The sequence below is a fragment of the Diadema setosum genome, chromosome 2 (assembly GCF_964275005.1).
Source record: "Diadema setosum chromosome 2, eeDiaSeto1, whole genome shotgun sequence".
Lineage (NCBI taxonomy): Eukaryota > Metazoa > Echinodermata > Echinoidea > Diadematoida > Diadematidae > Diadema > Diadema setosum.
The window spans coordinates 14,297,632-14,369,720 of NC_092686.1; the positions used below are offsets into that span (position 1 = coordinate 14,297,632).

At 39.4% G+C, this 72,089-nt stretch overlaps 2 protein-coding genes across 2 annotated transcripts; one reads left to right on the plus strand and one right to left on the minus strand.

Annotated features, from left to right (window-relative positions):
* Nucleotides 1–6,716: 6,716 nt before the first annotated feature.
* On the plus strand, nucleotides 6,717–35,930 carry LOC140240087 (synaptophysin-like). Its single transcript, XM_072319897.1, has 6 exons — nucleotides 6,717–6,843; nucleotides 6,950–7,033; nucleotides 25,858–25,970; nucleotides 29,896–30,085; nucleotides 32,064–32,267; nucleotides 34,857–35,930. The coding sequence occupies exons 1-6, from the start codon at nucleotides 6,784–6,786 to the stop codon at nucleotides 34,998–35,000; spliced, it is 795 nt and encodes a 264-aa protein (XP_072175998.1). The 5' UTR covers nucleotides 6,717–6,783; the 3' UTR covers nucleotides 35,001–35,930.
* Nucleotides 35,931–64,596: 28,666 nt separating this feature from the next.
* LOC140240096 (uncharacterized) lies at nucleotides 64,597–67,300 on the minus strand. Its single transcript, XM_072319908.1, has 2 exons — nucleotides 67,194–67,300; nucleotides 64,597–65,882 (listed from the first exon to the last, which is right to left on the minus strand). The coding sequence occupies exons 1-2, from the start codon at nucleotides 67,298–67,300 to the stop codon at nucleotides 64,802–64,804; spliced, it is 1,188 nt and encodes a 395-aa protein (XP_072176009.1). The 3' UTR covers nucleotides 64,597–64,801.
* Between the last annotated feature and the right edge of the window lie 4,789 nt (nucleotides 67,301–72,089).

Below are 72,089 nucleotides of genomic sequence, written 5' to 3' on the forward strand. Positions count from 1 at the left end.
ATACCGGTACTCTTTGGTTGTGACTATTACGACCAAATGACGAATTCCCAAATATGAACTAATGAATTGTCATTGCTCGAAATATCATGGTACTGAAAGCTACTTTTCAGAAACTTGAGATGAAAACTGACGGACCTACTTCCCTTATTGCAGTTCTATTTTGAATGTTGCAAATGTTATTGTGATCAATATCAAAGAGAGTAAAAAGGGCTGATGATTTTTTTTTTATCATTTTTTATTGCTAGTTTACAAATTGTATGTCCTGTCTTTAGGAAATATCTACTGAATGTTTTATATGCCCCATTTATTTTCTTTTAATAGTCCAGGTTGATTCGATCATGGAGAGATATTTCAGCATGGTTTACTGCACAAAATCAACCTGTCCTGTCGCATCAAAGTTGAAATCAAACATAGTCATCTATTACTTAGAAAGTCTCTGATTTACTGTCTTGCTATCAGCCACTGATCCGTCATTTACATTCCCGTTTCAAAGCAGTATCTTTTCTGAAAAATCTATCTGACAAAAGGAAAGCTGGAAAAACGGCAGCCAGGAAAATATCTACAGAAAAAGACTTCTGGAACTTCTGAAAACAAGTATGTAACGGAGACTTCAATAAAGCTACCCCTAGTATTTCCTTCTCGAATGAAACGGCAGATGAGTATTATCCACAAAGATACTCCCGAACTGAGCACATCGATTTTAATCAGCTCCAATGGTTCCCATACATAAACGTAGATGAAAGAAATTGTGAATTTGATTTAACCCCGGTTACACCCAAACAAGTGAAATTAGTATTACAAGCCAAGAAGGCTTCTTCCTCTCCCGGGCCAGATGGCCTTATGTACGGCTTGCTTAATGGCCCGGTCCCACTGGCCGACGGACACAAAGCGTATGCAGAAAGGACACAGCGGACGAGCAAAATTTCGGGGATGGCTTCATCCGCTTTCATCCGCTCCAGAAATTGACAAAATTGGCGAAAATTGGCGGTAACGGAACGGAAATAGAGCGGACGTGGGTAGTATGTAGCGTGGATGTTAAACGGATGTTCATCGGAAGCATAGCGGATGAAAGCGGATGGAAGGGGATGACAGCTCCGAAGGGGTTACCGGAGATAATTGCGAAACGGACGCATAGCAGAAAAAGCGGATGCAGAGTGGATGCAGAGTGGATGCAGAGCTGATGTAGAGGGGATGCTTTCGAAATGCTTTATATACGAGATGCATACGCTTACATCCTTTCTATTAACGTGCTATTAACGATGTAAAGACGTTCCACGTACCATATCTTTCCTCCCTCTTTCCGTTTTTAGCTGCAGCGGATGTGAATTGCGAGGATGCCCAGAGGATGCAGTGAGGATACAGCGGACGTTTAAGGGATGCCGCACGGACATACAACGTTTGTTGCTCGTATGTCGCGGATTTACATCGTACACAGCGGAAAGTTCATCCGTTCTAAAAGTTTTAAGCAGCTTAAAACTTTTTGCGCGGATGAAATCACAGTGGACGGATGCTCGATGGATAGAGCGGATGAAACACGTATGCGATGGGTACACAGCGGATTCGTAGCGTTTTCCAACGGATGGCAAGATTTTTTGTACGCTTTACATCCTCTTTGCATCCGTAAGTGCAGTGGGACCGGGCCTTAGAAATACTCCTTGTGTTCACCATTTCTTGGCCACTCTATTTTCTCAACTACTTCTTGAAACAAATGACCCCCCTGAGAGCTGGTCCTGTTGCCAAGTAACGCTGATACATAAGGCCGGGGATACAAATGTACCGGAAAATTTCAGAATGATTTCGTTAACTTCTTGTGTAAGCAAAATTTTTCACCAAATACTCGCAAACCGTCTAGCATGCTATCTGACTACAAATTGTTTCATTGACCCGAATGTGCAGAAGGCTTTCATCAATGGAGTTAATGGTTGTGTCGAGCATAATCAAGTCTTACATGAAATAATTGCGCACAGTAAAGCTAAGAAACGCACACTGCATCTAACGTTTTTCGATCTGGCGGATGCTTTTGGGAGTGTTAGCCACGAGTTGATATCCCATTCCTTGCATCGTTTTCATGTACCAACCAATCTTTCGGTGTATATCGACAATCTGTACGGTAGATGGTAACATTAATGGTTGTCTCAACCTTTCACGTTTAAAAAAGGTTTGTTTCAGGGAGACCCCCTCTCACCTATGATTTTTCTGTTGTGTTTCAACCCCCTTATCGAATATCTCGGACAGATGAAGGATAGACTGGGGTATGATCTGAATGGCACCAGAATCATAACAACTCCGTACGCAGACGATTTCAATTTGATCACGAACAACAAAGTACAACATCAAAAAATAATTGACCAGTTGCACTCATACACAATAGCAGCGTCAATGGGACTCAAACTAAAACCTTCCAAATGCTGCAGTCTTTCTATCTGCGGTGGTGTCCCTAAAGAGATTGAGTATTCAATCGGCACTGAACGTATTCGTTCAATCAAAGAAAAGTCTCATAAATTTCTGGGTTCGCATATTTGTTTTATTGGCAAACCAGCCAAAGTATGCGAGTTCGTTCGAAATGAAATAATGGTCAAGATGCAAAGAATTGAAGAAACATCTGTCCGTCCGGAGTTTAAGGTTGCAATCTATTCACGTTACCTGCTAAATTCTATCCGTTTTTTGCTTACAGTTCATACACTGCAAAAGACCCACCTATAAACTCGATGTAATGACCGACAAATATTTGAAAAAATGGTTAGGTATTCCCGCTCGTGGTGCTAACATCGCCATTGTTCATACACTTACCCCATGGTCTCAACATCCCCAGCCTATCTGACATCTACCGCCAGTCTCAATCTCTAGCTTTCACCAGATCGAGAGTCAAAGCTGATAGTGTTGTTAACCAAGCGATTGACTCCGCCATTGAAAGAGAGTCAAATTGGGCACGTAAACAGTCCACTGTTGTGCATTGTAACGTAACTCATGGTAAAGTGGAAAACTTAGTTAATGTGCAGACAAGCTCATGGAACACAGTAAAGAAAATGGTTAAGCAGGTAATAGAGGAGGATACAGTGAAATACTGGACTGATCGAGTAGCGCCACTCTTAGTGCAGGGGAAATTCACATCATTACTGTTACTGGAAAATGAGAATCTAACATGGAAATCGATCATGTATAACCTCCCCAAAACAGTTCTCAGTTTCATCATCAATGCGTGTATAAATTCTCTGCCCTCCTATACAAATTTGCACACCTGGGGTAAACGCCTCAGTGATAAATGTGTCTTCTGCCCGGGCACCACATGCACTTTGCATCATATACTTTCAAAGTGCCCAGTTTTTCTAGATAACATAACAACCTGCTGAGGTATTATGTATAAAACATTTCTTGAAAATCTGTCCAATGGGACGATTTACACTGACTTAGAGGGGCACTCAATCGCCGGGGGCACCATACCTCCCCATTATTCTCACTACAAGTTTGCGCCCAGATTTAGTTATCTTAAGGGAAGAACAAGATATCACGATTGTTGAACTAACTGTTCCCTTTGAAATGAACCTCAAGGATGCACATCAAAGAAAAGTAGAAAAGTATAATTCAGTTGTGCGGGATATCCAGGATAAGGGCTACTCAGTGTCATTCCACGCGATAAAAGTCGGGGCAAGGGGCCTAATAGACCGGGGGAACAAAAGCCGTTTAAAGCGACTTCTGAGAACAACAGGTTCAAAGATTCGTCCGAACGAATTTTTCCAGACACTCTCTAAACTCGCCATACTCTCCTCTTTTTCAATATTTTACGCCAGGAAAGAGAGAGCTTGGGGAGAGGTTCGGCACCTAGATCCATGACTTAATAGTTATGCAATATTCACACCCATATGAAGCCGAAGTGGAAGTACAGTAATGTGTTTGCCGGTCTGTAAGTCTGTTTGTAATCATTCATCTGTCGGTTTCATGTATGTGTTATGTATGTGATATAATTACAGAATATTGTTTGAGGTATGTTATAATTATTGATATAGATATTTATTGTTTGTATAATATACAGGCGCAGATGTTTATGGTTTATAATTATGTGGTATTGGCTGTAGATTTTTTTTCCCGGGGGGGGGGGGGGGGGGAGAGGAGGAGGGTAGCCGTAGGTATGAGATGCATGGGATAGCGGATGAAATTTTTTTCTGCCGCTGCGGCTGGTTTGGATTTCCCTTTTTTTTATGTTTTGTTTTTTGTTGGGAAAGGAAAGGAATTTGAGGTTAAATGATATGTTTGGAAAGTTGAGATGAGATTAGTATTATGCACTGTAATATTATGGGTGAATGGGTAATTGAAAAAAAAATGTAGAAATGTTTGTTTACAATTTTTGGTTTTAGGTTGAAAAAGATGTATAGTTGTAAATAACATGGGTTTTGATAATTATAATATGTGGTGGGGGGTATGAGCCAAATAAAGATTAACGTTGGTGAAGATTTGATGAGATGGTGATGATAATGAGGTTTATGTAGGTTTTTTTTTTATGTATGTGTGTGTATATGCATATACAGCGTGTTATGTCCCAGAAAAAACGAAACCGGGTTGCCGTGCAACTTTTTACTATCAAAATCATACCTTTTCTTTATGAGATATACATAAATGGAAAGATAAACTTTTCTTCTTTCATTTTATGTACAACTCAATGTTCATTGTTCATGCATGACTGAGTTAGAACAATGGAAAGTGGTGCTACCAAGTTTTCATTTGCACGCGCAAATGGTGATTTTAAGTCAATTTTTCAGACTTTTAACGTTACGTTTTCGAAAAACAAAGTTCATAACCCAAATATTCATATTTTCTTCTTTCATATGAGACCTTACGCGTCAAATGTAAATAATGCATGCTTGAGAAAAATTTGTATGAAAGCATGCTTCATTTCTACCAATTCTACGGATAGTCGAAGAAAACAAGCATTCAGCTCTCCCGACTTAGCATTAGACAATGGGCTCATCTGCACCATTGAATTCACACAAAACAACCGCAGTGCTACAGTGAATGTTGTTCGGGGGGGGGGGGGTAGGCCTATTTACAGAGAATGCTGTATGAGACGGACAGCCCTTTGTTGTTATTTATTTAGAATAGGCTATGAGACATAACCAATAATTGAAGATTAATATCGTGAGTATTCTCAGGCTGCACGCAGTCCAATGGCTACGGGAAATCAACATTACAACAATGATGCACATTTTGATGATTTTTATACCTCAAATTTATTTCACTGTTTTTATTCCTCTCTACATTTCCCTCACGCGTGGTTCATCCTTCATCACTGACAGGGTTTTGAAGTTTTTGAAGGGGGAGGCGAAGCAGAAAGAGAGGGTACATCACTTTATTTATCACTGAAGTCGCGCTTCTACCATTTCAAAGGTGCAAGTGCAGGGTAGAAATTCGTCTTTTTTTTGGGGGGGGGGGCTCGGAAGGTTTTTTTCGGTCCGTTACTCCCACCCCACCTTCCCAAACATTCCGCTGATGAACACCCTTTGCTCTGTAGTTAGCTGCATGGTCAGGCAAGCTCATGATCACGTGCTAATTTAGGACCCTATTCACAACCGAACCATCTGTAACATTCCCTTTTACCACCTCCCTTCATGTTTGTGGAAATTCATTGAAGCATGAAGGCCATTGTTATCTGCCAAGTCGGGCAGGAGTCGGGAAAGCTAACTGCTCCTTTTTCACTATCTATCTATCTGGGTAAAATGTAAGGATATTTTCAAATTAAGTTTTCTCGAGCAGGCGTTGATCATTTTTTACGCATGGGATATCATATGAAAGGAAAAAGAATGAATATTAAAGCTATGATTTTATTTTTTTGCAAAATATTGCTGAAAAAGACTGAAAAATTCATTCAAAGTCGCCATTTGCTCGTGCAAATGAAAATTTAGTAGCAGCACTGTCTATTGTTCTAACTCAGTCATGCATGAATTATGAACAACGTGTTGTGCATCAAATGAAAGAAGAGAAGTGTATCTTTCAATCCATGTACTTATAGCAAATATATGATTATGATCGCAAAGAATTGCAATGAAACTCGGTTTCGTTTTTTTCTGGGACACGCTGTATATAGGCCTTTATGTGTATTAAAATTTTGTATAATTTATTATAATATTCTAATGCGGATTATTGTATTAATACTGTGGATGATAACTACATCACTGCTGTTATTGTAACACAGAAATAGTATAGGTATTGATTTTTTTTTATTAATTGATCACCGGTAATATTTGATATTCTATGTGTGACATGGGTTGCAATAATGTAAAGTCTAATTGTTGTTTTGTACCCCCATGTACGCGTCTAAACCTGCCATTCGTTTTGAATGAAACGGTGGACCTGGTTCTTTTGTATACCGGTACTTGTTATTCTCACACTTTCTTGAACTTGAATAAAGTCATGATTAAACAACAATGATTTTGATTGGCTGACACCTGATTTGCTTGCTATCAGCCTCTGATCCATCATTTTTACATTTCCGTTTCAATGATTATATTATCTACCCTTACATTAACACTTGTTCACAAAAAAAAAAAATTATTTCATCTCCTCCTCATTGAGTTTTACATAACAAAACTATGACGATAGGCCTCCTACATAATATCGCCGTCATCCAGTCAGAAACTCAACCGAACCATCACATCACATGCCATAATATACTAGGCCACAAACCACTGCACTTTGCATTTAGAGCACGCCATCTCGTGACCATCACCCTTACAATTTTGACGGGAGGAGACGTTGCCTACGCCTTTTTGCGAAATTATCACAGATAAAATCATGGATCCAGCTCTTGACAAGGCCAGTTCTTACCCACAACCGCCAGAGCCAACACCAGGGGTAAGCATCAAATAACTGACAAAATTATCAGTCCTTCAAAAAGCCTCTTTGAAATGATTGTGGATGTACGTCTCACTCAAAACTATCTTGTTCCATTCTTGCGCAGGCTCCGCCGCCCGGTGTTGCCGCCCGAGATTACCGCCTGCGTGTGCTGAAGGAGCCCCGTGGTTTTCTGAGGGCCATTGAATTCGTGAGTGTCATTGTCAGGAGACAGGCCGTTGCACAATCAATGCCAGTAACGTTAGAACTATTTGTCTATCTCTGATCTATACAGCCGATATGATGTCATCTTTCTGGCGAGTTTATAGCAAATAATAGAATGTCACGTGGCACAGGCTTCACTGTCAATCTGGTTTTGGCATCGTCCTTAGCATTTGCAATACAAACAATCTAACGTTAGAACCCTGTTGTATGTAGAATCAATTGTGTTATTTAAAGCATGTTCATCTCGCAGTTCAAGCTGCTTTAGGCTAGATGTTAGCTGTACACAACTAGTGAAAGGCACTAAAACCTACCCTACAAACCTAATTAGGCTCCTGAGTATAGAAGCAGTAGCATTCCATTGTAGTATGTGCTACTACCCGCTACACTCAGGGGGTCTACTTAACTGCGACCAGCCCCAACACGCAGTCACAGTACAACTGTGTATAAGGAGCGTCCCGGGGCTAGGGGTCTACTGTAAATTAGTAGGCCTAATAGAAACTAGTAGATAGGGCCTAGAAATCTACTAGAAATCTTCACCTAACGTTAGATCTACAAAATAGTTGATTAGCCCGACCAGACGCATGGGCTAGCTGTAGAGTCGGGGCACCAGTTTGTTGCAGGGGTCCAGTTTGCGGCACCCCCCTAGGAATATAACCATATCTTCAAAAGTAGAAGGGTACCACTACCAGGGTATTTTTTTTTTCTAAATTGTTTTATTTGAAGAGCAACTGAAGAGCTTTCTTTTGATACAGTACCAGAATCATGAAATAACTCGGATGATGGCCTTCATAATTCTAATTTAAACTGTCTGTGTCACACAGTTTTTAAAAAAAGTATGACTTTCTTAACAAAACGTCAAGATTCTGTTCTGTTGCTAGGTAACCACCATCATCCCTTGTTTGTATCTTTATACAAAATCTTACTATATGAAAAGAGGCCTGGCATGGTAAGGATTCCTTGTGTAACTGTGTTAAATATTCTAAAATTCATTTCCTTTGTCAGTTTTGAGGATTGCAACAGTGACCAAAATGTCAGGGATGGGTCCGGTTTGCGGCACCCCTATGGGATTTACACACATAGCGCTATTTTACATGTCAAAAAGGGTGGAAATTGATGAAATACATGCGATCTTGAAAAACTCTGAAATCGTGAGGGATCGAGATAATGAATCCAAATAAAGTGTTCTAACAAGCTGAAAACTAATTGGACCATCAAAAAATATTTGGTTTTTGCAAAATTGTAATGTTTGAAAAAGAGCAGGGGACATTTTTGTATGGGGTGCTGCAAACTGGACCCCACTGCCGCAAACCGGGTCCTCTTGGTGGTTGCAAATTTTCAGCATAAAATTGATTATTATGACTAGGGTAATTGTCCACCATACAAAATTGTGATGCATTGTCAAGATGCCTTTGGTACCGATACCTCTTCCAATAAAAAAAAAAATATTTAAAAAAATATTTAATTTCTGTTGCCCATTTTACCAGAATACTACTAAATACTCTTGAAAAGGCCTTAAAGATGATATAAAGTTTTGGTACCCTGAATTTCCTTGTCTTAGTTTGTGTTTCAGGTTAAAGTACCTTTCATATAACTAACACTGTGAGACTTACTCGCCCCAAAGTGCTCTCATGTCTTAGTAATCATGCAATAATGGTTTCGTACCAGAGCCGTTTACTAGTATGCGCCGCCGTACGGCGGCGAGGTAGTACACGTATTGTACGAAACCATTATTGCATGATAACTGCAACCAGCAGCCCCATACGCATAGCTAACTGCGACCAGCAGCCCCATACGCATAGCTAAATGGGGCTTCGCATTGTAGCATTCAGGATCATGACAGATGTAGTATCGCGGGTTATTATCAACTTAAAATCCAAAAATTTCTTCAATTTGAAGACTTACCAGTTAGGTCGAAGTATTGAAAACAGGCTTCGGGCAACGTTTGGTTTTGCCAATAGTCCCTTTCTGTTCGAATTGATGACTGAATGTGACTCGGTCGAGAGGACCTTGGGAGAGCTACTGTACACTGAATTGACGGCCAGCGCATGCGCACTCAGACATCTTATCCATTCATGGATTTGAAATTTGTGTGCATGTGATGTGTGCGCATATGCTGGCCATAGTATTCAGTGTATGTAGCTCTCCCAAGGTCCTCTTGACCGAGTCACATTCAGTCATCAATTCGAACAGAAGGAGACTACTGGCAGAACCAAACGTTGTCTGAAGCCTGTTTTCAATACTTCAACTTAATTGGTAAGTCCTCAAATTGAAGAAATTTTTATGCCTCCGCCACGAAGTGGTGCCGGAGGCATTATGTTTTCGGGTTGTCCGTCCGTCCGTCCGTCCGTCCGTCCGTCCGTCCGTCCGTCCTTCCGTCCGTCCGTAATGAATTTTGTGGACAAGGTAACTATCGAAACCTGTTGAGGTATCCTAATGAAACTTGGCATGTATGTGTATTAGGGGGTGAAGTTGTGCCTATCAACTTTTGGGTGCACATGCTCAAGGTCAAAGGTCAAAAGGTCAAGGTCAAATACATAAAATTTCACTATTTCCACCATATCTATTGAATGCCTGAAGATATTTTCTTGAAACTTAGTGTATACATGTTTTACCCAATTAAGATTCTCTGGTGAAAGTTTGGGTCATGAGGTCAAAGGTCAAAGGTCAAAAGGTCAGGGTCAAATACATAAAATTTCACTATTTCGACCATATCTATTGAATGCCTGAAGAGATTTTCTTGAAACTTAGTGTATACATGTATTACCCAATTAAGATTCTCTGGTGAAAGTTTGGGTCATGAGGTCAAAGGTCAAAAGGTCAAGTAAAAATATTAAAACTTCTTTTTTTTCTCCGTACCTTAGAAAATTGTTCAAGGTATCTTCATGGAACATAGTATATACATGTACTGACTGGAAGTGATTATCTAGAGAATGTAGGGTACATGGGGTCAAAGGTCAGGGGTCAAAGGTCAAGTGCAAGACTTCAAAATTTTGCTATTACCCTAATATTTATGCAATGCCAGCAGGGTTATTTTTTTACACTTGGTGTATACGTGTGTAACCTAATAGAAATTCTCTGGAAAGTTTTTTTTCTCTCTTTTTGCCTCAAAGGTCAAAAGGTCAAAGATCAAGTGAAAGTGCTGAACTAACTTTTTCCTCCATATCTCGGAAGTGGCTCAAGTTACCTTGAAACTTAGTACATATTATGCATGTTCTACCTGAAAGTAATTATCTTATGAATTTTAGGGTCAAGGGCCAGATGAAAATGGTAACAATTTACTATTCAATTCAGAAATTGCACTTTTTCTCCACACCTGTACCTTGAAAATTACTCAATACCTAAATGTATGAATGGGTCAAAGTCAAGTTAAAGTCCTTAAATCCCTAGATACATGCTCTCCTATTCATCCAATTAAACCTACGTCAAGGAAGGTGAACATTCAACACATTTGTGACAAACTTGTCATTCCAATATTTTGCCAATTTTGTGAAAATGTGATCACACAGTGTCCACATGTACTAGACCTATTGGGAAAATCATGCATTATGGCGGAGGCATACCAGTCGCCAAAGCGACATTTCTAGTTGGATTTTAAGTTGATATTTACCCGCGATACTAAATCTGTCATGATCCTGAATGCTACAATGTGAAGCCCCATTACGCTATGCGTATGGGGCTGCTGGTCGCAGTTAATTGCATGATTACTAAGACATGAGAGCACTTTGGGGCGAGTAAGTCTCACAGTGTTAGTTATATGAAAGGTACTTTAACCTGAAACACAAACTAAGACAAGGAAATTCAGGGAAACTTTTGAGGTACCAAAACTTTAAATTATCTTTAACCTGCCGCAAACTGGGTCTGCTACTCTAGGCCTATGTAGAATCTAATGGCAGGGGTCGTACTTAACTTTTTTTTTAACTAGCCAGGCGGACTACTTAGAATCAATTTTGACACTGACGCAATATTTTGGCTAGCCAGACGGACTAGTAACTTCAGAATTTTATGATTTTTAGCTAGTCCGATGTGATTTTGGGTGGCCAATGGCCAGCGGACCATTGCCAATTTCGAACCCTGTAATGGCTGAGCTGAGTAGACTTTTAGTACAGTGTACAGTCGGCCAGTATGTCATTACAACAATACGTAGATCCTCTACTGTAATTTAGTACTTACATGCTGAGTTGTGTGGGTAAACTCAGCCTTTTTAGTTACAACAGGTAAACTCAACCCCTGAGGGTGCTAGCAAGGGGCTGAGTTTACCCGCTACTGGCACTAGGACTAGGCAGAGTTTATCCATAACTCCTTGCTGGAGAGTTTCACCAAGGATGGCATGAACTGGTTTGGTTGGGTGTCCAACACTTCGACACCCTGACATTTTTCTATCAATAGAAACATTAATAATCTCACAGTTTGCCTGAAATTTTACTCACATGTGGAGAAAATACTCCGGATTCACAAGCGTGCACTGAAAATGCAATCTGAGGTACGCGCTCTAGATGGCGTTTTCGAACCCATGGGGTGTTATTTTTTCGGCACTCAGCTGCCCTGTTATGTATATTGAAACCGACCACCCCCACCCTCATTGACAATATACATGTAAAGCGCATATAATGCACCTCTCTCCTTATCCTCTCGTCCTCTTTTTCACTTTCATCACCTTCTCACTAGCTTGTATTTGTATGTAAATATTTTAGCTTTAATATTATACATCAACCAATAGTGAGAGCTTGATCATAAACTTCTCAAATTTTAAATCCAACAGTTTAAGATAATTAGAATCTAACATGATTCTCTAATCTCTATGACTATCTTTGGCCTTTCATGTTTGTTTAAAAATCGAAAATAAGTTTCATGTTACAAGTTCTTTAGTATGAAAATTGTTCGACCATACGGCTGTAGCGGGCGACAAAATGATTACGTCATTTGTGTGCGCAAAGCAGCGGAGGTTGAAAGAACAGCATAATGACAATTTTGCAGTCAAAATCATCAAATTTATTACGGAAGGATCTACATCTAACAAGTCAGCAAAGGTAGTTATACAGGAGAGAAGTAATTCGATTTTGCTAAATTTAGGTAATTTCTAACTTTTAGAGTATTTACCTACTGGTACTTGTTTTTGCCTCATTTCACGCATTAGCGTAGCGCAGTGAAGAATCGAACACCATTATATTGCGCGTAGTCCCATGCGCACATTTTCTTTCTGTACGCGCAGTGCCATAAATACAGGGTGGTCTGTTTCTATGCATAGTGTTGATGTGTTAGACACCTACTATACTATACTCTCTCCACCTATTTCATATTCTCCTCACTCAACACTCAACTTGTATTACCTCAGTAGAGCCTAAACCCTCTAAATTTCTGATTTGCAACCGTCTGCTCGGAAGACTTTTTTCTACAACATTATCCCTCACTGATTTTTGAGCAATTTTTCGTATCTAAAAATTGCAAAATTTGAGTTGAAAGTAAGTTTACTTAAACAATGATCTCTGTACTTAATGTAGTCTACTTCTTTTCTTTTCTTTTTTTTTTGGGGGGGGGGTCAAAGCTACAAGTTATCACTTGCTAAACTTCTGATGCTACCACTTTTGAGTCTACCACTAGTTCATAAAGTTAAATGCTGTTGTCACACTGTCAGCAGTGCCAAGGGTTTTTTTTCCCCCTTCTTTTCGAATGATGCGAGCATTCCTTTGTTTCAGCTGGTTGCATACTGCTTTGAAGTGGTCATTCAGTACCCTTTTGTGCCATGACTTCTTGCTCAATTGTACAACTTTCTTGTTTCAATATAGATATACCTCTAAATAAAGCTCCTTACTTTCCCTACTATGCAGTACTTCTGGCTGTCTGTTATTGGTCTTCCGTTCTGCTAATATTATTAGTGAGAGTTGTACAGAAAGTACATACGATTCAGTATTTTCCCAGGAACGAACATTACCTGGCAGTAAAATCCCTACTGAAAAAAAAAAAAAAAAGATAAAAAAGTCTTTCTACTGAAAGGCCATAATATTTCTCTCACCCTAATATTAAATAGGCAATTCCCTGTTCATTTTGTGTACTTGACCTTCATTCTAGCTTCTAGCAATAACATCTTGATCAAAATCATTTTCTGGATACTGATTTGGAACCCTCATATGATATCATTGCCTAACGTTTGATATTCATAGCATGTGACTCTCAAGTCTCAGTCTCACTGAGTGAGTAAAGCTGTGATGAAGTACAGTATGTACACGAATATTATCAGGCCACTGAAAACAATAAAACGCTTGGTAGCTGTGTAAAAATTGCAAAAGGTTAACAGAAAATTGTCTTAATTTTTGTATCATTGCCACAACAGAACTCCTTCATTGAGCAGTGTTCAGTACAAACATATTGTATTGTACAGGTTTACGAGCACTAGTTACAGTCAAACCTGTCTATAATGGCCACCCAAGGGAGACGAAAAAAGTGGCCGTTATAGACTGGTGGCCGCTATAGACAGGTCATCCAACTTTTGTGTGCATTGCCTACATGTAAGTGTATCATGTATACATACTAACATCTATATACTGTATGAGAACAATGTTCACATGCATTTTTAAATTCATGAATTTCGCGAGAGCCAAGATTCACGAAATTAAAATGCTTATGAAAGTTCTTGTCTACACTATACGCATTGAATGTTAGAGGCAATTCGCGAAAATTACATGCCGTGAAAAAGATCGTCAGCTCCATTTCGCAAAAATGTCATGCTGCGAAAATATTGTGTTAAAGTATGTACTTTCATGTACGTGTATGTACACAGATGTTTCATGCATTGAGCAATTCTGGTGTTCATCAAATTGTTGCACAGTAGCATGTGTACAGTCATGAAGAATACTAGTATTATGACTGAATGAGTGATGAATGCAGCGATGGCGATCACTGAACGTTGCCCAGGAATGACTGGCACGGCTACAAAGCAGAAAAGCACACTGAATTATCGGCTAGGCTACAGCTCCATTGGGCCTGCGGCCGCTATAGACTGGTCAGAATCTACCGCGGGAAACAAAATTTGTGGCCGCTGGCCACGTTCGGCAGGTGGCGGCTATATCTCTCGGGGGATTTTTCAGTGGCCGCTTTAAAAGGCAGATTTGACTATACTTGTTGATACAGTAGATCCAGTGCCATAGCACATATTGTAGGGCTCCCAATTCTGTACTTGTGTAATGTAAATGCCCCAATGCCAACAATAAACTTAAACATACAGCAGGGTCTGGATCTAATTTTGCTGAAAAAAGGGGAAATGACACCATTTTGACCATTCATTACAGGGTAGAGCTGTCTGTTATTTACAGCACTAGCCTCTTCATTCTAATCTAAATAATTCACCAGCTCTAACTGCAGGAGTTCATGTTAGGAATCAAAGACACCAATTTGGTGCAAGCTAAAGTACACTAATTTACTGTAACTAAAAATGGCAAAAGGACTGCTGCATTATTTTGAGATCTGTAACAAGTGAGTTAAGGCCACTCTCGGCCAAATTACAGTGTTCATCAGATAATCAGGAACTGTTCCACTCTACTCATGTACGAGCTCTTGATTTTATTTTTCATTGCCATCTTGTCCGTGGTGCCTAGCATGTGTGTTGCTGTCAATTTCTACAATACATTGTAATTGTGCATCGTCTTGTGTAATAACGTGCTGGGTTCCCTGTGGCGTAATTACCATGTACATGCTGTATATATATGCCAGTCACCATTTAAATGGGAGCCCCACCTAAATGGGGGGAAAAAAAATTCTAATTATTTTTTTTTTTTCACCTTTCCAAATATACAGTGTAGCTTGAGCCACTGTGCTACTGAATGATGTAACATCTAAAAATAGGGGTGTGTGTAAGTTACAGAAATATGCATGTATTGGCAGTTCTGGTGGATGACAGTGGTATGGGTCTAACTAAGTAGTTATGTGGGATCTTGCTGAAAATGTTTTTGTAATGATACTGGTTTATCCCTTTTTAAATCAAAAGAGCTTGTTATCAAGTGGTGGAAAAGGGCATTAATGTACAATAGACATACAAGGTAACATACGTTGTATGTCCATCATAGCTATGCATGTATTTGCCAGAGAATCTATGAATAGGCACAATTGTGATCAATCCTTTTGGTAGCTATGTACAATTTTGTAGTCCTTTGTTGTTGTTGTTGTTGTTGTTGTTTTGTTTTGTTTTGTTTTGTTTTGTTTTTTGTTTTTTGTTTTTTACATCTCAACTCTGTTTTACTTAGTATGTTTCTTATTTCCATCCAACTCAGTTTAGGTTCTTTCGATACCGAATTATCACTCTGCTTCAGTAGATCAGAGAATTCCTGAAAATTTCAACACCACATGATATTCTGGGCACAGCTCTGGTGAAATAATGAACATATACCCAAACTTTGGCATTAGCATCGCATATCAAATAGCATCTTCTTGGAAAAATCTATAAATACATCTCAATGCAGGAAATGTCATATTATGCTTTACAACTGTATGAGTAATTGTGATTTGTTATCATATTGCAAAAAAAAATATATATATAGACTAATATCCCCAGTTATCCAGCCCTTCCTTATAATGCATTTTAACTTGTCTGGCATCAGAGCCCAATGCTCTCTCCAAAGACCCTCATGTAGTGTGCATCAGACAGATACTGCCATGGCTATCAGAAATAATGTGTGGTGTCTCCTGTAAGATGATAGTGAGGATTACCAGATTGCTTTCCAGAGCTCATGAGATTTGAAACAATTTTAGAGTGCCATTACAAGTTGTTCTCAATGATTACAGTTTTATGTTTCAGAACACAATGTTGCCCTTCAATTTATACCTACAATTGTTAAATTGATCATTTTGAATGCACTGCCTTCCTATTAATATGACAAAGCACTCAATTTTTAAGATTAATGGTCTAATCCAAAGATCAGAAGATATCTATTATGAGATCTTACAGGCAATAGATAGCATGAAATTTCCACACACAGCATACTTCTGGACAAAACTTCTGTGTTAGTAATACTGCCATCCTTTTACAGTCCCTGTGGAGCAAATTTCTATATGATGGTGATTTCAGAGTACAGGTGTACAGGTGAATTGTTATTGTTTGGATTGTAAATTCCCTCCATCTTTGTTTAAAAGGAATGGTTGAATAGTCTTGTGAAGAAGTTCTACTTGGATTGATAAGATGTAAAATTGTTCATAGTAATTTCTTCAAATTTTGCTTTTTTTCTGTATCTTTAGATATTTATAGAAAACAACCCTGAGATGTGTATTTAGTCTGGGAATTGCCTTGTGATCACTCTTGATAGGTATCTACAAGGTATTGTAGGATCAGTAGAATTATTGTAAAATCAATGCAGTGCATGCTGTAGCGTACTTGTATGTGCACTCTTACAAACGTGTATTACCAGATATGTGTATGCACCAAGCCTTGATGGCAACTCACTGTCGCTCATTATATATTGCAGTACAAATCCTAGGTGTACACTAGTAGTTTGACCAAAATAAGGTTGTATTCTAAAACACATCAATATTCTTTTCCAAATTTGGCTGCTTGCAAAGAGGCTGTTCTGTGACTGATTTCCAAATCATTGCTGAGATTCTTGAACATGATGTATATATTCCAAGCCAGGCTGACCTTGGTAACTCCCAATCACAATGTCAGGGTTTTTTAATCATCAGCAGAAAATTTATTCCAAGACACTGGATAAAGAAGGACTTATCAAAATAATTGATACACTGTAGAGCCATCAGCAAGGAATTCAATCCAAGGAAAAGATCCAGTGTACAATTTAAAGAAACCTATACACTAAAGTCTTGCCAAGTCACACTTTAATGCAAAGTTTAATCAGTGCTGCACACTGGCACTGGTCCGACGGTCCCTAACCAGTAAAAATCAGTGTCGACCAGTAACTTTTTCAGGAATGGACCAGTAAAAAATGGAAAAACTGGGTACCTACTGGTCCAATAGGCAGTAGAAAAAAAATGGGTTAGTGTACAACCCTGGTTTAATGATTCCATGTAAATTAATGAAAAATGTGAACAAGTTATTCAAGGTATTGAGGAAGAAGCAGTACATATTTTCTTTTTTTTTTTTTTGCTTGTTTGATTTTGTTACGACCAAAATCACTCTGAGAATGATCGCACAAAAGAAACAATCAACTGATGTTCAGGCGGTTTATTAACAGTGATATTGTGGGTACAGACTCGTAATCGGTTTTCACATCAGTACAATAATGATCAATAAAACAATTATAAATCGGTAGTGAAATCACTTACAGCCAAATTTGAAAGCAAGTAATCCTTTGACAGTGTCCAGATACGATGTTCGATGCACCGATGAATGATCCTTGACGCACCGATGAATGGTTCCTCCGACGTAACTCCAAAGGCACTGGTTGCAATAATCCACTTTATAAATCCAGGGTAAAGTCCACGATAAACAAGGTGTATGTCCACGGCGAAACGTGCAAAATCCAAACGTTATGACGACCACGTCCAGTTGATGCGTTGAATGATGATTCACTTTATAATGTCCAGCAAGGAATCCAGCCCGTCACAGCTTTGCCGTAATAATGTCCGTTGACACTAAAATATGGAGTCTCTCTCCAATGTAGGCAAATTAATTCTCTGCAGGCAAAATGTCTCCCAGGCCTTATCTCCACAAACACAGTTTGTATAGCAGGTCAGCAGGTAACACAGGACTGACTATAACAAGTCGCTTCAGAGCCAGAAATGACGTAACTCTCAGAGCAGAGGTGTTGGGTACTCTGCCTACTGCAGAATTTCTCCGGCTTATATATTATCCATTCACCCCTTTCTAGTACATTCTGTAATTTTCTCCAACCTGGGGCCACATACCTGAACATACTAGCAAGTCCAAGTTCCAGGAATCCTGGATGACTCACTGCCTAATATGTGCATAACATCATTGCCAAAATTAACTACCAATCACATTGGGTTACAAGGGCAGTGCCTCACTCAGCCAGCACTTCCTAGAATTTTCTGGAATGGGTTAAATCATTCTAGATTGAGTGAGCTATAATGTATTTCCTGTCACATGCATACATGTACTGTAGCTACATTGTATACCACGTAGAAAATTCTCCACTGATCTGGTCAGCCTGTATGTACTATATCTATATCATATAGAATGTTCTCCATTATTCTGGTCCACCTGTGTACATACACATTAAAACAACCATGCATACAGCCTTGATACATGTACATAACTAGTTGTGTGTGCATTTGTGACACCATCCCCCATGGGAAAAAGAAAGCCTTGCCGTAGCAAGGGTTTCTTTTACCTTCACAATTTCTCATTGTTATTTACATTACAACGAATGTGAGGTAAAATCCAAATCAAGCAACCATAATCACATACTATCACATGCCTTTTGAATAGCTTCATTAATTCCATGTTCTCTTTTCATGGATACCATCTACAATGATATTGCTTGGATTCTTGGAACTTATACAATCATGTCAAACTGTTTTGCATACATTAATGGATATGCTAAACACATACACTGTAAGTAATATGTGGTGAAAACTTTTCACCCTTAAATTCTACTGTGCTATATCCACTATCTATGTCACACCAACTGACTTTCTGTCATAGCACTCTTTCAACATATTGACATGACACATTCTCTGTTCTTTGCATCTAGCTGGTGTGCGGATCACATAGTTCACATCATTGAGTTTCTTTTTGACACAGTATGGGCCACTGAACTTGGCTTTCAGTGGTTCACCTTGTATGGGCAGCAGTACAAGAACTTTGTCACCTGGTTTGAAGGTTCGGGCTTTGGCATTTTTGTCTGCCTTTCTCTTCATAGAGTCTTGTGACACTTTCAAGTGTTCCCTAGCTACCTCACAAGCCTTTGAAAGCCTTTCACGAAACTTTGACACATAGTCAAGTAGGTGGACCTCATCATCCTCAGTCATGAATTTCTCTTTGATGAGCTTCAGTGGGCCCCTAACTTCATGACCGTACACCAACTCAAATGGGCTGAAACCCGTCGACTCATTTGGGGAGTCCCTCGTTGCAAACAGGAGGAAAGGGATGCCCTTATCCCAATCCTCGGGATACTCCTCACAAAATGCCCTAATCATTGTCTTTAGGGTCTGGTGGTAGCGCTCCAACGCACCTTGGGATTGGGGATGATAAGCTGACGACTTCAGCTGCTTCACACCCAAACGATACATCACCTCTTGAAATATGCCTGACATGAAATTTGACCCTTGGTCAGACTGCACTTCCTTGGGCAACCCATACCTAGTGAAAAACTGCACTAGAGCATCTACCACAGTCTTAGCAGTGATATTTCGCAATGGGATAGCCTCTGGTAACCGTGTAGACATATCCATGATTGTCAAGAGGTACTTATGACCCGACCTAGTCCTAGGCAAAGGTCCAACACAGTCAACTAGAACCCGACTGAATGGTTCTTCAAACGCAGGTATCGGAATCAATGGCGCCGGCTTCACTGAATGCTGTGGTTTACCAGCCACCTGACATGTGTGACAAGTCTTGCAAAACTCAGCCACATCCACATTCAACCCTGGCCAATAGAAATGCCTCATGATCCGATCCTTTGTCTTTCTGACGCCTAAATGGCCGCCAACAGGTAACTCGTGAGCAATCCTCAAGATCTCACCGCGGTAACAGGGAGGGACAACAACTTGACGGACCACCGTCCAATCCTCATCAGCTGGCCTATGGGGAGGTCTCCACTTCCTCATCAAAATGCCATCTTTGACATAATAGCACTCAGGGACCTTTTCAGCCTCAGCCTCAGAACACGCCGTCTGAGACAAGCCTTTCAACTCAGAGTCTGCCTGCTATGCTTCAACCAAGGAAGACTTGCTAAACAGCCCATCACTGTTAGCCTCGGAGCCTAATACAGCAACCCCATCGTTCAAATCCTTGAAAAAGGTTTCTGCCAACCAAACACCGGAATTCTCCTCCACATCAACAGAATCCGCATCATCTTGAACAGCTTTACGAGCCTGAGACCTAGTCACAACACAATCTGGGAAAATCCCAGGAAACTCCTCCTGCAACTGCTCAGTTTCAGCAACCACCACTGGTTTATCCGAAACAACTGGAGACGCAACCACCTTGTCCCCAGCCAAGTCATTCCCCAACAAAAAGTCAATGCCTGCCATGGGCAACTCAGGAACAACTCCAACAGTGACAGGACCAGAAACTAGGTCACACTTCAAATCCACTCTATACAGTGGAACTGACATATAACTGCCATCAACAGTCTGAATCAAGACTTTTGCATTCACTGCACTATATCTGGTGGAAAAGTCATACCACCATCCACCATCAACGACTGAGAGGCCCCCGTATCCCGTAGGATGACCACTGGCTTACCTGCCTCACCAGAAGTACATGGGGTCACCTCACCATCAAACAAAAAGCTACGATAGCTCTCATCCACCTGCTTAGTTCTATCTCTGAATTTGGGAGATCGACTTTCAATGGCCTGTGTTTCACTGAAAGGGACACTATTTTCGGGTAGGACACTTTTTGACATGACAAATCCCATGTCCTTCTTTGCTTTGTTTTGCAACTTCCAACACTGTGACTTCACATGCCCTGTCTTGTTACAGTGAAAACATTTGATGACATTTGCACTTGTACTGGACCCTTTGTCAGATTGAGACTTTGGTGCCGATGAAGTTTCAGAACTCGTGCCTTTTTCAGAACCAGCATTCCTTGGATTGCTCGACTGATTTTTGTCTCTCTTATTTCCAGAGAAATTCCTGAAAGGTGGTCTGTTGTCATTTCTGTGGGTCAGCTCATACTCATCAGCCATCAAGGCTGCTTTATGCAAACTTGTCACTTTGTGATCATCCAAATGCGACCTCACACTGAAAGCAACACTCTTTTTGAATTCTTCCAAGAGAACAACCTCACGTAGGTTATCAAAGTCCTGATCCACTTTCAGGGACCTGTACCACCTATCAAACATCATTTCTTTTTCACGAGCAAACTTAACATGTGTCTGGCCTGGTTTGCGGTACGAATTTCTGAACTTGTGTCTGTACGCCTCTGGCACCAACTCATAAGCATTCAACACTGCCTTCTTGACTGTAGCATAGTCACGTGATTGCTCTTTTGAGAGAGATGAGTACACATCGGCGGCTTTGCCGACAAACACACTTTGAAGGAGCATGGGCCAAAATTCCTGTGGCCAGTTCAAACTGTCAGCCACCTTCTCAAATGACACAAAATATGCATCAACTCTGTTTTCCTCAAATTTTGGCACCAATCGAATGTTCTTGGCCAAATCAAATTCAGAGGGAGCCCTTTCACGATTTAAAACAGTCTGTGCATGAGTCAATTCCATCTCACGCAATTTCAGTTGTTGATCCACTTCAATTTTCTTCATTTCAATTTCTCTTTCCACTTCTCTAGCCCTTTCCCTTTCCTTCATTTCCATTTCTCTTTGTTCTCTTTCCCTCTCTCTTTCCATTTCTAGTCTCATCTTCTCTTTTTCCAGTTCTAGTTCCCTTGCTCTTTCTCTCTCCTTGATTTCCAATTTTGCAAGCTCAAGCCGTGTTTGATCTGACATTTGAGCTTGATCTGAAGTGTCAATTTCTTCTTTGAGCTCCATGTGACCAGCTACCAAGTCAAGAATCTCTGCCTTTCTTACACCTTGTGGAACATCAACATTCAAATGCTGTGCAATAGCAGTCAAATCACATTTGCGTAACCTTTGCAAATCTTTGAGGGACAAATCTGTCCTCTGAACAAATGCCTGAACATCCATTGTACTGATTGACATTGTCACAATGTATACACACAATGTACAATTGAACAATCAACTCAACCGGTATTTTGTCTATACCAATATTCTGGATTCCGGAACGTTCCAAATTCTAAGTTTTGGCTTTAAATTCACTTCCCGGACAAGCCCCCAATTTTGTTACGACCAAAATCACTCTGAGAATGATCGCACAAAAGAAACAATCGACTGATGTTCAGGCGGTTTATTAACAGTGATATTGTGGGTACAGACTCGTAATCGGTTTTCACATCAGTACAATAATGATCAATAAAACAATTATAAATCGGTAGTGAAATCACTTACAGCCAAATTTGAAAGCAAGTAATCCTTTGACAGTGTCCAGATACGATGTTCGATGCACCGATGAATGATCCTTGACGCACCGATGAATGGTTCCTCCGACGTAACTCCAAAGGCACTGGTTGCAATAATCCACTTTATAAATCCAGGGTAAAGTCCACGATAAACAAGGTGTATGTCCACGGCGAAACGTGCAAAATCCAAACGTTATGACGACCACGTCCAGTTGATGCGTTGAATGATGATTCACTTTATAATGTCCAGCAAGGAATCCAGCCCGTCACAGCTTTGCCGTAATAATGTCCGTTGACACTAAAATATGGAGTCTCTCTCCAATGTAGGCAAATTAATTCTCTGCAGGCAAAATGTCTCCCAGGCCTTATCTCCACAAACACAGTTTATATAGCAGGTCAGCAGGTAACACAGGACTGACTATAACAAGTCGCTTCAGAGCCAGAAATGACGTAACTCTCAGAGCAGAGGTGTTGGGTACTCTGCCTACTGCAGAATTTCTCCGGCTTATATACTATCCATTCACCCCTTTCTAGTACATTCTGTAATTTTCTCCAACCTGGGGCCACATACCTGAACATACTAGCAAGTCCAAGTTCCAGGAATCCTGGATGACTCACTGCCTAATATGTGCATAACATCATTGCCAAAATTAACTACCAATCACATTGGGTTACAAGGGCAGTGCCTCACTCAGCCAGCACTTCCTAGAATTTTCTGGAATGGGTTAAATCATTCTAGATTGAGTGAGCTATAATGTATTTCCTGTCACATGCATACATGTACTGTAGCTACATTGTATACCACGTAGAAAATTCTCTACTGATCTGGTCAGCCTGTATGTACTATATCTATATCATATAGAATGTTCTCCATTATTCTGGTCCACCTGTGTACATACACATTGAAACAACCATGCATACAGCCTTGATACATGTACATAACTAGTTGTGTGTGCATTTGTGACAGTTTTTAATTTATATTATAATTATAATTTCAATTTACAAGTGTTGAGATGTTCTACTCCTTACAGTGTCAGAAATACTTTTTTCATAATTTCTAATAGGTATTGGGGAAAGTAGTTTGTGGGTATATTTACTGGTCAGTATGCACAAGAGGGTACAACTCTTGGGATATGACTTGAGCCCGCATCTATTATCATAATTTAATGTTTCTGAAGCATCTTTCGTTTGCAACTATACTCTCCCTTTAAGTTGCACATCAAGATTTTGAGAGTTTGCTATTAGATGCATGCGTCATTCATAATGTATGCCCCTTCTCTCTGTCACTCTGGTGTCCCATCAATGCGTGGTACCCTCTGGTAATTGGGAGATATAAAATCTCATTATACTTCATCACACAGAGGCAGCATATTTCGTGCCCCAGAGGATTTCTATTCTCTTCTGAACCAGAAGATTGCACAAATTATACACCAAACCAAAACCTCTCGCCCTTCTGCTTTTCAAGGCATTGGAGACAATGAAGCAATGCGAAAGACTCACAAAGGGACAAATGTATACAGTATAAAATGTGAATCTTATGCACAAAGAAATAAAGTCTTGTGATTGAGCAACAGGTTGACCTGCATGTCACAAGAGCGCCAAGGGGGGGGGGGGGGGATGGATGGGGCAGGGTGTATCGGGTGTGCTTAATATTTACAATTGTGTAATAGAACATAAAGGAGAGTGAGAAAGAAAGAAATGACTCTTGAGAGATTTGAGTCACGAGAGTGCTTGAGTAATTTAACTTTGTCCGATTTACATACTACCTCTGTCATGCCATGGTAACCATTCTGTAAAGATTATGAAAGAGATTCAAGATACTGGGTCCTGGAAGGGTTAATGTACAGTGAGTAGAAAGGATATTTCACAGGTTCTCTGATAACTTTCTTTGTTACTGATTTAGTGAAGGATGGGTATGAAGCAAGATAGAACTGAAGGTACATAATGTTCACCAGGTTCCCCCCCCCCCACCCCCTGTCTCTGAATTTACTTTATTGTGTGTTATCTGTAGCATGTGTGAGGAATAGCAGTGTTACATGTTCCAAGTTTCACACCAGCAGGATGATTCGCAACTTGAAATCTTTGCACGTTCACAGAAAAAATGGAAAAAAAATTAATGATGTACATGTATACAGAATCATATGGTCAAGACATGCAGTCCCTTGATGCTGAGGTCTAGGGCCCACTCAAGGACTTTCGAAGCTATAGTGTTCCAACATGATTGCTGGTACAATCTTATTTTTAACCGTTTGACCACTGGTACTAAGCTATATAGATGTACAAAAATTACCAGATCACTACCAAAATGTAATCATCTCTTCCTTGTGTCATTCTCAGCCTTTCCTGTAAGTTTTATCCAAATCTGTTTGCCACTTTTTGAGTTATTTTGCACACGGATAGACAAACCAACAAACAAATGCTGAAAAAAACGGACACTGTAGCCTCCTGCCTTGGTGGAGGTAACAAATGGTATATTGCTGCAGCACACTGAAACCCTTCATAGACCATCCTAGTGTTGCCTGCTGAACCCTGGTCATCACTCACATTACAACTGATTTTTCCATGAAGTCAGTTAAAGTGAAATGAGATTCCAGTCTTCAAATTTGACTGCACATTTGAATAGTTTTTCTGAAAGCATTCTGAGTGTTCCATATAGGTAATTTACATGTAATTTAGGTGTAAATTGTTTTCTTGGTCCCTTTTTCATCAGAAATATTTTAATCAAATATTCATCTCAGAAGATGAAGTGATTCTTTAGTTTCTTGGTGCCCCCCCCTACCTTCTATGCAAATGTATCAAAATTTCAGTTTAAAAAAATCATCAGGCCAAACTGCTTCTCACTAATTGTTGAGTTTGCACTGAGTGAAGCTTGCAATAGAAGTTGATGTCATTAAAATCAAGTGCTGTGAGATTTCTGTCATGGATTATGTTAAATTGCTCGTTAAAATATTACTGGTAGTCAGTCATACATGTATAGGCCATCTGTGGAGTTCATGTAAAACCATTGACAGAGCTCTGATATGAGTGGTTGCACAGGCATTTACAGACAAGAGGCATTTAAATTGAAGAGGTGCATGTTGCTTTAGGTCAGAGATATCATAATATAAGCAAGGCATTACTTAGGGATGCATGCATAGGTGGAGTTTGGACTGAGAACAGTTTGTTTTTAAAAGTATAACCTACTCACATAAAAAACTTTTGACAGTGTGACTCTGATGTCATTTCCCAATTTGGTAGTATTGTATAAAGGTATGAATAAATGATCACCATCAATTGTTTTAAATTCTGTTTGTAAAACACATAAAATCAACTGATAATTTAAAATGCACTTCACACAGTATCAACAAACTAATAATTTTATTATTTTGTCTATGTACACATGTATGTCACTTTTTTCATATCTTTCTACCCATGTCCCAACCTCTTCATTCTACACTGTATCTTTCTGTTTCTCCATTCCCACCCCCCCCCCCCATCCCCTTCTCTCTTTCTCGTAATCTCTGTGTGTGCCCATCCATTAATCAATTTTTATATTTGATAATTCCCATCACAAAATTCTGGTGTATGTTTCTACTTATCTTCTTTGTCTCCACCTCTCCATTAATATGAATTCTCTCACTCTACCTCACTTCCGTCCTTTTTGCATCCAGTTGTCTGGATTTCTGGTAATGTCAATTTGTGTCTGACCATCCTCTATCAAATCTCTGCAGGTGCTTGCGGTCTGCATGTTTGCGACCACTGCCGGATATGCCACCTATTACACCTTCACCGTGAGCTGCGCCCCGGGCCATGTGTACGAGCAGAAGGTTGAGTACCCATTCAGGTGGGTAGAAGTGGCTTGTGGCACTACAGTATCTTGGAAACCACCCTTTTTTTTTCTTTCTCTCTTTCTTTTTTAAGGGTAATTCACCCCCAATGTGGGTTTTCCATATAGTTAATGTGGAAATCCATATACTAGCAAAGCACAGCTATGAACTTTACAGAAAATTGGACATCTATTAAAAAAATAATGAAATGAGTAAATCTTTATTAATGTATGTGCCATCATTGCTAGATAGGAAGGCTACAACATTTGTGATGTCATAATCGAGGAACAATATATTTAAAAAAAAGAATATTCAGAAAATTCAATGTATTTTTGCTTTTTTTCTTTACTTGACTTGCCTCTTTCAGAGGGCATGGGGAAATAATGTAACCCTTAAGATATTAGTATCAGTAACAAGTAGAAAGAATGCATACTTTTCAAAAAAGGTTAAATATTTTGTGGAATTCCCTTCATGTTTTTTTTTTTACATAATTACTGAATAACGTCACAAACTGTTTAATAGTCTTCTTATCCAGCAATGACGGTGCATGGATCTGATCGATACTTTAAAAAGTCATGATTTTGAGGTACCGGTACTTGTTTGATTTTCCTCAATCTTAAGTGAGGATAGCATTCACTGAGTCCACTTTGAAAGCCTAGAATATGCATCAATGAATGTCCCATCGGTTGTAGAGTGTCAGCATCTCATCAATTGAAGCCTTTCCCTTTTCAGACAAATTCGGTTTGCATAAAGTTTGATAGGTATTGATCAAGTTCTGATTCATTAGGTACCCAGTAGTCGGTTCTCACAATGAAGGATTGAATTTTCATCATTCCTTGGCAGTAGTAAACTGAGAGGTTCATTCATAGGCAGAAAAGTTCAGTTATTTTATGAATTTAAGAGACATTTGGAATATCTTGGCCTGCAGTCATTTATCAAGGATCATGCATTTTGGAATTACCCATCATGCTTTTTCAGTTGCAGTCAGTCTATTTTGTTGTCGATTTTTATGCCTCTGCCACAAAGTGTTGCCAGAGGCATCATGGTTTCAGGTTGTCTGTCCGTCTGACCATCCGTCCATCCGTAATCAATTTTGTAGACAACGTAACTTTTTTAAAAAAATGTCTGTGGTATCCTAGTGAAACTTGGCATATGTATACCAGTCACCATAGCGACATTTCTAGTTTCAACGTGAAACGACCCCAATGCATCAAGGCTTCTAAAATGAATGAAAGAATGAATGGTTTGATACAAACCAACTGATCAGAAGGCAATGGTTGGATGGGTGCCATGATCTCTACCAAGTGCCAAACATACAGGAAATCATACCCAAGGACCAAGATTACAGTGCTCAAATATGTTTTGCAGACAGCTGATAGGCTTTTTTAGACCACAGTGATGATCTCAGGAAATCTAGAAAGAGAATGTCCTCTTGCTCTATATCATTCTTTCCTCTTTCTCTCTTTCCCTTTTTCTGTCTCTCTCAATGACTTACAAGTGTACTAATGACTCCCCCACATAGGGGATTGTTCTCAATAGAAATGTTCATGCATTGTGCACTGACCCCCACACTTATAGAGTAATATTTCCTGGACAGTAAGCCTGAGTGGCCCAAAGTAACACTAGTAGTTTTGCACTCCTGAAACTGTCACTGTAAGTCATAGATAGGATCAGATATGTTCGGATATGTTCAGATGCATTAGGCAGGTTCAGATTTAAAGTTCAAACAGGTTCAAATAGGTTCTTCTAGGTTCAGATAAGTTCAAATAGGTTCAGATTAAAGTTCAAATAGGTTCAGATTAAAGTTCAGGTAAGTTCAGATAGGTTCAGACAAGTTTTGATAAGTTCTGATAGGAACAGATAAGGTTACTGATATCTGAATTAACTTCAGAGTAGAATGTAAGATTACCCCTCCCCCCCCCCCACCCACAAAAAAAAAAAAAAAAACCCAGTCTAATTGATGAGCCGTTAAAAAAAGAGAGAGAAAAGGTCAAGGAGCAACTGATTACATAAATGAATAGTCCATACTGTCACTGGTCTGGCCATTAGCTTTGGATAATCTTGTCATTGACTGTCAAAGAAAGATTAAGAAGCATGGATTACTGATTCCTCATGTCCTATGATATGCTTGTGTGGGGCTACAATATAACAGAAAAAAAAAAAAGATCTGTATTGTATTCTTCTTTCTTGTCTGGCAAAAATTGGTCTTACAGAGGAAGTAAATTGCCGAGAGTGGCACTCAATAAGCACGGCATTATGTATGGGTAGAATTGTTTAGGTGTGATTCTGTATTTTGAAGATGACAGGTTTGAGAACACTCATATTTTGCAACAAATTTATTGCAACCATTCATGAGTAGGTGGTGCTCTGCCAATCTTTGTTTCACTTGGCAGCATAAAGGTGATTGAAACAGGCAGAACAAGTGTGAGCAGGGGAGACTTCAATTGAAACAATTAATCTTTGAAGCCCGAAGCTCAAGAGACATCCAGAAAAATAGAAAGAAAAGCAGAGATCAAAACTACTCTTAGAAGCGAGAGTTTGTCAATCATTCATGCTGGCCACACGCATCATGTGACAAACCGGTATGTTTCCATGGCAACAAATTGAATGAGGAGTCAAGGAATTGTCAGGAGTACATACTTGAGGTTGGTGGTGTTTCCAGTAATACAATTGGTGAACTTGTCATAGTATTTGCCCACTCCTACTGTTTGTATGACATATTCTGCAGTGGCATCGTGATACTCCCCCTTTGAGGATCTCTAGACAGGATCTACTGGATGTAGGCCAAGTTGATGTGAATGGGCAAGGGGAAGTTGTCTAGGAACTATACTATAGCCATCAAAATTTACTAGTCACTCTTTCGCACTTTCTTATATTCATTCATTCATTCATTCATTCATTCATTTTTTCCATTTCCAGCAGAAACATATTAATATTTTACAGAAATTGCACCTTATGCCAGTCTTTACTCATGCATTGAAAGCAATTCTTTTCCATATATGTGTAAGTTGACTAAAGTTGTTAAGTAGAGTGAAATTGACAAGACCAAAATTGGATATAAAGTAAGAAAGTTATGGACTTCATCATTTCAGATTTTGGTACAAAACAGTAATTTAGTAACATTTACATATCTGTAAACAAATGAGGTGACATGTCATTACTCCACAAAGATCCCATTGATCTGCTTTTTTGTGTGTATGTGTCAGAAACAACTTTAAATGAAGCTTGTATTCTTTGCAAGCCTCACAATATTTTTGCATTGAAACCACCTCCAGCAATTATTACATTAAAGGAGGAGTTGTAGTCCCATGATTTTCAACCAAAACGATGATATTGAATGTAATATGCTTGTGAGTAGAAATTAGTGGGAGTTCTGAAATGTGATGAATTTACCTTGAACTTACCTTCAAGTGCCACACCTCCATCTTCACAAAGGTAGATTGCAAGTATGGCAGAGTTTAGGGGGCTTGTTGCCCATAAGAAACCCAAATGGGACAATTTCTTTTTTCCTCTTCTTTATTCATATACATGTCATTGTGGCTGAGGCCAGTATTTATGTAGGGCGAGTACGATGAACTTGCCATCTCCCTCCCCCAATAATTTGACACAACTTGTCAAATGTTACAATTTTTCACATTGATTCAATCATAGTGCAGGGAGATTAGGCATTGATCAGCACTTCTGATTTTAATGTGCAGTGATACAGTATGATTGAAAATATTTGTAGTGAGAGATCATACAAACAAGAATTTGAGAACCAAGAACAAAAATAATCACTTTATATTAGCATACCAGGAATAGACAGTTCCAACAAAGATAGTCACTGTACAGATTAGCCTACTAGGAGCAGACAGGAGACAGATATCAACATGTGGATTTGTGATATTTTTGTAAAATGTTAAATTTGTATTAACGTACCGTCCAATCATTGTTTCCCCTCAGACTGGAGAGTGGACCACTGCCGTCCATCTGCAATGACACGTCCGAGCGTTTTGCATCCTCCGACCCATCGTCATCTGCCCAGTTCTTCGTGGCCATCGGCGTCCTAGCTATGCTGTACACGATTGGCGCCCTCTTGTGGTACATCATCTACGAGGCCCGATACCCCGACAAGGAGATCCATTTCATTTTTGTGAGTGCATCTTGCATCTCTCTCCTTATTTGACTTCCACATTGGTCCGTGCATTGGGATGTGTATAATTAGTAATATGTAGTGCTGATTTTACTTGGCAACTTCTTTTCTTCCTTTCTTTGCCAGTACAGTATGTTCCCCCCCCCCCCCAAAAAAAAAAAAAAAAAAAAAAAAATAATAAATAAATAAATAAATAAATGAATGAATGAATGAATGAATGAATGAATGAATGAATGAATGAATGAATGAATGAATGAATGAATGAATGAATGAATGAATGAATGAATGAATGAATGAATGAATGAATGAATGAATGAATGAATGAATGAATGAATAAATAAATAAATAAATAATAAATTTTGATAACTTTCCAGTATGATTTAAAACTGTCTGTATGCTATTTCAGGGTATAAAGATATAACATCTTACCTATATTTCACAGAAAACCCCATTGAATTTGGTTAAATGGTCACGGAGAAATGCAGATTGTTGTAAAGCATGTCATGGGTCTGTTTCTTCCAAGTTTAGCACTTTGATGCTCTTGGAGCTGCATATTTATGTGTGAACACAATGGACAGAACTTGGAGGAAAGGGATTTCTGACATGCTCTACGAAGATTCTCATTTCTCTTTGACCACTGAAGCAAATCAGATGGAGTTTTCTGTAAGATGTGCGTAATAGGTTATAGTTTCATACCCTGAAATTGTGTTTGGATTGACTCACTACTTTGAAAGTTATCGTCACGGAGGGTCCCGTTGTAATTTTGGGGGGACACATATGGTATTAGAGGGCTTTTGGAGACCTGTGGACTATTTTTAGGTTTTCCAGCCATTTGTCCATCGGTTAGGATTCAAGTGATTTTTTGTCAGAATTTCAGTGATCTGGTACAGCGTTGAAAGATGATTAAGCATCAGATTGATGTGATTTGATTTTCTGTTTTCAAAGTAGGAGGGTCACATTTCAATATCAAGCTTTCAAAGATCTCTCATTACAGCAAAATATCAAGAAGTATTCCATGTAATTTGTGGAAGCTTTTAATGGATGTTGTAAGACCAGGCAGTTCGCAGTAAACATAATGATACTGATATGTATTGATAGTATTGATTATATGAATGATGTGAGATAATGATTTTTGAGGACAAAAGGTTGTAGTCAAATCAAGGGCTTTCAGTAATCATAGCATTGTCTTGGGAAACACTTTCTCAACCTTTGGAATTTGATTGTATAAAGTAGTCAAGGAAAGGCAATGATGAATATACAATAAAGTGTCAGAAAGTAAGGTCAGAAATTTGACACTAATGAACTTATTTATGAAGCATCAAAACTGGTTTGTGACAAGGGTATATTGTTGCATGGTAATAGATCGTTGTGCAAAATGTTAAGAAGGTCCCATTGTGTCATCGCAGTATCAATTGCTGTAAATTGTATGGAAGAATTGGTAGCAGCTCTCCTGGTTTCTGTGCAGAGTTCAAACAAGCCTGCCAGCAGTGCCTTGTGGAATCTGTATGTTTCAGTGCGTTTCACTCTGACATGCAAGGCTGTTTAACTGGCACTTCATTCATTCATTCATTCATTCAGTCAGTCAGTCTGTCAGTTTAGTCTGTCAGTCATTCATCGCAAGGAAACAAAAACAAACAAAAGACAACTAAACTGTCAGAATAACAGAGATTGGCTGGCATGCATGTTTAGGTTCTTAACCTGTTGAGGACAGACTGCTTTTACTACAACACACATTTCCCATAGACTCTTGCCTGAGTATACTCGGGACTCATCCTCAACAGGTTAAAGCAATTCTGCAGTCCAGGACGGAGACCATTTATGATACAACAGAGAGAGGATTGCTCTGTCCTACCTCATTGGTAGTATCAAGTTTTCAGGGCACATCTCTCCATCAGCAAGAAAGGGGTCGCCAGGGATGCAATGGTTAGCAACTGGAAGCTTGCAGTAAAGTCAATTTCTCTTCAATTTCCACTCATAGGATCTGATCGTGACTGGAGTCTTCGTGCTCCTCTTCTTCATCTCATCCTGCGCCTGGGCAGCGGGTCTGAACGACGTCAAGTACTGGACCAACTTTGACAAACTGGCCCAGAGTGAGCTGGTCTACAAGACCACGTGCGACAAATCCCAGATCACCTGTGAAGCCGGAACGAGGGCCAACTATGCCTCCCTCAACGTTTCTGTGGTAACATATCAAACTTGTTGAAATAACTATGGATAGATAGGGTCGAAGTCGTATGATTCCACTGATGTGGCCAACAACTGCATATGTGACTCTGCACCACAAAACCAATAAAAAGTCGCCAGACCTGAATTCCAAAAGAGCAGATTCTAAGCTTTAAAATAATGTATAAATCAATGTGAGTGGAAGCTCCTAACCTATCTAAATATTGGAAAGAAGGCACTCCGGAAAAGTGTGAACTGAGAAAAGAGGCTCTGAAGGGTCTATTCAAGTGCTTAATCTTTACCAAGCCATGCTAGCTGCGCAATGAATGGGACAAAAAACAAGATGTAAGCCTCCGTAGCAGCAACAATGAAGGGATTATCTAATTAAGCTGAAATTAAGCATGCTTTATTAAAACATTCTGTCCATGACTAATGACCACTTTCAAATCAGTAGCATCATCTTATCTAAAGTTATTGGAGTTGAAAGTGAAGGGTGTGTACGAGGTTTTTAAGAAATGAAAAGGGGATTCTTTAAGACACAGCTAATCACCCCACTCTTCAAAAAAAGTGCTCGAGAAAACCTGCTAAAAACACAATTTCCTGTTCGTTTCATGATTGCAAACTTTAACATAATGTGGAAGAAGACTTGCTCTTTCAGAAAATATGAAAATCTCAAGATTGTCGAGGTTGACCAATTTCACATATTTTGAGTCCTCACGCAAAATCAGTGCATGCGACTTTTTGTTGGTTTTGTGATGCAAGGTCACATATGTGACTGCTCATCATATTGTAGTGACCATGTTATGGTCAAACTTGACACTCGAAGAAGTGTTAATTAAAACCCAATGCAAGATAACTACTTGACTTCTAAAATTATCAATTTGTATCTGATATCACTCAGATTTCTTCCTTATTCATCATGTGTTATTGTTTTGTTTCAAAACTCTCCAGTTTATTGCGAGAAAAAGAAAAAATCATGTCTCTTAGATCAAGCAGAGTTACATCTGTCAAAGAGACTAAACCCTCCAAAGAATTGTGTCTTTTCTCTCTGCAAAATACTTTGCAGCTTTTAGGGAGCTGAAGCACTACCAAAATAGTAGTGATAATGATATTGTATTTTACATGTCTTTATCGTATATGGGTTACTCAAATGCAGGTCATGGATTGGGTGAAAATAATCATGTGACTGCATATAACTTGCAGCGTTCTCCCATGGGAGAATATTTTGGTCTGGAAGACTAGGGAAGCAGTGTGTAGTGCAATGTTAGGGTGCGCAGACGCAAAGCTGAATTGCAGGTGGAAGCACTTGTGCAAAGCCAGCTAGATTGATAGCAAGCTGGGGGCACGTATGCTGGTGAGGAGTGATTTTAATAACCCATTGAGGATGAGCTGATTTTGCTCTAAAACACATTTCCCATAGACACCTGCTCAAGTATACTCGAGACTAGCCTTCAAAGGGTTAATGCAAAAAGGGACCACCATGAAATTCAAGTTTGAGGTATGTGCATTTCTTGCAAAATACGCTGGCTATGCCATATAACTTAGCAAACGGATGGTTTTTGCTGTTGGGCACGTTCAGCATGTTGTTAGCACAGACTTTGAAATGCTATTTCAGGTAGTTCTCTCTGTATACCCTCTCCCACACTGGTCGTCATCTGCCATAAATGCCATCTCTCACAAGTATAGCATTTTACTAGTTGTGACTTGTAAGATATTGTGGTAAGCAGTTGATTTTGTGATCGAAAACAGCAGTGATGGGATTTGAAAGAATTATCATCCCCTTTTAGGAGTAAAATTTGTGATTTCCCACTTTGGAGATGATACATGGCACATGATTTTTGTTACAGGGAGGCAGTATTTTTTGCAAGTTTTTCGTTTCATGATGATAACCTGTTGAGGACGAGTCCTGAGTATACTTGGGCAGGTGTCTGTGGGAAATGCATGTTGTAGCAAAATCAGGCCATCCTCGGGGGGGTTAAGTAGACTCATAAAATTTGCAGAAGTAAAGATACTGCGAAATATGCTGCGTCCATACTGTATATTATTTGGATCATTTTCTCCATGTCGTGCTGCGGAAATCCTTTCACAGTATGTCATACCTGTGGTCAGTGAAATCAACCCTTACTGCAGAGCCCTTAATTTACAGGGTGTACTATCTAGGGAGAATTCCAGCCAGGCTAACAGGTAGCACAGGGCTACATCCGTACACATTGCCATATAGCTTCCTGCCAAATATTCATCTTTGCACATGGATATGCGGAAGCATTGTGTATACAGTGATCTGCTCCAAAAAGTAAAAAATAAATGGATAAAAATGACATTTGCATCCTTACATGGAGAAAAATGTTGAGAAATTTGTAATTTTTACATGTACATCAAACAAATAAAAAGAAAAAAAAAGTAGTACCACTTTGACAGTCAAATTTGAATCATTGTGCCAGATCTCCATTTTTTCAGCCTTCCACTGCTAGGGTTTTTTCATTGCAGTGGTGGTGGATATGAATCAAAATTATGCAGATTTTATCTGTGGTTGCGGACAAAACAGACATAGAATTTCCACGTAAACTGGTCCCGTACTCTTCATGTTTATCTCTGCTCACTTTGGCAGATTTTTGGTTTCCTGAACACCGTAGTATGGGGAGGCAACCTGTGGTTCATCTACAAGGAGACGTCGTGGTTCCAACAACGGCAGCAGCAGAACCAGCCGCCTGCCGCAAAACCACCCATGCCAACAGATCCCAACACAGTCTAGGGTTGCACCCAGTAGTAGCTGAGTGCAGGAATATTTGTAATACAGTAGATGGTCTGAGAATGGCGTCCTCTTTTTTGTTTTGTTTTGTTTTTTGTAAGGGAAAGAATGGTGTCGATATGTAGATGAAAAGGAATAATGACTATTATGCAAGACAAAGTAAAGTTGAAAGTGTAGGAAGATCAAAGATGTCAGATGATCCAGCAGATGGCTCAAAGGAAGATCTTTTTTGTTCAAGTTATGTTCGAGTTTAAAAAATTCCAGGGTAGTATCTCTCATTCAAAAATGTTTATGATTACCGGGTGTCATGATGCTAGGTCGTGTGAGTTTTATTGGGTTTCACTTGAATGATGGTGAAGAGACAGTATTGTGTGGTTTGGGGAGAATGTACACAGCAGTGAGTCACACCAGAAAGTAGTCTGTAGTACACGTAAGTGGAAAACTGCAAAGTTTGCCGGAAACGACATAATCTGTATTCTATTTCACAAAGTGACAGGACAGTGATGAAAATTAGTTCAGTATGGACAGATCGTTGATAGATTTATATGATAGAATGGAACGGAAGCATATAAAAGTTATAACGGATGGGAAGTATCGATAAATCTTAGACAAGTTTTCTTCATTGCGGACCCATCTGGTGATTGACCAGTTGCAATAATTATATCCCCGCCAAACAAAGTTTGAAGGGGGTATATAGGAATCAGCGGACGGTCGGGCGGTCAGTCCGTTGCAAATCTTGCGTCGCGAACTACTTCCTCAGTTTTCAACCGATTCCCATAAAACTTGGCACAGATGTGTGCCTTGGGTTGTAGATGTGCAAGACGTATTTTTTGACAGTACCCAAAAGTACGTTGCCATGGTAACGGCATATTATGGGCAAAAATGGGTACAAATCTTGCATCGCGAACTCCTCCCACAGTTTTTGATCAATTTTTATGAAATTAGGTTCATCTGAATATGTTTATGTGCAAGACACATATTTCCGCAGTGGCAAAAAGTGCGTTGCCATGGTAACGGCATGTTATTGGTAAAATATAGGGCAAAATACTTCATGGCAAAACTGCTTCATCAGTGTTCTTCCAATTCTCATGGAATCCATATTGAATGTTTGTCTTAGGATATAGGTCAGCATGACACATTTCTTGACAGTGACAAAAAGTATGTTGCCATGGTAACAGCTCACATATTATGAGCCAAAATGATGGAAAATTTTGTGTTGCAAACTACTTCCTCAGTTTTTGCCCAATTTCCATGAAACTTGGTACAGATGTGTGCCTTTGGTTGTAGATGTGCAAGATGCATTTTTCGACAGTACCCGAAAGTACGTTGCCATGGTAACGGCATGTTAATGGCAGAAGATCAAGGAAAGATCTTGCGGATTTAACTACTTCCTCAGTTTTTTGACCAAAGCTTATGAAATGTTGTTTTGACCAAAACTTATGAAATGTTGTTTGGCGGGGGTATAACCAGTTGCTGTAGCAACATTTCTAGTTTCTATTTGTCATGGTATACAAGTGGAGAAGCCAATCTCGGGTAATGGATGAAAAATGGAATACATACAGAGATGGGATTCCAGTGTCTTGTATGTGACAGATTCCTGTGATCAGTCTAAACCCTAGTGAAAAGGTAATAACCGACCGTGTCCCCTTCCTTTTCCAAAGATATTGACTCTGATTCCTGGACAGGCAAGCTGAGTTGGGATGCAATCAGTAATGACATATTGCCATGGTTACTGGTTCCAGGCAATCTTTTAAAAGCCCGAAATGTGGTTATAAAGCATGCAGGTAAGGAACAAATTATAGCCAGTGATGTGACACATTACAATAAGCTTGTAATTTGTAAGAACAAGTCAATAGCTGAAAGTGTTCTACTTACGTAGAACATGCCTTATCTGCCACATGGATGACCACCATTATTCGCTGAAGGACACGCATACACACTAGATACAAACATGCAGCTGTGTATGAAAACTTGGCTGCCAACCAAAGGGAGTTGTTGAGCTTAAAGTGCATGTAGGTGTAAATAATCACATAGAGCATTGCACCAAATCTGAAATCAAAATGGGTGTCCTTATGTGAAGATAATCAGGAACACTCCATGAAGAAATGTTTTTTATTATGTGGATGGGGCATTTTGTGCTGTACAGTTCCTCCAACAAGAACTTCACTCCATGAAGAAATACTTTCTGTTATGTGGATAGGGCATTTTGTGCTGTACAGATCCTCCAACAAGAGCTTGTCCCAGCCCAGTTTGATCCTAGCCTTGGAGAACTCACAATTGACCACGTCTGTGGACAGTTGCTGCTGACGGGACAGTCGACTTTGACAGAACACTGTTGCTTGGAGCCTGTATCCATGACAACACCCTACTGTCTCTCTCTCTTTTTCATTAACAATCAAACTGCAAATACACAGGTTTGATTACACTCGGCATTAGAACTTGTTTGATTTTGACTGGGTATTTGTCCCACTTGGAATGTATAATGAGCTTGAGATCGCATCATTTTTGATAGCTAAGAAGTATCATTGGACCTTTACATAATAGGTAGATATCAAGTCAGGGAAGTCTCATACATGACAGTTATACACTTGAATGAGACTGAACTTGAGTTTTCATCAATTTTCTCTGGACAAAAGAAGTTTAGAGTGATAGTTCATGTAGGAAAACATGGGCTTTCTGTTTGTGACGGTGGACGTATGAAATTATCACGAAGTGACAGGCAATATACATGTAGGCATTTTATATGAGCATGAGTGGACATTGTGATGTTTTGAATAATGTGGTGAGTTACTTAATAACATGAATAAAGAGCTGTAGACTTCTGCATGATCTTTAGCTGTGATGTAAATACTCTTCTTACAGGGATTTCTTTGGTGGGTTTTTTTTTTCTTCCTTTTCTGTGTTGCCCGATCAGAAGTGGTTAGCATATATGCTGTGGCTTTATAAATGAAGAGCGCTCTGGTGGCTACGTGTGCTGCCTTTGTGCTCCGGAAATCCTGAATGTGTAAATAGTTGTGGGTGACGAGTTGTGGGAGTAGACGGGATTGTTCTGTGCAAATAGTTTACAGGGATTCTCAGGCAAGTGTGCTTGTATCATATGCGGCATTGTGAATGATTTGGCATGGTTAAAAATTAAGCGCATTCTCAACTCAGTGCACACGTGTGCAGTGAGCTTTGCGTGCATAGTTTTCCACCTTTCGTAGGCAAGGTCACATGATTTATAGCATTGTTTTGACTGCCCGCTGGAAAGACTAAAGAAAAAGAAAAGAAAGAAAATAGATATATAAATAGATTGATGATGTCACTATCAAAATATCAGTGAAGCATCCAGTGTTGTGTTTTATGCTTGTTTGGAATTTGAATTCAGATTATGATCTTATTAAGATTTATTGTGTAATATCATGTGGCGGGGAAGGAAGCAGGGAATGTACAGTAACCAAGCAACCGTGGACCTGACAGCGTGAAGTGGCCTCTGACAGACTAGGCAATCATGAAGAGAGTGTCTTGCCTTAAGGCACAACGGCTGCAATGAGGGGACTTGAACCGAGGACCTCTTGAATTGATAAACCAGGGTCTTAACCACTAAGCCACAGCAGTTCTTGATGACTACCAGTGTATTCTACATATTCCCCTCTCGCATGCTGCTTTCTATGCACAGAAACGCCAAAAACCTAGACTCATCTCACATTTGAATAAGATAACGGTGCTCCTTTCTCGAAGCTGAATGAGAACAAATATCTGTTGATCTATCTCGTAGAATTGTATAGCGCTTGTTTGTTGGTTGGTTCGCTTGTAAAAGAAAATGGAATGCAGTGATATTTTGAAAAAACAACAGAACAAAGCAAAACAAAAATGAGCTTGGAGAAAGGTTTGACATGAAAGGGTTCCTAGCTTTCGTCTGATAAGTCTCTCAATCTGACATATCCCTGATATCGCATTCATCCCACTTGCTGAAATCAGTGGCGAATTCCTCCTAATTGCTCTTCCAGATGTCGTGCTAAAAGTGTATAAATGTGTGATTTTTTTCATTGAATTTGTTGGTGTTCGTGTTCAAATGCTCATTGATGGTGGGAGCTCGTAGGTATAGGCTTCAGATAGGAGTCTCTGCTAACTAGTTTGCTGCTCTAATGTTAAGATGAAATTAGGTTTGTTTTGTTCTCTTGAGTGTGTCAAAGATGTTAAAACTATGTGGCAAGGTGCTCCTTCCTCTCCCCCCCCCCCCCCCCTTCATCAGAACAGCTTGAATCTGCAGATAACCTTTGTAAATTTCAGCCCCAAAGTGACAAATATGTGCTTTCTTTCCTTCAAAGATAAAGTATCTTTTGAATTTGATTCACAGTTTTATGGAACACATTCTCCAGCTACCTTGAAGATCGTACGGAGTATAATTCATCAACACATGAGTGAACATAGTGACCACCAAATAACTGCTGAAAGAGTCAGCTGTATATGTTGACATGCAGAGCTGCCCAGGAATGTCTTGTGTACGACACTCTCCCAAAAATGCTTTGCAGTTGTAAAACCAAGTTGATTTACAAGGTATATGTATATACTGTAGGTTCTCCAAATTTGCACGGAAGGCAAAGACATGTATAGATAGCAATTGCAGATTGGTGCTGTCAACTATCTTGTGATTGTTGTGATGACAATACATGTAACCGCTTGCAAGGTCGTCTGTTTTGATTCAGACAAATCTGCAAAATTACACGATAAAAAAAAAGGTAATAGTGCTTATAGTACAGCATCTATCAGTGTATGCCATATCTAGATCCCATACTGTTCTGTTCTGTGTGTCTCTAGCACAGCTCACAAGTCTCCCAGATTGTGGTGGAAGCTTCCTAAAAACTTCAATATCTCCTCTTCTTTTCTTGGTAAGAGAATGTGAAAATACATGCTCTCATTTGAAAATATGTGATGAGTAGATTAAAGTCATAAAAGGTGTACCATGAACAGGTTCTCTGCAGTTTTGTTTTGTTTTAATTTATTTATTCATGTGGAAACTATTTCTCGCGCCAGGTCTTGACTGTGGTACAAAGCAATGTGACCTGATTTTTTTAAAGAAAGGTATGCTAAGACCAGATTATGTGGCATGATGAAATATTCCATGTCCACTGGCAAAAAAGAAAAGGTATAACAGTTGCTTGCTGTGGTCACCTTCAGAATATCATCGTTTCAATAGCTGACAATCTCAGATACTCCATTTTGTTTCTCTCTTTTTCTTTCTCTTTCTCACTAACACAAGTGCGTGTTCCTTTTGCTAGTGTTTCTTAGTTCTGGAACCCATGGTTTTAGTTCTTGGGCCATAGTCTGTTCCGTTTGACTGTGGTTGCTATAAACATGTCGCAATTAGACTGTCTTGACCAGTTTAGATAAAGTGTGTGCAAGATCAGACCATCTTGACTGTTCTCTGACTCGAGTCTGGCAATGATACAAAATGCTATGAAGCTAGTTTTGTTTGAATCCGCATGATCTTGATTATCATTTGCGACCCACTACAACAAAAGAATCGGAAAGTCGAGGGAGATCCATTATCTGAAAATGACATGACATGACATTATTCCCTTTGCTCTTCTGGTTTACTGGTTTAATTTCATATATAACACGACTCATAAATGTACTCGGTTACGTAGATATCGATGATTTTATGAGACCATGTTGAGTGGTCTAGGAAATTAGTGTTTCGAGAAAACCTCCTTCAAAGTTTTCTTCTGACGCAATCGTGATCAAGGGGAAGACAGTTTTCACCTCTTGATAATAGAAGGTCCACTCATAGAAACCTCCGCGATGTTCACTCAAGCTTAGCGCCATTGGTCTACGCACAACCAATCAGTAACCAGGATGCCACGCACTGACCAATAAGATCACTCCCTCATTGCTAGAGGCGGAGTCTATCTGCAGCGCTAAACCCAAATCTTCGGACCCGTTTCTGTTCCGTTGAAAGTGGGAAAATCATGGTCCAGAAAAGCGCTAATTTCTTGCCTTTTCTGTGATAATTTAGCTCCAAAATTTGGGCAAATGATAGACGAAACATTAGACTATAACATCGTGCAAACGACAGAAATTTGATGGTTTTGACCGATTCGGCTCAGCCATCGGGGACTTTCGGATCCTTTTGTTGTGGCGGCTCACATTTCGTCAGTTTAGTTGACATTTTTCCTCTATGTTGGGAAGTTACTTACTTTAATCTTTGATTGGAAGTACACTTGTTAGGCATACTTGTGTGCTCATAGCTCTATTCAAAAATAGGTAATCATTACATATAACCTCGTTTCCATGTAGACTTGAATTTGTAGATAGTGAAACATACAGAAATTGCACGGTAACCTTCATTATCCAAGTGTATCAGTTGGCTCTACTATCCAGTGTATTGCGTTACTCTACTGAAATAATTTATTTCAATGACATAATACTTGTATATCTAATAGCAAACTGGAAATTTGAGTGAAACTGTGTTATGTTGAGAGTGATGTTATTGTTTTATTTAGCTGTTTATATATCTTGACATGGACGATATATTGTAATATATCTATCATTTTTTTGTATATTCTTGGCTATATATTTTGATCTTTCTGTTATTCCTATGCAACCCTATTAGCACATTTTTTATGCTTTATTTCATGCCTGCTTTATGATTAAAGATTCATCTTGTCCTGCAAATCTTGATTATACAATTGTACATGATACGTCTTTTGTCATTGCAAAGTCCAGTGTGTAGCATGGTATTATTCCTAGTATGATAGTGAAATAGTGCCCTCTAGAGGTGATAGGTATACAGTCCAATTTCAACTACATTTTCTTCAGCTGTGCAGATGCTGTGGAATTTACTGTCTATTACTGGCATTAGGATTGATTGTCTCCATTTAGGGTTTCAGAGTTTGTTTCTGTCATTGTCCCACATCCTTAAAATTCCTGAGAATTTTCACAGATTGATATAAATTGGCATCAGTGAAAGATTCCCCCCACCCCCACCGTACTTATGGTTAAACGGCCTATGTCTGTGTGATTAGTCAATGTATAATCCTAAAAGGGAAATTCCAGTGCAGTTAAAAGTGAGACAGAAAAGCAAGAGTAAAATTTTCTCAGCACAATGAAAATTTTGTCAGAATCAAATGAAAATTTGGTCAAAATCAGATGAAAAATTAGGAAGTTATGTCATTTTGAAGTTTCACTATTTTTTTTCAGGAAACAGTTCTAGAACAGTCAATATGAATATACATGTATGCAAATAGTGAAGTAATGATGGTACCCCCTCACAACTTGCCATATAGTTTGTTTCAAACACAATTATGCCCCAGTCTCAAATCCTGATATATAGTAAGTTATTCAACCAGGAATAACATCATGTTCTACACTTAATCCCGGAAGCAGTAAATTTTCATCATTTTTTATATTTTTTTTTTTTTGTAATGATTAATTGAAAATTGTGAGGTAATGACATCATCAGCTAATTCACTTGCCTATTCATATTATTGTATGAGAACTGTTCTGCAGAAATTAGCAAAACCTCACAATTTCATAACTTCCCAAATATATATCCAATTTTATCCAATTTTCACTGTTGTCCTCGTAAGATTTTACTCTTTCTTATCAGACTAATTTATAACTGGACTGGAATCCCTCTGCAAAGGTCCAGTTTACTGTAAAAGTGGTTATTTTCAGGCAAATAATTTTGCATGTTTTTAATTCTGCCGAATCAAGACATTTCTTTGTTGTGGAACATATGATGTGCAAAAATATTCTATGTTAATATTTTCATGCTGGTTTGTGGTTGTGCAAAATGCAAAAATTTCCCCTATTACAGTACATGTACATGTATGTTAACCTCCAGGCCCCCAAGAAACTTGGGGGGAGGGGGAGGGGCAAATGTTTAACAGTGAAGCGAACAATATGGCATAAATTACCGTGTGTTAAGATTTTATGAGAAATTGCTCTTACATAATTTCTTTGTCTCAGTCTCTCTCTCTCTCTCTCTCTCTCTCTCTCTCTCTTTGTGTCTCCTGAATGTGCTCCTCTAAAGAATACAAAACATAGACACAACATAGTTGCCTCCATCTGTTGAAGGCAAATCTGACGACTTTTCGTTCAAATGTGCTTTTATTTTTTTCACACTCACAAAATATAACTCATGTATTATTCTTTCTAAACAATTTTTTTAGAACCCATGAGTGTCTAATGTCCCTAGTCCTCTCAATAAAGAACTGTCAGTATTCATCATATATTTGACAAATTGGAACTTCTGTAAAACAATCTCGCAAGTCGTTGGATCTTTACAATCTAGAACCGCAGTGACAGAATAAGAAGTGTTATTCTTTTTGGAAGAAAACTTGATTATTTCTGACCTTGGAAACAATATACATTGCATTTGTACTATGGGGACTATATTTTTTGGAGTTGATGATTTCACAAATATAAGTTGACTGGCAGCATTCATGAAAACTGAAATATCATAGACCTGTTCAGTTTTAAAATTGTGACTTATGTCGGCCATAACTGGAGCGGGCCTTCCAAAATGAAAAGGAAACGGTAAGATGATTCAATGGGTTATGCAATGAGTCAGATGCATTGCTATATCAGTATAGTAACCCTACTACATATCGACCGCCCTTATTTAAACGGACCGCGTAGTATTGGCGCACAGAACGCTTAGTATGCACTTCACTGCGCGCAGAGCACATAAAAATGGATTGGCTTTGACTGTTGATGAGGATGTGTGGGAAAATGCGAAAATTCACTGTTCATTTATGGTTTTAATCAAGGACAAAATTTCGAATGAATATTTTCACAGAATCGTAATGTAATGTCTATGGAAGTTTCTAAAAAGCTGCGTACAACACGGTGTTCAATACAACTCGGTTTGCGTGCATTGTCAATGCAAAAACAGCGGTCGATCTCAATAAGGAGTGTTACCACGGGGAGCTGAAACGAGGCCACGCAAGATCGACGGCGATATTTTTGCACTGAAACTTCGAATCGAAATGGGAACAACGGCATTTGATAGCGCTGGATTTTCTCAATCACGTAGGTCAAGTTTTTACGTGAATTTCAGTGTTAAATATTCTTATCAAGCAAATAAAGATTAGGCGGTCGATGTGTAGTAGGTCCAACCATACATAAATCAGCTATTGTTGGGCATACTGAAAGTCCTCCAGTTATGGTTGAAATAGTAATTGACAAAAAAAAAAAAAAAAAAAAGGCACCCAAGACAAAAAGGTCTATGGTGTAACAATAACGTTGGATATCGTTTCACTAATGTGTTGTCACAATCTCTCTGTATATACATGTATAGCCGAGTACCTCATTTACAGTTCCGATTTCATAGCTGTCAGTTTAGCTTACTTATGTGAGTTATCATTAGATGTCGTATGATCTTTTTGAATAGCCCGTAAGTATCTCTTCTCCAATATCAGTAGAGTCTAGTAACAGACTCGTTCTCCAATATCCTTGAAGTTCGCCATAACAGACTCAACTTCTGCCAAGGCAGGTCACATAGTGATTACTAAACTCTTGTTTATACACTCTGCAGACAAGTTTTGTTGTTTGCACTCCAGGATCTTGGTTGGAACTTTGGAGTTTGTCCTGCTCAGATTAATTTTTCTCATGGAGAAATCTCATCTTTCCTCTAATACTAGTATAGAGAGATGGTAATTTGTACATCAGGTTTCTGTGTAGACTTAATTACTGCATTTATCTGTACCTTGTTTCCCATGTCAGAGTTTATCTATTCATCTAACCCTCTTCATCATTTTTATCAGCGTATTCAATCATATCGGTTCGATTTCAGAGAATCCTCAGCATGATATGTACAGAGTATCATTGCAATCTTTTGTCAATTCATTTTTTCCCCTCAGGTTTTCACTTAAATAGTGTAGCGGACAACACATACAAGTAGGTAGGCCCTACTTTAGGGCTTCCTGTGTTTCTCAAATTATGATTATTCAGCAGACATTGCCCTTGTGTACAATTGTAGAAGTGGAGGGGCATTTCTAGATATATTAACTGCCTCACAGCTTTGTATAGACATAATATCAGGGTTATGTAGTAGTGGTTAACTATTATATACCCTGCCCTCAAATTTGCACCATTGTCAGTTCCAGTATATATTGCAATGTACCCTATTCCATACTGTCAGTCTTAATAATTACTATATCTGTAACAGCTAATCTGCTGTGCTGCGAAACTGAATGTACCGACAAAGAATGTTTTGTATGCTCCCACCCACACGTGAGTACACCAGACATGAATTCATAATAAACTTGTAACTTTACTGGCTGCTCCCTACTGCTGTGAAAAATAATGTCTCTGTAGATGCTCATGGATTTGCAGTTCTTTCTTCCTCTCACTCTATAACTATATATATATATATATATATATATATATATATATATATATATATATATATATATATATATATAGACGATGAAGACAAACAAGTTGACATAATGCATTAGAATCCAACTTCATTTATTTGTAAACCAAATTTTCGACCCTTGCACGGATCTTCCTCAGGGTAACAGTGATATTTGTATTTGAAGCTCAGCACAGAAAAATAATAATAATAACAAAGAAACGTGCCTGGTTGTCAGCTTAGAGTTTGAGCTAGCAACCAATACGCACGGTTGTTAGCTCAAAATTTGCGCTATCTTCATGAGTGCAAAATCCTTACACTCAATTATGACGTTCCAATGTATCATAAAATGCATAAGAAGTAAGACATAGACAACTGATCGTTTACCAGCCGCGCAAAATACATACCAACACGCACTGTTGTTAGCTCATAATTTGCGCTATCTTCATGAGTGCAAAATCCTTAAACTCAATTATGACGTAACAATGTATCATAAAATGCATAAGAAGTAAGACATAGACATTTTCAAATCAAACTGATTGTTTACCAGCCGCGCAAAATACATACCAACACGCACGGTTGTTAGCTCAAAATTTGCGCTATCTTCATGAGTGCAAAATCCTTAAACTCAATTATGATGTAACAATGTATCATAAAATGCACAAGAAGTAAGATATAGACATTTTCAAATCAAACTGATCGTTTACCAGCCGCGCAAAATACATACCAACACGCACGGTTGTTAGCTCAAAATTTGCGCTTTCTTCATGAGTGCAAAATCCTTAAATTCAATTATGACGTAACAATGTATCATAAAATGCATAAGAAGTAAGACATAGACATTTTCAAATCAAACTGATCGTTTATCAGCCGCACAAAACACATAGCAACCCGAAGAGAGCATAACGATTAAAATAACGATAGCATAACGATTTGAGCTAACAACTGTGCGTGTTGGTTGCTAGCTCAAACTCTAAGCTGACAACCAGGCGCGTTTCATTGTTATTATTATTATTTTTCTGTGCTGAGCTTCAAATACAAATATCACTATTACCCTGAGGAAGATCCGTGCAAGGGTCGAAAATTTGGTTTACAGTAAATGAAGTTGGATTCTAATGCATTATGTCAACTTGTTTGTCTTCATCGTCTTCATGCTCTTATTCCAACACGCGGATAATAATACCATATATATATATATAATATATATATATATATATATATATATATATATATATATATATATATATATATATATATATATATATATATAATAATACCATATATATATAATATATATATATAGTGAAAACTTTGAGCAAAGAAACATGTATGTATGTATATATATATATATATATATATATATATATATATATATATATATATATATATACATATATGCACTATATGCATAATATATATTTGCATCAGTCCTACATGTACACATGTATGTAGATGAACAGAAGTAGTTTGAAAATAACTTTTGTGATTGATGAAGTAATTTGCCATATTTCTTGTCAAGATAATTAACAAGCCTTATTCAATGTTCTTCATGCGCTCACATGCGTTCTGCATGTCAAGAAAAATTGCCGAGAAGTCGTTTCGGCCATTGGTGATGCCGAACCTTTAAAACCCAGCGTACGTGATTTATTGGGCGTACGTGTTGGATAGGAATGCTTGTGAGCAACAGATTGATATCGGAGACAAGTTGTTGCTGGTATTTCATTTCCTTGGGCTGCATTTGTAGAGGAGCACAACAGTCGTGGACAGCATTACGTGACATTGAACAGATGAGAGATATCATGATACAGCCATTTCACACAACACTGCATGTCATATTTTTCATGTTTCATGGGACATATAGGTGCAGTCACAACATAAAAGAACGCACAAATGAGAAATACGAGTGTGAACACACAGTTCTGACCCCTAACACAAGATTGCCAACTTGTCCTTTTGTATCTTCAGCAAATGCATGTATTGTATAAACAAGTAAGAATTTAGTGAATGGAGGGGGGAAAAATATTAATGGGATGATTGACATGTATTAATAGCAATCCTTGGTGAGTATAGAACTGAGGCTAAGAGCGTGGATGAAGTCATATGTGAAGTTGCGATGATGGACGTATCACAATTCCAGCCGATGTTGTGTGGATTGATTGTATATATGGCTTTGGAGTGGGGCTTTATGGCGATGACACGTTTACTCTAATACTTCACCTGTGTTACTGGCTTGATACCCTACGATGCTTCCTACACCACCACACCTATTTCTCTTTCTAAACCTCACTGTACATGTATGTATATATTCCTGTCTCTCACAATCTGTTCCTTCTCTTTCTCTCATCTCTTCCTCTCTCCATCTACCCCCCTCTCTTTCTCTTTAATATATATATATATTCATAACTCTCTGCCCCAAAAAGGCACATGCACATACAGAGTTGAAAGGTTGGTCCGTCGGGTATTTGAGCTTGGGTCTGCCTGAATCGCTATGACGTCTCCGTGGCCGAGCGGTTAAGGTGTTGGCGTTCCATGCCAAAGACCTGGGTTCGATTCCCGGCGGAGGCCAATTTTTCAACTCTTGCGCTTTTCCGAAAAGAGGAACAGTAAGAGGAATAATGATGTCAACGCTACGCACCGATTTCTCCTTCCTTTCTCATATCTCATATATATATATATATATGTATATATGTATATATATATATATATATATATATATATATATATATATATATATATATATATATATATATATATATACACATATATATATATATATACATATACATATATACATATATATATGTATATACATGTATATATATTCATTTTTCTCTCAGTTTCTTTTTCTCTCCAATTCTGCTGTCTCTTTCTATCCCATGATCTCTTTCTCTACATCCTATACTCATCTCCTTCTTTTCTTCATCTTTATACATCTCACTTTACTGTCATGTTTGTTCTACATTTCTCCTATCTCTCCCTCACTCCATCATCCCTTTCTCTCCCTATATCCCTCCCTATCTCCCCCTCTGTCTTTATTCATCTATATTATTACTTCTCATCTCTATTTGTTACTTTTCCACCACGATGCATTTCTCCCATCTCTCATTTTTTTAATATATATATATCCCTTTCTCTCTCTTTCGCCCCTTCTTTCCACACCCATCTCTTTTATAAACGGCCAAGATCGGCTCAAGATTGATGCCCTCGATGACAGATGGTCCTACGGATCACTGGCTCTCACCGCCAAAAATTATCCTCGACGACAGACTCGGGGGCCCATTCCTCTTGGAACTTATTGTTATTAGATCTCTGGACATGACAAATGTCATCATTTCCAATATCTTTCCCATGCATCATAGAACGACTTGCGCATCTGCGTTTACCCCCGTCTCGTCTCTGAGATGGTAGAGAGATGGCCACTTCATCTGTCAGCTCGCAGAGGAGCGAGTCTCTCTTCTGGCCAAATGGCGGCGCATCGCAGTAAGATCCGGTGGCTTTCACAGGAAACCAGAAAGCTTTGCTTCGTATCTCCGAGATATAAGACACAGGAAAAAGAACATGCCATGCCATCAATGATACTCTCTGGTAGAAAACAGAATGGTTATTTATTCGATACTGAGATTTAAAACTGTGCCTGGAATTCTGACATGCTATATGCCCCACGGGAATCCCCCCCCCCCCCCACACACACACACACACACAAAGAAAACACCATCTTTACCCTGTTGACGTTGGTTCCTGTTCTAAATGCTGCTCATTTTTGCCTTCCCTCTCTCCATGTTCAATGAAAGCACGCAAATCTTTACAATTTCCATGACCTTCTTACTTTGTTTTAAAGTCAGATTGAATCGTTTCGGTGTTATATTTGTTTATTGCATATTGAACATTGGAGGGAAGGGGGGTTTCCCCTTAGAAATTCCACAAAGGCTTCATTCGCTCCAAACATGCTCGCTCCCACATCTCACATCAGCTGCAACATTGATACTTTAACGACATCTTGAAATGAGAGACGGATGACAGACTTGTTTCTACACATTATGAAAGAGATCTTTAATGCCTAGTAAACTGCACAATACCATATGGGCAGCAATTTGTGCCCAAATATCACTACGGACAAGACGGTATTATCACATAGTCTAATCAACAGACACCAATTCACCGACACATAGGCTCTCCTCACAGGTAAAAAGACAGAGAGACAATTGTTACTGTTTGCTACAGTATTATGTCGTATTTATGAAATACAAGTTTCATGGGTTAGTATATGAAAATAAATATATATCCCTCGTGCAAATTCACTGTATGTGCAAAATAGCACACAATTTTTTTTCTCTCTTTTTTTTTTTGAAGGAAACTTTGAAAAATAGTCACTTCCCCCTTTCAAATGTCATGAATTGTTTGTGGCCAAAATCACGTCAAACGGAGCCATATTTCTGCTCCTGTTAGTGATAATGAGTAAGGGTGTGAAAGAGTAAGATACAGGTAATGATTACAAGAACTGACATATGACCACAGGAACTGGTGGACAATGGCAGCCAGGTGCACTATAGCCATAAAGCTACGGGTGAAGATCCTCCTCTGCCAGTTCAAAACAATTATTGGTGACATGCATCACACGGCCATGCTGACCACCAAGATCCTGCATGGAATTTCAAACTGCAAACGTTTCATATGTTATGTACACATACAGTATCACCATGTGCCAGTGCAAGTGAGCATTTACACTGACAACAACAACAAAAAAAAAGTATGTAAGTCACATTCAGATGGAACATGACTTTGTATGACAACCATTGGTATCTCAACTCCATGAAGTGCCTTCAAGCCATATGTTGTATAATACAAAGCAGAATAGAACCCGTGAACACAAATTACTCTCAAATTTAGAATAGTCTCCTTATCAAGTACTTTTCTTGATTCATCCCTTATCAATTATAAAAAACAAACAAACAAACAAACAAAAAAGCGCTTGAAATCATTTGACTAAAACTCTGGCAGGTATACAATATCTGCGAGAATCATACACTCTACATTTCCTGCCGGGAAGGAGACTCGTAGGTTGCAAGCAGCGATTAGCATTTCACGTCACACAATAGCTGCTCCAAGCGTGAAGTATTAAACACAAAATGCAATCTCCCAGACATTATGAATGAATGCATGAATAGTACGAATGCGTGCATGGAAACACTGTACGTCCTCTCTCTCCTTCAATCTTAACCCATTGAGGATGGGCTGATTTTGCTGTGACACGCATTCCCATAATAGACGCCTGCCCGATTATACTCGGGACTGGTATTCAATGGGTTTAATAAAGGCAGAGAAACGCAAAGGAGCGTGTTTCCAATCTTCTACATCATTGCAAAATAATTACACAAAATTTTCACAGTGCCGTCTGGTGTAAGTGTGAAAAGCAACTTCGAAAAATTAGAAATAAACAAATATATATACATATATATATATATATATATATATATATATATATATATATATATATATATATATATGTTGGAACAGAAAGCAAATAAAAACAAAACAAAACAAGCATTAAAATTTCTGGTTTCCAATCACAACGCTCAACAACCATCCAGGGTAGAGAAACTGCCGCTCATATCATCTAAAGTTTCTCCGATTCATTTTCCTCAGAGGGGATATCGATCTCTCTGCAATTTGACAACGCCGGCTTATATCTTGCATTTTTCTGGTCACGTTTTTTTGGTGCCCCTGCCGCCGATATGCCCAATGAGAAATACTTAATGATGAATTCATAATAAATGGCAGAAGCCCAAATTGAAATGAGAGAGGCATAAAAAAAAAAACAGAAAAATAGAGACGGCAGCAGGGACAAACAAGATGTACGAGAAAGAGAGATGAACAGATAGAGATGGGTAGAGCTTCAGCCATCATTTTTCTCAATAAAGCCCCCCCCCCCCCATTCTGAAGTCTCTGAGGTTGCAGATGAGGTTCTCCAGCATCCATCCCACCCCCCACCCCCACCCCCCCCCCCCCATAGTAACAAATGGGTGCTGAACATGAAGTTTTCTTGGGAGGAATATTTGGTTGGATGGGCAGATGACAGAAGTTCTACTGCTGATGGTCATTATGTGCATCACTACCAAGAGAAACAGGACCCCAATATATCACTCCCGTCCTGACAATACCAAGAGCTAAAACATTTTTTATCCGCATGCTACTCTCTACCAGAAGGAAAAAAACATCCAGCCATTTAGCAAACTGACTACTTTCTTTTTTTCATCCATAACCACACAAAGAGCATTGCCCTGCAAGAAGCAAATTGTCTTCCAAATTATGATAATTGTGGATTCAAATCGAAATGACAAAGACAAAGGAGTCACATTCATCGGTGACAAATCACAATGGCATTAACCCATTTCATCCTGAATTCTGATAAGCCCACAGACTTTAATACGCAGGCCACGAGGTTCCCACACTGAACAGGTTAAGATGAATACCTTTTCAGAATCAGAACAGCAAGTACTAATAGGTGAAATAAGTAAAGGTGGAACCCCAACTAACTTTGATCATTCGAAATGAACCATCCAAATACTTTCCATGACTCGCGCCCCTTACTTGATCCCCATGCAATAGCATGAGTTTATAGTTTCATTGTTTTCACCACACATACAGGCCAAAGTTACTGTACATCAAGGGGATAAAAGAAAGTACAAACTATTAAATCCTGTGAATACTAGTTGCTACCGTCTGCAAAAGCGAAACTAAAACATAGCGGTCAGGTGCGTCAGTTTTCAGACAGTTTCTGTTTTATTTGAAATTCAGCCCATTAGGACAGTTCCATACACGGGGAGATTGGGGGGAGGGGGGTGGAGCAGGAGAAATTAAGTTGGGAGAGATGATTCTTGTCATATCTTGGAAAGGACAGTGGAGGAAGAGGAGGGACGGTACAGGGACTTAACCCCTCCAATCATTTATACATGCCCCTTGATTTGGCCCAACAGGTTAAAAGATTTTGAAAAATACTTTTTTGTTTTCCTGGCCATCATTCAGTACTTCCCCACTGATATGGTAAATTTCCCTGACTAAAATACCGAGTTGACATGAGTATAACCATCAACATTTTATTATGACACAAAATTCTACATGGAAAAACATTGTGGAATATAAGCTTATATGTTGCATAATCATCATAAATGTTACTGTCTTCATTTTCATTTGGTCTTTAACCTAAAATTCACACAGGAAAACTGCATGACACAATGCATAAATGATGAAAATCAATGCTGAAAGATTTGCTGAGCAATTATCATTCCGACATTGCAAAGTAGATCACAACAGAAAGCATGTTTACAAGGGAAAAAAAAGAACAAAGGCAAATAATCAGCGACACCCAGGAGCTGCCATTTTCACCCTAATAGATCAGACCTTTGCAACCTTTCAGACGCAAGCACTATCAAAATGTCAAGGTATGTACTTCAAAGCCATTGCTGAGTGACACTGAATTTGAACACCTGTCGATAATCCTTACGGCACTTTGTTCGCCAGTTGGCACGTGTGCTGGAGTGCCTTCTTCGCTGATTGGCTCCGATGTCTGCAAACTAATTGTTAATGAACAGAGATTAACTAATCTCCCTAACCCCTATTTTGTCACTGTGACATTTCTGTTGGACCGAGGGACATTGCTGCACCTGCACGGCCTTGCAAACTTTATGAGGATAAGTTTACAAGGATGACCATATGCGAATGCATATACAGCACTAGCTTGGCTATAATGTCTGAGCACATCATACAGGGCTTAAGTTCCATTTTAATCAGTTGAACTTTCTATGATGTAATTCAAATTACTAACATGTCAAACTTGTCGAAATCAATTAATCCAGACATCTCTTTGACATGCAGAGGAAAGCAAATGCACAGAAAGCTACCATGGGGATTCAAACCTTAAATGTCTACTGGATCCAAACATGAAATGCAACAACAACGCCCAACAAGAGAACTTTTTTTCCCCCTTTAGTCTTGTGATACATCTTTCTTCGCTTTGTGGCTGTCAAAACATATTCATGGATGCTTGTAACTAATTGCAAAATATTGCTGTATGTGGATGTCAAAACATATTCACAGAGGTTCATAACTTTAATTGCAAAATATTGCTCCAATATTGGATTCGTAATATCCTGCACTGTCATCTCAAATGAAGCCGGGGCTAGGGGGCCTGCATGTCAGAAATGGTTTGGGAGCTCATCAAAAGTCGACGTTCATCGCTTTCATTCATGTCATCAACTCCCGGCAGCTTTCGATGAGGATCGGCGCATCCCTTCTGCACGAGAACAGGACAGGGCATCGTGCTGACACGCCAAATCTATTCTGACATCCAAAACATGGTGGCACGCAAACATCGAGAGCTGATGCACTCATACTGGAGGTACAAGTGTATGTATATCATCTAAGCCAGAGATAATGAGTGGTGTGGTGGGGAGTGCCCCTGATTTCTGCACTATACCTCATCCTGGCTCCAGATTAATCCCCAAGGACTTCATCATTTTGGAAAACATTACAAATTGACTATCCAAAAAAAAGTGCACATTCTGATGGACAGGAAGAGAAGAACTAGTGCCTCTCTCATACGGCATTTGAAGCATTCACACACAGCTGACTGTGTAAACACGCCTTCCTCTCCCAGGACACACAGAGAGACATAAAGTAGCAACACACAGGTGATACTGTGTGAACTCATTACACTGTAATCAAAGGGGAAAAGAAGTTCAGATTTCATACGATTAACCTTCTGAACCTTCAAGTTTATGACCTACACACACTTCTTCCCTACACATACAAACACATTCACACACTCACACAAATAAACTACAGGTACGTACTTGTGACCCCCCCCCCCCCCTCCTCCCCCCATACAACTGTAAGACAATAAATACATTGTACAATGTGATCAATTTTATTCTCTAATTTCAGATATTTTACTTGCTTTGAGACTATTGGAACCTTATGTCATCATACTGTGATACACATGGAAACAAAGAGAGAAACATATAGGGCTTATATGCAAACATCCCAGTGTTCCAAGGTGGAATATCTCCCCCGCGTAGCAATGTACACAGACTGTGGCCACTGTCTCCATACTTTACAAGACCAAAATTTGCTCTCTGCACGTACACTGTACTCGGCAATGGCTCCACAGGGGTTAAGATACTGAAGAGGGCAAAATGATTAACTTAATTTGATGTTGTCATATAGGATGATGATGATGATGATTGATGACTATGATGTACTAAAGTCGAGGAATGGGGAGATTTAAGTAGTAAGAGATAATGGCTGTGATCAGTGTGGTTGAAACACTGTGGGAATACGCTGTAAGGGAGTTACATGACAAAAGGTAATAACTCACAATTTTGACACATATCAGTGGACAGATAATACATTTAATAGAATACCAGAGGTGTTGAATAAACAAGGCAAGGTGACAGTATAGGTTTCTCTTTTTTTCTGTTAATGGTTTAGAAAGGCTTGTTGTGATGACTGCTAAATTTATTCCATTCTTTGGCATCAAAGCTTACAATTCTTCCTACAACCAGTATTCAGATGTAAAGTACTTAGAAATGATACTTGATATGTTCGCTGATTCATGTAAACACACCCCCTCCCCCAGCTCCATTACAAAGCATGTCATTACCGGTATTAAGTTACATTTCCTTTAATGCAAAACATTTTATGCTACAAAGACTGTTGGTCTTTTATGTTACATTGCCACTCATACCCAGTATTTGATTGCGCAAAAGCTTACAACCATAACAACTCAAATATGTACCTGATTTGACAAGGAATTCAAAACAAAAAAAAAGGCAAGGTTATTCGCCTTTGTGTTGCCTACACTATGCTAGCCAAAAATAGCAGTTTCAATACAGAAAACAGATTTCAATGACGAGCACCAGTGTCAACTTTTCCGTTCGAATGGGAAAGCCATACGGTTTGCAGATGAAAACGGGGGAAGGCACAACATAGGCTATACCTGGACACTTCAAAAACTAGTCTCAGTGTTTGATCGAGAACAAGATCACAACTTCCTCCCCGATTTCCTCAAGAGTCTTTCTGTTAGCACTGAGCCATATTTCTCTCTTGAGAGAGAGAGAGAGAGAGAGAGAGAGCTCACATCTCATGTATTGAACACTTCGAAGATAACTGCTTCAAATGTTTAAGAACAAGACAAAGTCCATGCAAACAAAAACACCTTTGAAACTTTACTTAAGTCAATAATTGCAATGTTAGCTTATGTTTTTGAACACATTTTTCGCAACCATCATCCCTCCCACCCTCCCCCTCCGCAAGAAAAAGAGAAAAAAAAGAGAGAGAAGTCACAAGAGGTAAGAAAAAAAACAACACTGGCTATTAAACAACTGAATTCCACCAGAGAACAAGACGAGGACACGTCTACGGCACATCAAAATCCATGAAGCGTTCTACAGCTGTATGTGTAGAATACTTGTTGAATTTTGCTGCCCATAGGATGTGCATTCTGAAATTGTTATCATCTCTCTAGGAGGGTATGAGAACTAGATGTAGGCTAACCAGGAAGTGAACAGCAAACAATTTCACCGAAGCCGAAGCCGAGCAGGTAGAGGAACAGTGGAGAGGGGAAGGGAGGCAAAAAAAAAAAAGGGCAACCTGTGGGGAAATTTTACACCACAGGAAGAAAAGCGCTGTTAGATTAATTCGCCGTGGTTACCGGGTACAAGCAAGCTACTATTGCTAAGTGGCTGGCTGCTTAAATTACATGAATACACTCCTCTGGTTCTCGGTTAAAAAAGCACCAGCAGCGACAAGTGAATTTTTCCACTCTATCTGTGCCTCCCTCTTCTCTCTATCTCTCTCAACTCCTTTCTTTTCTCTTCCTATTCCTCCACCTTCCCTTCCTCCTCCCTACCTCCCTGCTTTCCCTTTCCCCCCATCATCAGTCCCATTTTCAGTCTAGATTTATCGTGGATGTAGCATCCCAGTTTGCGTGCAAAGTCTGGTCCACCTCCTCCAGGCAGGAAATCAAAGAACAAAAAAAAAATGTAGAGAGGGGAAACCTGTTGGGTCGAGTGGTGTCATTACATACAAAAACACCACACCCAAAGCAGAGGCTGTCCAGGGTTCTATACACTTCAACCTACACTGTTGCCACATATGGGAGCCTCTTAAATCTTAACACCCTGGGGGGGGGGGGAAAAATGCCTTGCCCCGCCCCACCCCTCCCCCCCCCAAAAAAAAAAAAAATAAATAAATAAATAAATAAATAAATAAATAAAAAACAGAAACACAACCAAGACAAGCAATGAGCACAAAAGGAGTAATCACAAGGGCTAAAGCCTGAGATGAAGACTAAGGTACAAGGTGTACTCCAAATACAGGGTACCTTCAATCACCCCTCTGTGAGCACCAAAGTACCACAAGTTTCCATAATCTGGACAGCAGCATATACACACCTGGCAGCATTCAACTTTCCTTCTCAACGATTCTCAGATATTTTTTGGTAATCCATGCACGGTATTCCATTCAGGCGGGGGGGGGGGGGGGGGGGGACTGAACACTACTACAGCGGTAAATGTGGTCTTACATACATGTATACAAGGCCATTGCTAACATGGACATGCGAGAAGTGGCCGCATTGATCTATGTCAGGCTGAGGTAGCTCCTTGGAGATAGGTTGGGACTGAGCCAATGTTTGACGCGGAAAACAGGATCGATTCTTGATATCCCTGTCAAGGTGTCTGGCAGAAGTGCCAGATATACAATACTCATAACAGGACCTTTTTGTTTGTGTGTTCTTCGTTATTGCTTTTTTTTTTCCCCTTTCTTTCTTTTCCTGGACGTTTTTCCTGAACGTTATTCTTTGTAAGCCTTGTTTTACCGCATCAGGGACTAACAGACACTTTGATGGCTCTGGCTGTGTGTTGCTGTCTTTAGGCAAACCCGAACAGCAAATGCTGACAGCAGGTCTGAGAAAATTTATCTTATTAGTGGAAAAATGAGAAAAGAAAATGAGATTCCATCGGGATTCAAACCCGAGACCTCCAGATGCTAGCCCGGTGCTCTACTGACTGTGCTATAGAAAGCCCTAGTTCAGTGTTTGTCCCAGAAACCCTAAATTCTCAATGCTCAGATGGTTATCTTCCGCGAATCATTGGAAAATCTACAGTATTAAATGCAGTAACTTGGTCAACACATACATACACCATAGCAAGCCTTCAAACTGAGAAATTCATTGATAACCAAGTAGGTAAGGGAAGAAATACCGTGAAGTCATCCCCCACTCATGATAGATTGTTGAACCAGAATGTGCAGCTGCTCCACACTTTGGCACTTGCCAAATGAATAGAGAATACAGCATTAGATTCCCGTGAATAGCATTGTGTTGTGATTGACATTGATTCTCAAGTACATTCGAAATACTCTTGAAGGCATGAACTGCTCAAGTGACCACTACACAGGTGAGATGGTATAGATAGAAAAAAAGATGATTTATACCCTTGTCACGCTAGTCACTCAGGGATCACCTGGTAGAGCCAACAGGGAATGGAACTTGGGATACAAAAAAATTTTTAAAAAATTAAATATAAAAAATCTTTCAAACTAGCGAATGAGCTTCCGGTTGAATTTCTCTCATCCGCTCTTCTCCAGAGGAAGTACACGTTATGGCGTATGTGCGAAACGGCCCGCACAACATTGTTGGTACACTGAACCTTCACTTTTCGCCCAGGAGTTAACACGACAACATCGCCAAGGAGTTCCAGGGGACACTCGGGAATCTACCAAGGACTGTTGGAGAGTAGCATCTTGAAAAGTCACCCAGCATACTACCCAGAATTTCACCCAAGAGACCTTTCATACTACGAGATTTCCCGGATTCACTAGCATGCACCAGGTAAAATTTGCTAAGCATGAAAGGGGCACTAGAAAAAAAATTTTTTAACCTATCCGTAAAAACTTTTCTCACTGTGATTAATCTTCTATAAATCAAACTTCTCCTGTTCTTTGACTCAGAGCCTAGATGAAACTTTTCATTGGGGCTGAGGTGGAACGATGCATCCATTTGTGTGTATACCAGACCCACGTGGGTTGGGACTGTGATAGGGGCTAGCAATACAAAAAGTATGTATGTCATACTTACCATCCTAAATGTCATTTCAGGACGCGCTCAACAAATGCATCTGATGACGAGCCATACAATGTACAAATCATGAACACAAACACTAGTGTGCAAATATTCTTTGAATGTTTAACAACAAAAAAACCAAAAAAAATGAAAACAGGCATACTGTATATCTATATAATATATATACATATATAAACATTTTTGTGATCCTTTCTTTCATAGATCATCAATCAGTTTCTCAATGTTTTACCCGAAATGAATAGCAGTAATACTGACATGCACACATTGCTATACACTGTCATATTTACACGAGTGAATATCGTATATGAAACAAAGCCACACATCCACATAGTGGTCTAAAGACAGAAATATTTACACCGAAAAGAATCCTGCTGCACAAAGAATGGTGTGATTCTATAACGAATCATTTTTTTTCTTTTTTTAAAGAGCTTCTGGATCTACTATTTGCAGTGCAGAGAGCAGAATTAGAGAGAGCAGAATTAGAAGTTCACTGCTACCAGTGAATATAGTCTTGATAATCAAACCCAACTTTACAGAAATGTAACAACATGTTGAAATAAAAAGTGACTCTCTTGCTTATATTTTCCCATAAATGGGAACAAACAATTCAATTTTGTTTCTTTTTCTAAATCAAATTATATCAGTTCTGCGAGGAAAGTGCAAATACCACTTTAATACCAGCATATCATGAAAATTCTGCCCTCAAAAAGTGATTTCGCAGTGTCTGGATAGAAGACAACAATGACTCTGACATATGCATTTAACACAAATCTAGTCTGATCAGGTAAGAATGGAAGCAACACCACCCACCAATATCCCAACACTTATCTCACAAAAGGAAAAAAAAAATCGGAATTGGAATATCTGCAACACATACGAGTGTAAAAATCCCCAAACATTCATACTGTCATTTCACAGATAAAAAGCACTGAAAGAAAGAAAAAAAGCCTCGATCGATTCACCAGAATAATTCGATTTGCAGTTTGACAAATCAAGCATGACATACTGACAAAAGGTTATGGAGCCACACGCAACATCCACCATAGTTTGTAGTGGGAGGGGAAAAACTTCTCCGCAAAGTTATAGATGTACCATATGCTGGTATTTTGACAGCTTCACATTCTGATGATTTCCCCTCGAGACATTAGCGTATACATTCATTGTGGCCTCTTTTGTTGGGAGGTAGTTATGGCGCCCCCGCTGGAGAGGAAGTCATTCCGAGGTATGACTGAGCAAGCTCAGAAAGAGGAAATAAATATACTTGCTCTTCAGAGGCGGCCAAACAAACATTTTATTTTTTTTTTTAAATGAATTTAGCTTAAAGCACATTTTGTATCATGTATTACTGCCAGAGCAAAAGTATCAAATTGGCAGTGCGATCAGTTGTGATTATCAAAAATATTTAGGATTCTTCCTCAATTCCACTTACCTCCACACAGTCACTGCCGTAACTAAAAATACTTGTAGTGATCAACCTACCAAACACTTGGTTGAAAAGGCAGAGACTTTCGTGTAAGGTGTTCCGACATAACTCAGTTTTTTTCACATCACAAGGATAATATTAAGCAATCAGAATTCTTCCTTAACACATTAAAGTTTTCAGGAAAGCGAGAAATACAGTCTTTTCTACAAGACTATACGATGTATGACTACTGTAACTTACAATCTCGTTTTGTTCCATTCATTCATGTATACAACACCTGGTATATCTGAAAAAAAAAAAAAAAAACGTCTAAGAGACTAATGTTACAAGACAAAGTTCATAACAAAATGATTCAGAGAATTGCATACATCAGTCATTCCAAGGAGGTATCCTTGGCCATTCACAGGTTATGAAAACTGTAGAAACTGCAAAGCACATACTCCTGTGCATATGTTTCAAATCATGTGGTTGTAATAAGCAAATCCATCTGATTTAAGACTTCCAACCATACTGACTTATTCTGGTTCCCCATTTATACTTCCATCTATTTATATCTTATGATTTTTTTTTTTTTTTGAGTCGTCAGATTCAACTGTGTTTTCCTAAAATGATGCGCACTCCAGTTCCATTGAGTACTATCATCTTTCTTTGCGAATCATGAAATAAAAAACTGCATGGCATTCCATATTGGAGGAGCCTCACAGCCTCCCAACGTTATTTGCCCAAAATTCGATACGGAGGGTGACGCTGTTTACCATAGATTCCCTGAGAGAGACGGCCAGCCAATTCTCTCCACGACGGACGGACAGGGAAAACGAGTTTCTGCGGCTGTCGGTAGCCGACTGTTTGCACAAACCACCAAACAGGCCCATCCATCAGTAGCGTTTCTGGCCTCGGTAAACACACGAGGGCAGTATTTACATGATCAGGCCGACATGTGTATTTATTCGCTGGATGGGAGGAAAATGTGGGTCTTCTCGACAACTTCTCTCAAGAGTGACTTTTCATTCTTCCCACCCCCACCGGCACCCCCATTTTCTTTCATTGTCATTGTTGCAGGCATCAGAAATACAAAATAAGGAATAAAACAGTGCAGAAAAAGCTAGCAGTAAGTGTCCTTTGTACTTTGTGGTTACAGCATACACACATGGTTCTCATTGGACAGAAATACTGATGTGCAAATTTTATAAACAAAAGACATTGCATAAACACAAAGTTGTTATTTTAAAAAAGTTCTTCACAGGGATAAAGTTATTACAGTGTTATGATTCTACAATGGTTATCACTCAGAGCATTTGCATAGTGTGCAAACCCACGCCAAGCTCTTACAGAGCTTTTAAAGAACCATGTATTTTACATACTTAGTATCATGCACATAATCATATTTTTAGGTAGGCAAAAATACACACAGGGTTACATGGCTTGAAATCTACTAAGGTAATAAAGGCTTTGGCGTGGCATAATAATGGAATCTTAACCTGTCAAGAGACTTTACGAGGGTTTGCTAACTAACACCCCCCATTTTGGCCAGATGATACAATTACAGATGTGCCACATATTTATACAAGTACACTATGCAGTTCCGGTTCTTCTGACAATAATAAATTGTGTTGCCATGGGAGTGCCGCAATAGCGATGCTGGAAAAATATGGCGGCATCTGTGAGGGGTCGGAAGGTGTCAAGGAACTTCCTCACACACTTCTAATCTGTACCGAAGGCAAGTCTCCAGCTTTACACGATACTCCAAATAAATCTCTCATCAAGTCAGAACACTCCGTCCAAAAATCACAGGAATATTCTTTCCTCCCCCCCCCCCCTTCTCTTTTCTTTCTTTTAAACATTTTCCAACACATATAAACAAGACTGCCAAATGAAGCCAGGAGTGGGGAAGAGAGTGAAAATATACAAATATCAAATATCAGAACCCCCTCTGCCAGCCTTTTGATACCGATGACTGTATTATATTAGTATCTGATACTGGGGATCACGAACAGGAATGTGTGGGTTTATACATAGCTTCAGTATAAAACCATAATTACATGCATCGTATATATGTATCGGCGACCTTCGACATTTCCCATGACCATTTGGTTATCTCCCATGTACACTTCACTCGGGGGTCGTTCATACTTAAGAGAGCTGCGACTGACTCCATGTTTATGTGCTGGATGCTTGACTACGCCAACGGGAAATTGATACATGTATCCATCCTTTCCCGCAGCAAACATTAAACCTGGGTAGTGACATTTGAGGTAGCATTTGCCCGGGTGCACTCAACACATCACATGGATTTACACCGGTCTACGTTCACCTGCCATTTACGACTAAGTAGAGGGGAGCTCCATAGCAGAAAACACTCTCCCTAAATCCACGACGGGAAAGGGATCTAGATATGCCTTGTGACAGTACAGATGAGAGGCAGTCATGTTTTCTGCAATTTGACAATAACACTATGTATCTTACATGTGCGTCGATATATAAATATTTGGGAAACTGCTCCGCTGCACGGCACACAAATTATAGGCAAAGCTTTCTCGACAAGATTCCTCACAAAGTTTTGGCAGCTCTGTCATGACACGAGGCCCACTAAAGGCAGGGATATATCCCAGACACATCAATATCTCACAAGTGGTTCCCCTTAAATGTGTTCTGGGTGAAATTTCGAACTGCACCACAGCTTTGATTATCTGCATGAGTCCTATGGGACACACAACATGTTAACAAATATTATATTCACAGACAAGTGAGATAGCATGTTAAAATCAGACTCCTGAACGGGCTATTGTTCCATAGACCTAGCAAGTTATTCTTCCATTTACAACATGGTTACTGACAGATGTACAGTACGTGTGTTAAGAACAAACATGATTCTCTTGAAATGTGGATATATCTGGAAGAATGCCCTTTCTTCACCAATCATGTAAATCTGTTCTCAGGCTGCTGGGCGTACAACGTATGATAGACTCGAATACAGACATTCACCAACAAAACATGGCAAGACCTTGGAAGAGTTTTACACAGGGATAGTTTTCTTAGCGCATGATTTCTTTAGACATTGATTTTCTTAAAGTCAAAAGAAACATACAAAAATTTGATATGCATGATTTTATCTAAACTCACAAAGTGTACAATGATAAAAAATACCCTTTTCTAACATGTTCAGATAAAGTAGGGAAAAATGTGGATTTATCCACATCGCATATTAGATCAGGTCTTTTTTCTTTTACAACTCTATCACGAAAGCAATATGAAGTATTAATACAGTCAGCTTCAAGGACAGTGCCAATCAGGCAAAAGAACTCGTGAAAATTAGGGCAAATGAACACCACATGATTATTACTGTGGATGGAGTATATTTGTTCAAGCAGTCAGTAACTTCACTCTGATGCAACATGTACAAGTACTGTCATCTTTTTCAATAGCAGCTTATTTACAACATCACACATTTCACGAAATCATAACCGTGACAGCATTTTGTTGGTAGTGTAGCTCGTGCCTTGTCAAGCTGTGAGAACGTAAACATACAAATAGGTGCAGCTCCTATCAAACACAAAAATCACTGAATTTGACTGACACACTTGTACACTATTGTATGTGGAAAAAAAAACAAAACAAAACAAAACAAAGCAAAAAAAAAAATCTGTGCCCTACAAGCGAAATGTGATTTTATGAGCTATTTGATGGATTCAAAGGACATAGCGATGATGGAACACATCCTTTAAAATTTCTCTCAATTGCTATACCTCATATTTGGAGACATTTGCAGTGCATAGTTCATTGTCAACAAACCATACTGACACAGATGTCTACATGTACTTCAGAAAGAAGAAACCTGATGGCAGGTCGACAAGAAAGAATCAAACGTTTCAATGCGGCAGAATACCATGTATCAACGTTCAATAGATCTTCGCCATTAACACCCATGGAAACCCATCTCTCTTTTTTGTTTCTTTTTAATACCTCATCATTCTATGGCTTGCCTCTTTCTCCCCTTTTGTGGATATTACTGAAGTTACGCAGAACTGTAAACAGGGATAAACAGGGGATCACCTGCTGTCCCCGACTTGGGCGCATTATTACCTGCAGACAAAGTATGGCCGATTATCCACAAAATGACAAGCCATGGCACAGATGGAAAGTGGGTGTTGGGCAGGACACAGCTGAACCGTGTCATAGGCATGCCTTCAGAAGTTTTAGCTATTGTATGGTACACATAAGGACTTTTCACTCAAGTCAAGTCTGCTTTTTAAAAAAAAGGTCAGGCATAGCAAAAAGACAAATAACATATCTGTAAAATTAGATTATACCTATTGGCCAGAAGACATTATTACTTCCTTTTTCTTGTACCCTCCTGAGTATCCCCATTAGTCTGGACTAAATGCTGCATGGGCTGTCCACGCTTTACTGCAAGTATTTTTTGACAGTAAATGTGACCTATGCATGTGGTACCATCATAATTCCAAGTCACTGCTAATCACTGAGAGTCTTTTGGTTCACTGAAATTGTGGAAGGTACATATCTTTCATTTTGATGGATCACACAACGCAATCACACAAGACTGAACGCACTAACAACGTGGTTTATAGCACAAAAAAAGTTGATTTACAAACAACTGCCACATTTAGCAAATTTTGGCTATTTGGAAACCTACAGCAAGGTATAGGTAATGTTACTTCACCCGTGACTGTCAGTGACAGCACCATCAACTACAACACCTGTGCAAAAAGGGTCTACAATCCCTCCACATAGTTGCACATTGCAGACTCTCATCGCATTATCACGGAAATGATCAAGGGCCTGTTCATGGACTACGAGGAATACCTCGATGTTTGGTCACAATGTACATACTGGGTTCACAATTCCACCTGCGATGGTAAGACTTGAGGCAGGAAGAACTACGAATCCCTGCCGGTCAAATGGCTGTACACTTCAACTTGTCTTGCAAAAATGGACTTGGCCTTCTCGTAGAGAAGCAGGTCAGCGCGCAGGGTCTCGTTGACTCGCGGGTCAGCGAGAAGTTGTTGCTTCAGCGAAGCCACCAACCTCTCGGCTTCCACTTTCTGCTGCACCCTCCGGAACTTGCCTGTGTTGTAGTGGGCGTCTGAGCACTTGTCCCTGAAGGGGACGTGGTAGACGTGTTGCAGCATTGAAAGACTGAGATCGAAGTGTTCCAGGAGGCCTATGACGGCAAAGTAGTTTTCTAGGTTGTCTATGACGTGCTGGAGGAACCTGTCGCGCTCCTCCTCCGTGAACATGCGCTGCAGGAGCACCTTGTGATGGAACCAGCAGGGGATGATGTCGCGCGAAAACTTGTGGGGGAAGCCGTCCAGGTTCCTGAGGTACTCGGTGTCGTCATACGAGCCGTTGCAGACGGCGGGGTTCATCAGCAGCTGGCGAAAGAAGAAGCTGCCGTGGTGCAGCGCCCAGTCCACCACGCTCACCTCGCTGGCCTTGAGGGCCGTACACAGCTGGTCCTTGCTCGTGTTCTTCGAGCAGTAGAGGTACGCCGAGATGGCACGGTCATACGGATCCCGTATCATGGTGAAGTACGAACACGGTCTCCCATCATTCAAGACATCACACACCCCAAAAGCATACCCACCATACAACCCGACATGTTTCCTGGTCCTCGGCGCATGCTTCCAGTAATGGAATTCTTGCGCGGCATAGCGATAACTGAATACACTGCTGGACACATTCAATCCACTCTCTTTTCCAATCTCTCGCAAGCACTTCCTGATACTGGAGCCTCCAGCCTTGTTGTGGTGCAGAAAAACCATGTTGCCATCCCGATACGACAACACACTCGCCGTCTTCTGAGGCCGGTCCCACATCAGGAAATAGTTTGGCAAGTATTTACGACGTACCACTGGCCAATCAAAGCCCTCCGACCCTGGAACATCTGGGATGTGGCCAGTGGCTATCTTCCGATGGCGCTTCACATCATTGTAGCCCCAGTTGTATGTTGGGTGACTGCTACTGAGAATGAACAGTAAACAATGATCAATTAATGAAAATACACTAAGAATACTCTCATTTATTTGTGAGATAAAACATGTGCACAAAGTTAATTCTTTTTCAAAACAATGCAATTCAAACAAAAACAAGTAAGCTAAACGTAGTTGTTTCCATAGGAAATGAAACGTCAAAATACTTTCTGTTTGAAGAGTGCATGTCCATCAACGTTGCATAAAAAGTTAATCAAAAAACATCTTAGTTGACCTTGTAAAGTAGAGCAGTCACATAAATATACAGCAGCAGAGTTCACACAAGAATCAGACATGATAATGGGAAAGTTTGAATATGGTATTATCCATTTCTTTATGCTCACTGATAATCCAGCCCCATTGGCAGGAACTAATCCAGTTTCATAATGTTCTCACAGAATGGTCCAGTCCCATTGGGTGGCAGTACAACAGATACAGTGAAATAGATGTCATCTCCTCCCAATCTTTGCCATTAGCTTATTCACAATGATCTTGTAGATATTGTGCTTCGGATCATTATAACCCTTTCTGTATTGAAAAAAAAAATGCATTGGCTAAACACCTCTAGCATAATTCAGTATGAGGAATATGACCCCTCTTTCCTGATTGAATTCCTTTTTTCAGAAGACAAATTCTTTTGGTGGTAGGAAATGGGCGACCCGAGAATCATGGCCATCTTCAATCTCATCTGCTTTGCATCATGTGGTTGCTATGGATACCACTGTGACTTTCTCATCCAATGTTAGATTTTGATAAACACTTTGACATTTCTTCATTCATTCTCTTCGTTTGATTTCACTCCATCCATCTATTGATTCATGGCAAATCAAGAAGGTACAAAGCAGGAATTGCATGAAACCAGGGGCAGGGATTTTTGTTATTAAAAGAGGTATTAAATAATGAAATCAATTTCAGGCTTCTGTTCAAAGATCAAAGTGCACGATGACTACTGTCAAACCACAAATTTTTGTGTGCACTTTGATTTCACGAATTTTGCAAGAGCCAAGATTTGCAAAATTGAAATGCATGCGAAAGTTCTCATCGACACTATATGCATTAAATGCCAGTGGAAATTCGCAAAACTTTCTTTCCCCGAAAAAGGCTGTCGGTTCCAATTTGCTAAAATTTCATGCCACAAACACTTCTGGTTTTTACAGTATGTTTACAGCTACTCAGAATTGGGCATTCAGAATCCTGCAGTTGACGTTCCTGTAGTTGCAATCTCCTATAACTCGTTGCGAGCATGGTCCTATTACGAAATGTCGGGGGCGACCGTTTTGAGTCGAGCGAGTTGACGTACCTGAATTGTTGGTAGACAGTCCACAGGGCGACGAGGCAGAGAGCAGCGAGACTGAGGAGGACAGTATAGCGCTTGACTTTCATCTTCTGCACTGGCACATTATTCATGGGGCTTGCCTTGCTGGTCTACATTGCTCACAATACGAATCTTCAAACGACCTGGACGCAAAACCAGAGAGGGAGAGAGAGATGGTCACATGAATGGAAAATAGACAGATTGACGGTGGGCATATATAGCAAGTGGATGAAGCAGGTGGAAGAAATATGTGAAGATACTGCTGAAAAAAAAAAAATTAACATGTTTAAAAAAAAACAAATTACATTGCAGATTGTCAAAATAAGAAATTTACAACAGACCTGTCACAGAGCTGCAGTGCGCTCCAAACAGATAGGATGGGGCAATAAACGTACACGGGAATTCAAAATATGAACAAATTTCTCAGAGAAGCTTTTATGAGTTGGAGTGGTTCGTGCATGACATAAGACTCCCAAAGCAACAGTGCATTGTGTGCATACCTCTCTACCAGAAAGCAATACAGAAGACAAAGCAGACAGCTGGAAAAAAAAGAGAAAAATTACCACTTATCTGTGGGCTGTACAACGAACACTGCATTGCTCACACCTAGGCAGGCAGACAACCAACATACTCCAATGTAAGGAGATCAGCTAGCAGTGTCTGAATTCAAAGGGGTTCCTCCGCCTCAAGACACGCTGACGTGAAAGCCAATATTCTGGGCAGACAGTGCTCCTAATACACCTCCCCAATCACAGCTACCAATAACATGCAGCGACAAAGAGAGTGAGAAACAGAAAGAAGAAAGAGAGGGAAAGACAGGGAGAGAGGGAGGGAGAGAGAGCACCAGGATTTAAGTGGGTTTAATACCATTGATGAAACTCACTGAAGTTCGAAAGAAGTAATCCTTTTATCCCAAAGTCAAACAATAGCGGTAGCAGTTTACATACAGGTTTTGGAGAGAGCTTTGATCTCTCTATTCTTGTCCTGGTGTCTGTCCAGTCTCAAGAATGTAGAGCCACCTTTGAGGAGGACAACAACAACAACAACAACTGCAACGAAAATGGTGGGTTGGAGTTTGTGGATTTGTGACGTGTTCACAGCTCAAGTCAGCTTTGCTGTGAACTTTGAAGTTGAAGATCAATAAAAGACGCAAATTTCGAAACGATACCCCGTTGACACCGTTACCTCTTCAGTCTTCAGAGGATGCTGGACTCCCTCCTGTAAGAGAAGCTTTACTGTCGGGACAGTTTACTCGAGTACATCGAACCATCCGACAGCCATAAAGCCCCCTCAGCGTCTCTGTAATCACACCGACAATGAGCGAGCCGGTTCTCGGGTGACCCGCCAGAAACTCGCCATTTGTTGGGGGAGGCCATGCAATTACCCTTTTCCGACACTGTTAGAATGCTGCTCCCCTCAAATATTCCACCTTGCAAAGTCTCCTGCCAAACTTGTCAAACGTGGCCGTTGGAAACATGACATGTACTTCTTCTAGCGAGTCTTGATACTATTGGCAAGCTCAGTGGCAATAAAAAAGAGAAGTGGTCATTCAAACTCTGAATGGGAGGGCCTACACCCTAGGATATCTCTTCATCCTTTTCTTCTTTATATATTTTGGTTGTTGTTTATGGTTTGTTTTGAATACTTTCCACAGTCATATTGTACACAGAAAAAATTGTCACTTTCTTGTTTGTCTGAATCAAACTTCTGCTTTTTCATATTAAAGAGTTCAGAAGTTCTAAATGAATGGTGATCACAAAAAGGTGAAACGAACTGAGATGTGCTGAAATCGTAAGGAAAAACAATATTGTAATTACTTAAAGTTGCGCAGGATAAGAGCATCGAGTCCAACATCTCAAGACTGTGCCTATACCTGACCTTACTGTTGTTCCCAAGTGACTATTTTTTAACTTAATAGCCATTCTGGTTTTGCTTTGTCAAAATGTCAGCTAAATAAATCTTGCAATCTCTACAAGGAGAAAAAAAAAATTATCAATGCACGCATTTCTTGCAATGACTGTGCCATTAAAAAGAGAAAATGTACGTGGTACTCGCTTGACTGCCAGTGATTGCACATACGTACATCATTACATGTACGTTGTGTACATACAAGAGTGTTTGGTAATGCCTTGTCGCTGTAACATCCAATTTCAGTGATTGAACACCCGCTCTCCCCATCTCACAGGATGTTGGAAAATGTATTCTGATGGCTATTCTGCTATGCTCAGAAGGATCCCTTGACTGAAAATTACAGCTCTTGGTTAAAAACATATCTGTAAGTACCCTCAGTGACATATACAATGTAAGAACCAAATGTAATTCCGCTGCCTCAAATAAGGTTGGCAGGGGTCATCTTGCCGAATTCACAAAGTTATTCAGGTTAAAGGTACTGTTTACCATTAGGAGCAGAGATTTAAAAACGTTAGAGATAACAGTGTAAATGCATCATTGTAGGTCATTTGTATCACAAAACATCCTACTATGTAAAAATTTTGCAAGAGATCCTTAAATATGAGGAAACATCTTTTTTTTTTCTCAATAAACCATAACTGTAGACAGCTTAGTCTAGAAACATTTTTATTATAACTATTGTTCACATTTTGTATATTCAATAATACTTAGCACTGATTACTGATTCAAATTTTTACATTGGTTGTTTCTAACCTGAACTCACATTTTAGAACTATTTTGAAGCACTAAAGCTGGGTTTTTGTTTCAGCTGCAAATGGTTAATAACGCCTTCAATCAACAAGTATCTCATTCCATCAAAATCTAACACCCTACCCCCCCCCCTCCCTTCTTCCAAATCCCAAGCCCAATTCATACTTAACCCCATCCCATACAAAAGAACACATAGTGGGTGTTAAGGATTTTCATTGTAATTAATTTCCTGTCTTCATCTAATTTTGTACATAAATATATTTTTTTCTTGTCTCCTTCCCCTTCAAGTTACAACTGCAGCAGTATTGTATCACAGCTTTCAGCACAATCGGTAGCAAGAAACACTGCAGCAATCGTTTAACATTCATGCGGTACAGTTCACATGGCTGCCCTGGATCAACTGAATGCTCTACATCAAGCGACTGGTACCGACTGATACCAAGGCAAATTACATCATGATAGTTGCATAAATGGGTGGTGTAGTCGGGGCATATAAAAGGGCAGATGATGTAAACTATGAAAAATAACACCAGCTTAAGGTCAAATTGAGAATGGCTATATATGAAATCAATCATATTCTCCAAAAGAGGAGGCAAATTTTGTTTGGCTAGAAGTGGGACCAGAATAAAACGTGCAGAAATGCAAGTCTATAATGATGGCTGCAAAGTCTGATTTTGAACTCAATGATCAAAGCAAGCTACATGTACAAATAGCACTTTCGATAGCACTTTCGATAACTCTTTGTGCCATCAGCAGTGCTCAACAAAAGCTTTTTCACATGCTAAAACAGTTTGCTACAGATGCATTATGACAACTCGCAATTAACGGCATTAACCAAAAACTTTGAGACAAAGGGTAGAATGAAACATTCTGAAGATGCCGCAAAATTGCAGGAAGAGGCTACTTCTCACAGACTCATTAATGAGAAACAAATTACTTTCTATATCACATGATGCCGGTGTCATTGTTTACATTGGAGATCTTAGTAACTGATCAGTGGGAATCAGTGGGAATGCTGGGGGATGATTGTTCCAATCCTTGTGGGATTCATTTAAGAGTACATCATATATCTATTGTTGAGTGAAAATTATTTGCTTCAGAATGGTCTCATATTCAAGTAATGTGCAGTTTAATGTTTGCAGGTTAGCATGCCTGTACAATGACGGGGCATTAAACTGCACATTACTCAGTTACTAAATGTAGCCATCCCCTTTAAACGGTGAATGTTATATTCAGTGGACAGGTTGACAAGTACCCCAGCAATTCACTAGCTCACCTTCTTCTAAATAACAGCTGTGCAGTGTGCCACATCTCGTACTACGTAGCAGTGAGTGCTACCGGAACACATCAAATTTGAGATTGACAGGGTTAACGGGGAGGGTAAACTGTGTTTGTAGGGTAAGTGTGTGAGCTGTTTGACTAGCTGGACAAACTTGGGCATGAGATCCACGTTGACACTGGCATTAGCGGGCGGGCTCACAGGGCCACTTCGACCCACTACGGATGATTTCATTTGGCTATAACACACATTTGCCACAGGCTGCGGTGCATTTTATACTGAATACCTGGTTTCTACAAGGAATGCACTCTCAGAAACATGGTATGTTTGGGAAAAAAAAAAGCACACATGGAAATGTGTGCACACACTGATAAGATGTGAGCATTATTGTTTTTTGTTGTTGTTTTTTGACTATTGCTCTTGGGCCTCTCCTGCCCTTTATAGATGTAATGGGTAAACATTGGTCTCTTGAAACACATATTGTAGGTCCTACAAGTAATATATGACAGACTACTAAAGCACAATACCAGCCAGGGAAGAGATATTGTAGTGAGGTATTGCAAATTTGGGCAATATATGTGGGCATAACGTATATTAGGTCCCATCATTATCATCATTCCACACAGTGGGTGCCTTTGAAGCTGAATACATTAGATCAGGGAGGGGATGTACCTCTCTGTGATATTTAAGGTGAAATCCGGCGCATTGTTGTTTAGTATACACACTACACCATACTGTATCAAAAAGTATGTTTTCTCTTTGATTGTGCACCAGTTAACATGTGCTTCTGCTGAAAATATCTGAAATATTTGTTTTGGCATATAGATGTTTCCCCCCAGCATTCAGAGGTTAAAAAGTTAGAAAAAAAAAGCTACACATTGTGTTCTAAACATCAGCTGGATAATAGAGTTATAAAGCCAATGTGTTTTGGTGATACAATA

Excerpts from the sequence above, each read along its gene's own strand:
- LOC140240087 (XM_072319897.1), top strand. The coding sequence starts at position 6,784 with ATGGATCCAGCTCTTGACAAGGCCAGTTCTTACCCACAACCGCCAGAG. Across the intron at positions 7,034-25,857 it reads TTCTGAGGGCCATTGAATTC|GTGCTTGCGGTCTGCATGTT; the intron begins GTGAGTGTCATT and ends AAATCTCTGCAG. Across the intron at positions 25,971-29,895 it reads AAGGTTGAGTACCCATTCAG|ACTGGAGAGTGGACCACTGC; the intron begins GTGGGTAGAAGT and ends GTTTCCCCTCAG.
- LOC140240096 (XM_072319908.1), bottom strand. The coding sequence starts at position 67,300 with ATGAATAATGTGCCAGTGCAGAAGATGAAAGTCAAGCGCTATACTGTC. Across the intron at positions 65,883-67,193 it reads ACTGTCTACCAACAATTCAG|CAGTCACCCAACATACAACT; the intron begins GTACGTCAACTC and ends CATTCTCAGTAG.